At 38.5% G+C, this 72,089-nt stretch overlaps 1 protein-coding gene across 1 annotated transcript; it reads right to left on the reverse strand.

Annotated features, from left to right (window-relative positions):
* Nucleotides 1-28,665: 28,665 nt before the first annotated feature.
* LOC150081370 (LITAF domain-containing protein-like) lies at nucleotides 28,666-58,646 on the reverse strand. The gene is made up of 3 exons (XM_090378946.1): nucleotides 58,572-58,646; nucleotides 40,762-40,918; nucleotides 28,666-28,795 (listed from the first exon to the last, which is right to left on the reverse strand). Exons 1-3 carry the CDS (start codon nucleotides 58,579-58,581, stop codon nucleotides 28,693-28,695), a joined length of 270 nt encoding a protein of 89 aa, XP_090235072.1. The 5' UTR covers nucleotides 58,582-58,646; the 3' UTR covers nucleotides 28,666-28,692.
* Between the last annotated feature and the right edge of the window lie 13,443 nt (nucleotides 58,647-72,089).

The following is a 72,089-nucleotide window of genomic DNA, read 5'->3' on the forward strand; positions in this document are numbered from 1 at the left end:
TGGCACCAGCCATGGAGTATTATTTTCTTCTGGCTAAACTTGTTCGTCCTGCAGTTTGCCCCATAGTAGACACTGACTGAAGGTCCTAAACAGTATCTATATCAATACATGGGCAAACTCAGTTATTGCCCACATCATGGCTTTCGCTACATTAGCACTTTGTGATCATACCTCTTGTGAAGTCATTGATGTGGCCTTCGCCATAGCACTTTTAATAACTCTACTGAGGCTCCTCTTACCTATTGTTCCATGTAAAGTAGCATATCATGAGCCATTTCACTTTGAAACAAATGGAAGCATGCAGATTTTGAACGTTAATTTCTCCAATAATTTAGGGCAATGGGCAGGGCACTGGTACTTGTCTACCAGTTGGGCTACACCTGGGCTACTTGTCTACCAGTTGGATTATATCAGCTTTTGATGTACCCAATTACCTACTAGACAAAACATCAGTCTGAAATCCTTTATTCAATTTTTGATGTATTTTATCAATTCAATTAATTTCAATTTATTAAACTTTTAATACATTGAAATTAATTGAATTAGATTAAAAACTGTGAAACTGATCAAATGCGATTTAATATCAGTTACTTCACGAAATGCAACGAATGGTTGTTATTCAATGAGAATTATCGTATTAGATGTATTATCTTTCTCATTTATGGATTTTAATCAATTTGTTCTTCTATTGTTTTTTTTTTTTTTTGTTTGTTTTTTTAAATGGGAAGTTAAGTTTTCTTTACGTAATAAATGTAAATTAAGTTTAGCGGCACCACAATATTCCACGGCATCAATTTTATGATGTAGACTGAAGACATACTTCTTAATCAACAGAAATTTCAATTTTTCCTTCGGTCTAATAAATATCCTACGTCTGAAGAACTTTTATAATCACAGTAGCAATAAAGTACGAATTAGTCGAAATACCCCACGACCAGTTGTGCACGAGACATGAGTCTTTGACTGATTGACTAAGTAATCGTTCCTGTCTGCTGCCTGGCGCCAAACGACGACTACCAGACAATGTGTGTGTGGGTGAATGGAGGAAATAAGCGTTTAAGAGGCGAAGGACACATTAAATAAGAAATATAGAAGTTAATATCGTCATTTCGGAGGTTATACAAATACACGAGTCTGTTAAGAGGGGCTCACATCTGGTGAGTATGGACTTGCACACCTAGGGTCCTGAGCTGGATATCATATCATCATTCTTCTCTCTTCGTAATTCTCTTCTACTTCTGACTCTCTCAGGGTAATTTAGAAATTTTTTTTTTTTTTTTTTGGCTGGTGCAGCATAAGCCTCAGGCTTCCTTGCACCATATAGTTAATAATAATAATTATTATTATTATATAAGGTGTACATTCTACTCTGCTGCATGGCTCCTGCTTCTTTCACAATTAGAAAATTATCAACATTAACATTCGTTTTCTTTTTGCAGTATTCCACAAGTCTCAGTCAGTGTGTTATCTGATATGCTCAGGGTATATTATCCCACATTATATTACCAAAAGTATTGATAACACAATGTACAGTATTGGCAACAGTAGAAACAAAAATGTCATACTGCCAGGTCCGCAAGGGGGGGGGGGGAGTGTATACTAGAATTTGGCTGCCGGATACGACAGATATGATATGATAATGGATTACTTGGAACGACAGAACCAGAGTTTGGATCCTCTACCATAGACTTCCACAGATGTACTGGACACAATCCTGGTGACATGGTACAACATACCATGTTGTACCAAAATACGGTAAATCACTTGCATGGAGATGGGGGGGAGGTCCAACACGGAAGCTCCGAGTAGCAAGTTTAAATTCCCAGCATAGAGACGGGCAAACAGAAATAAAAAAATAAAAAAGTTGAAAACGTCATAAATTTCTATCATAAAGACAGGAAAATAGTGAGCGATACACATGCACAGTCAGAATCACAGGTTCACTTACAGGTCGGAGCTGAAGAGCTCTGATACTGATAAGTTATGATGGCGTAATGCTAAAGTAAAATTTACTGTAAGTTCTTGCTGCTTAGTTTTAAATTTCTCACTTTTATTTTATTTATTTTTGTGCATTCAACCAAGCAGATAATAGGTGAGTTTTGTATTTAAAGGCTTGGCTGAATTATTATTAAATTAACAAGAGGTCATTGAAATATATATATACATTTCCCAAAGCGAACACACATTTAACTAGTTGTTTTAATTTTTAAACACCATCCTCCATTTATGTCACCTTTATTATTCATTCCTTTCCACTTGGATATTCTCTAAGTTTCAGAGGGGAGGGTAAATCTTGTTTTGATACTGCGATTTATAATCATTAGTTTCTTGGTATGAATTTTAACCTAAGTAGATTTAAATGAAAACAAAAAGCCTTATTGCATCGCTACATACACAAATGTTCATTTGTGTATGTAGCGAATAGCAAATAGCTCTTCGCAAAGACGTTGATGCATTTTGCAGTAAACCTGGTTTAATCTTCACAACTTACACACTGTGGCTTTTGAAAACTCACGAATATTAATATAAATTTCAATTATCCCACTTTGTGCTTTTTAACAGCTCAGTTTTCTAATCAGTTTAGAATTACACTTAGTTATCATAGTCTGAGCTCAGAGCTTGCACTCCTTTTTGTGAGGCCTGGGGCGATCCCACGATTTTTAAAAAAGAGTTTTGTAGTAGGGTTTTAGGAGCATCAGCGATTAAGGCCATATTGCTTTGTGTATATTGTCTGTAGACTGCGTATTTTCTGAGATCGATTTTTCTGTTTTCTGGACAAAAAACCAGAGTTTCCAGGAGTAAAAACCATGCCACTCTTGCCTGAGAAACACTCAACTCAGCCACCTTGTGAAAAAGGCTCATTAAATTCCTCCTGTCATCGACGGGACTCGAACTTAGGTCTTTTCCACCCGGTGTGGGGAGAAAGTAGATCCTACCAACTGTGCTACCCACGAGGGCTTAAAAAAAAGAGAGAACGCTAGAGCAGTTAAAGCAGGAAGGGCTAAAGAAATGTTCTTAATCATCAGATAGCAGCAAAAAAAAAAAAAAAAAAAAAATCACCACATTATTTTGATCATAAGGGGGGATATAGTCCCTTCAGCACATAGCGCCCCTGAGTGGGGAATTTCGATGTCCAGCAGTGTAAATAAAGTATGTCAAGTCCGATGACCTTCGTAGTGTTAAGCTTTCATAAGCCTGACGCTATGCTTTAATCTATTTCCGATATAATTTAAGCACATTAAATATCTCATTGACCAAAAAACTAGAAACTCTTTATTCTTATATCTAGTAGGTCCACGTTTGCCCAAATTACAGCTCATATACGTTATGGCATGGATTCCATTAGGTTTTGCAGGGAGTCTGGCTCCAGATTTCTCCATTCTTCCATCAGGATATTTCTCTGTTGCAGTATTTTGGTCGGTAGAGAACTGTGCAGCAGAAGTGCCCTTTCCGACATCCCAGATATCTCAGCTGGATTCATATCTGGCGAATAAGGCGGCCAGGGAAGATTTTAGAAATACTGGGAATGTTCCTCGAGCCTTTCAGATATAATCTTTGCACGGTGGATAGTTGTATTGTTGTTTTGAAAGAATCCATCACAATTCGAGTAAAAAGGAAGCATTTCAGGGTGAAGTTAGTCGGATGCGAAAGACGAAATTCTTTACAGGTAACACGACTTTCTAACGGTATCAGTAGATCCAGTCCGTACCAAGTAAACATACTTCATACCATAATACCACCTCCAGCTGCTTGAGTGACGGACACGAGACAGTCTAGCTTCATGAGGTTGGGCTACACTTTCACCCAACCATTGGTGCAAAAAAGTAAACGGAAACTCCTCAGACCACGCGATCCTTTTCCACTTTTCCACTTAACCCAGTCCAGTCTTGGCATTCGTGGCACCACTCCAGTTGAATCTTTCACAGAAAGAAGTCTTTTGTATAGGTACACGACTCCCAGATCCCAGATTTTTCAACTTCCACTGCATTGTTCGTTTGGAAATGGGGCTTACTTTGCCTGAACCGATTTTTCAGTCATTTGCACATATTGTACGTTCTATTCTGAAGCACAATTCCTTTTAAATTGCTGCGACCCTGTTCTTGAAGTTCCGAATTTCTGGCGTGCATTTCTTCGTTTTAGAGCTGCATTCTCCTTTCACCTTCCACTCATTCTATACTTTTGCGATGGTTTCTTTCGACATACCTGTGATTTCACTTGTTTTCCCAATTGTAGCTCCTGCTAAACGTGCTCCAACGATAACGCCTTTCTGAAAATCGGAAAGATCACCTGTCTTCTCCACGACCCGATTGACAGAGAAGTCCCTGGAAAGCGTACAGTGTTTATCTGATACCAAGGAACCTGTGGTCATACCATAAAACAACTTACAGTGCATTCTGTACATGTAATAATCTGTTGACGCCAATTGGAAAAGGTTTCTAATTTTTTAGCCAGTAAGTGTCAATTTATAATGCTGTCTTTTTGTGAAGATACTGAGGTAAAGAACACACAGACTTCAAGATAGAAAACAAGAACACAGGCTGGATAACCGGCATTATTATTATTGATAAAATACTTAACAACACGAAAAGTTGCGTAGTACAATACAACATAGTGCAATATTCCGATTTTTCGAGACAAATTTTACTGCTAATAGACATATTAATACAGCAGCTTATATCCTCTACAACAAAAGTCTCAAATGACATTTTATCTCTCTCAGTAGACAAAGTAACAGTCCGGTTGCTGATTCTTTCCTTCCTTCAATATCTGGACGAAAGCCAGATTTCTTTTTAACGTTCTGCATTTATTTTTATAGGTTATTGGACATTTTGACATTTTCTGGTTTTAGCTAAAAGTGGAGTTATAACCCCTTTATTTGTTTTTTGTCCGCAGAACAATATCTGTAAGACTGCCATAAATTGCAGCCAGAATAACATATTTCTTCATTTCGATTTTTGCACTGAAACAATATTTCAGCAAATAAAGATTATGATTTAACCCAGGTGCATCGAGCATACTTTATGCAGCAAGGTACTTTCCAAATACAGCAAGTCCTGAACAATGGGATCGATCAACCAGCGTATGGACATGGATTGCACGAAAGACGTTACAAAGATATAAAATAAAAAGTAAAAAATAATATATACATTTATTTATTATAAATCAACAGGGATTACCTTTATTTTAGATATAGGAAGCTTCTTTTCCAACTCTCCTAGTCCAACTCGCTAATAATTCTTGAGGATGGCGATATCTATTTTGTAAACCCAGTGGGACATCTTATTTCTTTTGGTCCTATAGCTGGACTTTTGAGTTAAATTTAGGGGTATAATAAAATTGGATATGGGGGGAAGGGGGGGATTATTCTCTACATTCCTTAAGTCGGACTAGAACATTTCGGACGTCATGTTCACAGGAATGTGAACACAGGAATCACAGGAATGTGAACATGACGTCCGAAAAGTTCTAGTCCGACTTAAGGAATGTAGAGAATAATCCCCCCCTTCCCCCCCATATCCAATTTTATTATACCCCTAAATTTAACTCCAAAGTCCAGCTATAGGACAAAAGAAATAAGATGTCCCACTGGGTTTACAAAATAGATATCGCCATCCTCAAGATTAGCGAGTTGGACTAGGAGAGTTGGAAAAGAAGCTTCCTATATCTAAAATAAAGGTAATCCCTGTTGATTTATAATATAATAGAATATAGGAATTATCGAGCACTTAATAGCTCTCAATTATCAAATATTTATTTATGTACACAAAAAGCGCAGACGTTCTTTAAGACCACACACATTTATCACTTTTAATAAAAAAGCAACTAGAGGTTCAACCCCATGCTCATTCTGTGTACGTCTTGCCCTTCCTCTCTCCCTCCCACATGATTTGTGTTCTTGAGTCGCCAACTGTTTTTTCCTTAATATAAACTTCATGTAATGTAAGCTATAAACAAACAAAAAAGTCACCAGTTTATTTCTGCAAAGACTCAGATACTGCAGCTTCATTTTTTTAAAAGAAGAATTGGTTTTTGGGTTGTTTTATTTGTTTTTTTAGGCTCATTCACATATATATATACTAAGCGCCCACTATCTTCGCTATGTACGTTTGTCCGTCCGCATGTAACTACTGAATTCTCAGTGGACAGATTTTAATAAAATTTTATAGTATTCAGTTCTTTTAGAAAGATTTGTCGGGCCATCCCAAACTGTATTAAAATCTGAGAAATATAAATCCGGCAATTATTATTTCTTTTTTTCCAAATACAAATTGTATGGAAAAAAAGAAACTGAGTTGCACACCTACCTGAACAGATTCAGGCAGGTGTACAACCCAGTGAATGTTGCTTATCTACAGCTCCAACAGCTATCGAAGACGATTACCCCACTGAAGTTGTATGACAAATGTGGGCGTTCACTAGAAAGTCAGACAGAATATTAAAGATTAATATCTATTTTTGTTGTTAATTTCGCATTATCGATTCGGGTATCGCATCATATTAATTACTTTGAAAAGATAAAACAACACATCCATTTTACAGTTCTCGCTCAAAATAAAGAGAGAGAATCTTTATTGCAACAATAAAAATAAGATGTACAAAATACAGTTTATGTTGCAACCTACACGTCACAGGCAAGGGGTTAAGAATACAAGAAACAGCCCAGTATTTAGCAGTCAAGGGTTTGAACCCGGGACACTCAATGCACGCGTACTTATGTACCCTTTCGGTTGACCACTCGGCTACTTATTCCTCACAAAAATTCTGTTTATACACCGGGACGACGAGTCAGAGGAGTTCACAAGATAGAGAGAGAGAGAATAGAGGAAATAGCACCGTATTTAGTAGCCATAGGCTTGAACTCAAGGCACGTGTATTTATGCACCCTCACGGCTGACCACTCGGCTACGACGGGCAAATGAATATCAATAATTGTGAAATAGGTATAATTTCAATATATACTTCAAAAGATTAAGCCAGTGGTTTTCGACCTTTTTTTAATAACGGCACCCTAAGTAATTTATTTTATTTTGTGGCATCCCTTCTCAATTTTCTGCCTGTTAGATCCGATTTTCTCTCTCTCTCTCTCTCTCTCTCTCTATATATATATATATATATATATATATATAATATAATATAAAAATATGTTATATGATAGTTATTACAATAATATAACTATAAACCCAAATTACGTGGCACCCCTGGAATGCTGTTGCGGGGCACCCCTGTTGAAAACCACTGTATTAAGCCAACGTGCCACCTCCGCCTGCGACTGACCCGCTTCAAATCGTCCAATGGCCAGCCATCTCAAAGAATTATCTAACCGATGATGACTTGCCATCCTGAAGATGTGGCTACCTACCCCAGTAAGCACAAAAAAAAAAAAAAACAGGAACGAAGTGATGTGGTCGCAACCGGTGTTTTTATAGGCATATGAATAGAATATTTGTATAATGTGCAGCTCTGTAAGGTGCCGTGGGTATTCGGAATTTGCATGCCAGGATGCTTACTATATCAAATATTCGCCTTCGTCGACACTGTTCACAGTAAAATATTCACGAAAAATATGTTGTTCTATTCATTTTGTAGAGCAGTGTATAAAAGGTTCTTTGAAACATACAGGTGATTTGTTACTTTTACAATACAGTGTAAATGCATAACAGAAAAATATGGTGTAGAAAATAACGTAAATCATACGCCTCACTTTATAAGATTGGAAATTAAATGACACTTATATGAGTCAACGAATATTTTCATTTAGTACAATAGAGAGCTTGTAAATTTAAAAAGAGTAGAAAAAGTTGCAAATCTGCAACAGTGTATTCAACCTCCCTGTGATTTGAGTTTTTTGGATTGGTCTGCCTACAGAAATCACTCTCTCCCATGGAATTTTAAGGACCGACAGGAGCGCTTCTATCATTACAGGGGCGCGGTACTTTATTAAACCATTTTCCACAGAATCCCACAATTCAGGCAGGCCAGAATTGGCCACGACAAAAGGTAGGAATAAGCATTAATGGTTTCATGCATAACAATCAATGCACTAATGAAAGACCACGTGAATCAAGCCCACAACGTGCGTGATACGCATCTTCAGACTACCTCTACAATGTTCTTTGAAGAACCCTGCCTGCTGTCTACCAAGTCATCGATGCCAACGCTTTTCATGTGGCTCGCTGCCAACTGTACAGATTAAAGAGAGCAAAGAAATTGTCGATGTCCATGCAGGCTTTTCTACCCCAGGTACCATTTCAATTCGATTTACATCAAATTTATTAATTAGCAGTTTCATTAAATCTTAAGAAGGAAATGCGACAAATTATTAATGCACTTTTATGAAGAACAGATTGAATTACACCAAGGATTATTATTAGCCATATGGTGCAAGGAAGCTTGATGCTTATGCTGCACCAGCCAAAAAAAAAAAAAAAAAAACTCCCGAGTTACCCCGAGAGAGAGAGATCACCAAGAAAGAGAAGAATGATGATATTCAGCTCAGGATCCTGGACGTGCCATGCCCATACTCACAAGTGTGAGCCCCTGGGGTTCATAAGAGCTTGATATAAAATTAATCATGAATAAATACTTATTTTAAGACATTCTCGGATATCAAATATTAACTAATGTAATCGCGATTAATTTTTTAAACAAATTAATTTATTGTATTTGATACACTTATCTATTTTTATTTATTTGCTTCTTTGGCACACAACTTACCACCAGGGAGAACAATGCGCCACCTAGTGTTTTATCTAACGTATCACTAAACGTGTTACAATTTTATTTTTATTCATTTATTTTACATATTATGAGTTCTTAAAAAGTATATAAATATATTTCGATAGTTTCAGCTTCTCCATGTAAAATAAAAAAGCATTTTTAATGACCTGGTCAGCCCCGTAATCTGTTCGGTAATCCGAAATGGTTAAAAATATTTTTTTAAAAATCCGAATAAACAAAAAAAAAAGCAATATGGTAATGCTGGCTATAAAGACCTGAATTTCGATCTATTTATAATTACCATCGCTTCATTCTCTGCATATTCCCATGCGATTTTGTTTTGTTTTATTCACAAGCTTAGCATTTTCAAATCCGTGATAGCAAAACACAAAACTTCATACTGCACCACACTGATTGACCGCATATCGGATCATTGGTTAATAAAACTACTAAATCTGATTATTTATGATTTCATTTAAAAATATATATAAACTTACCGCTCGTCATATTTTTGCTTCTATAAGCTGCTTCGAGTAGCCAACTCTTTGCTGTAACAGCACTAACTGACAGCAAGCTGAAACTATAGCGCCTCTTGTCGCAATGAGATTTGTAGAGCGGTTGCCTAGCAACCACAAATGCTTATGGGCGCATGGTGGCATGCTCAGCATTGGAAAGCAACAATGAGTTAGCTTGAACTTGTTTTGGTTCACAGGTAAAAATGCAAACGCACTCACTTCATGAGATCATGCAAACATTTATTTATGATACTGAATATTTGGTACTGAAGACGCATTTATACATCATGCCTTCTAATATGTTAAAGTAACTCATTTTGCAGTGATTTATATTATGATTCATAACGAATAATAAGTCTTTTATATGACGTCATTTTGTAAATAATGTATAATGTTTGAAAGACGTATTTTCATTATTTTTTTCCTTATTTTTGGCACGAATTTTTATAAGATGTGATGGTATAAAACTGAATTTTTTTTTTTTTTTTTGATTTAATGCATGAAAATATATGAATAAAGTTTAAAAAACAATATTTCCCTGTATTATTATTATTATTTTGGTGTACGGTTTAATTAGAAAGAACTCGCTGTTAGTGAAGTGGATAGCGGATACACAATGTAAATGAAGGAAAGGTCTGGATTCAATTTCCGTTGAAGTTGGGTATTATTTTCGCGCTTAGATCGTATGGTCTTTCCTCCCCGCCCCCACCCCCACCCCACCTCCAGGAAATTATGTTTTTTGTTTTTTTTTTTGCACCATTAAACAGGCAAACCAAGTACAGAATATGGGGCAAAAGGGAAAGTAAATTAAGTAAGTTCAGTAAATTAAGTGGTAGTACTACTACTACTTAACTTAATGAATGCTCATGGCCTCTCCTTCCTCGGTGTAAATTGTAAACACCCAATTCGGCAAAGAATCTAGAATATAAGTGTAGATGTTATGATCCATACGGCTGGTATGGATCATAATGGTTTTAATCGCTGATTTCAGATTTTTCAGTTCATTTATTTATTTATATTTTTTTCAACACCATAGACGAGTTAGTCAGTTCAGAAGAGGCCATACGATCTCCCCCCCCCCCCTCTCTCTCTCTCTCTCTCTCTCTCTCTCTCTCTCTCTCTATGAGTTGAGGATTTTCTTTGGCCCTAGGCTAACTTTTCATGAATATATGGCTCATCTGCATGCGAAGATGTGCACGTAGTCAATTTATAAAACAATTCATACTGCACCCTCTACAACTTAAATTTTATTTGATTTTCGCGTTTGCTCCACAAGCCGAAATGCGCCCCTTTCCCCATGACTTAGCAGGATTGATATCCACAATAAGATGGCGAATAGAAAAACTACTACTATGTCAGAAGATTATCAGTCCTTATTCCTGGAAGTCCTCGCGTGTGTAGCACAGTGGTTATAATCACCGTCATCGACGAGACTCGAACTCATCCTCACACTCTGTGTGGGGAAGAGTTCGAGTTGAACACTGACCACTGATCTCCTGGGGCACCTTCCCTTTTGGCCCCATATTTCTGACTTTGACCCCCCAGCCTTCAGCCTCCCCCCACTCTGACAACCTCACAGTGAATTCCCCACACAACAAAATCTAAATATTTAAAATTGCGCATCATCCCTTCTTGGTCTCTAATCTTTTAGCATCTCACCCCATTAATCGCGTGGGCCTATCTTTTCCCCCCCTCCCCCACCGGAGGGAGAGGACGTTCTTTTCTGTCTTCTCCTCGCCCCGCCCCGCCGCTCCTCTCTTCGCCTGGTGGGGCATGGGCCTGCCCCACTGATCATCTGGGATCGCCTTCTCTATCGTCCCCATATTGCTGTATTTTCCCCCCAGCCTCCTTTTCCTCACCACTCTACCTAATACGCTGGAAAATTTAATTGCGTTCACACTAATCACATTTTGCTTTTCTACTCAATTTTCTTAACCCCCACCGAGCTAGAATTATTATTATTTTTATATATTTTTTATTTTTATATATATATATTTTTCTTTATTTTTTTATTCATTTTTATTTATTATTATTATTATTATTATTATTTTTTTTTTTTTTTTTTTAGGTCCTAGCCACTGAAGTCTCAGGAAATTAGGTGGCAGGACTTGCCAGAGTAAATATCTAAATACTGGTGTACCTGGTCTGCCTCCACTAGGCATAGTATGGACAACATTGGGCCCCAGCAGAGGTCTAGCGGCTAAATGGCCAGAAAAACAACGATACATAACAACACTACACTTACAAAATCCATACACTTTTAAATCTTTGGCCTTTACAGTGAACTGTAACACCTACAATGAAAGCAACGCGGAGATGGGGGGGCGCCTCCGTAGCCAGGTGGGAAGGAGCAGCAGTGCGTAGCACACGCTTCTTGATTAGACCGGGGTTCGAGCCCGTCACCACCAAATACGGAGGATGCGGAAAGGTCAGGGAATGACCACCGCATATCCCGGAGCAATATGGCCTTGGTTGCTAATGCTCCTAAAAATCAAATAACAAACAAACAAGCAGAGATGGGGGAAACCCCTGGTGCCGTTAGACACGAACACGCTATACTGACCGCAGTGCGTTCTGTGGTCAATTTTCTGTTTAGCGGACGAAAAACCCGAGTTTCCAGGAGAAAAACCATGCTTCCCTCGCCTTTGATTGAATAAATCAGCCACGTTGTGAAAAAGGCTCATAAAAATTCCTAACGTCATCGACGGGACTCGAATTCAAGTCTTTTCCACCCGGTGTGGGGAGGACGGCAATTCTACCAACCGTGCTGCCCACGAGGGCTTCAACCTCCTTGCTTACTGGCAACGGATATCTTCCAAAGCAAACAGAATTTCGAACCTTGGAAATCCATTGCAGACATTAATCTTCGCCTTTCAACCTCCTTTCGTATCTTTCATCTTTACTTTTCTTACCTTACCTTCTCAGCCCTTGTAGGTAGCACAGTTGGTAGACCGACCGGTTTGCCTGCGACAAGCAGTACAGGAGAAATATCTTAACAAAAGCATGTGATCTGCTTCCTACAATAAAGATTAATTAATTAGAATCGCCGTCCTCCCCAAACCGGGTGAAAAACACCTGAGTTCGAGTCTCGTCAATGACGAGTGGAACTTTTATGGACCTTTTTTCACAACGTGGCTGAGTTAGTCGGTCTTAGTCGAAAGTAGCATGGTTTTTTCTCCCGGAAAATCGGGTTTTCTGTCCATCAAACAGAAAATCGACCACAGAACACACGCAATTTACAAACAGTATACATGGAGCAATATGATCTTAGTTGCTGATGCTCCTAAAAACTCAATAGCAACCTTTTCATTTTAATTTATTTTATTTTATTTTTTTTTTTACTTTGCCAAAACTGTTGATTTTAAAACTTCTATCCTCTTATGGATAATTGTTTCGAGTGATATATTTTTTTTTATTTTTTTTTTTTGCAGTAAAGGTCTACAATACTTCAGTCCCGGAACGTCTCAACTTGAGTAACAAAGTTGTTGATTGTAAATAATTTATGAAGTTGTGTATATATTATTTATTACAATTATTTATTAAACTGTCATAATTTTATTATGACAGTTTTGCTACGAAATATTTTGTTGCAAAAGTTTCTTTTAAAGTTTCCTTGTTCTACTCAGTTCTAACTATTCCCAATCTAATCAACGCTATACCTTGAAAAGAAAACATTTTCACGATCACGGTGATGCAGTAAAGCAAATTAGTGGAACTATTGCGACACTAGAAACTGAAAAACAAGAGGAAGAAAATGGGTTTCCAGTAGTTTCAAAATGGGGCTCTGATTCGTGATAATGATCGTTTGTAGTTGCCTGGTGATGGAGTGCGACGCCCAAGCATTATGCGTGTGTATTGGTGTGTGTGTGGAGACAAAGATGCAACGAAAATACATTATCAGGGGAGGAAAAAGAGATAGATACAGAGAGAGTGAGATTAATCATTGAATGAAGAATAGAGCAACCCAGCGCCGGTTATTGATCCACTTGTGTACAATTGCTACAGATTCAAAAGAATAAATAGACGGTTATTTCGTATTGAAACAACATTCATTCACTTTAGACCTCACTTTATATCATAATTCAGTTAAACATAATGAAGATCATACAAAACTTTTCTAAGACATACACTTAGTGATCATGAATTATGAGCACCCCATCCGTAATGGACTATGCCACATAGCTCGCAGTATAAAAAGCCGAACAGATTTGTATCCTAGAGCAGATAAAGAAATAAAGTAGCAGTTATGGAACGTAGGAAAGATATCACGGAGTTTCAAAAGGGCATGACTGTGAGAATTCGTACGTCGGGTACTTCCATATCGGAAAAGGCACATCTTATCGATTGCTCACGGGCCGCTGTGGTTAAGATGGAACAAAGAATGGTGTCGAACGGGTCAAACCACGCCCCACCGACAGAACTGTAAAGATTACTCAAGGTAGATGTTTGTGGTGAGCGAAGGGTGCAGCGCGTTGTACTCAAGGCCAGTGTCAACTGTCACTGTGGAACAGTTGACATCGCAATACAAAATGGGAAATGCAAGCAAGAATAATGACCCAAATGATGATGCGCCACACACTCAGACGTACGGGGTTTGACAGCAGACGACCCAAGGGACATCCTCATCATCTCCTCACCGCTCATAATCGTCGACGGCGAATGCTGTGGTGTCAACAGGCTGGTTGAACACTGGAGGACTGGAAACGAGCGTGCTGGTCTAAATACCTTCTAAAACACACCGACGTACGCTTTCGTGTGTGGCGTAAGCAATACGAGTCCATGAGCCCATCGTGCATGGTGGCCGCTATCCAGGCAGGTGGCAGTGGTTGTTTAAAATGGGGCATGTTTTTCTGGAAAGAATTAGAACCCCTAGAGCTTATGGGCTAACGTTTCACTGGTGTAGTCCACCAGCAGCTGTCTGTGCGGATTGTACAGTGGTATCGTCACCATCCTCCCAACACCGGATGGAAAGGCCTGAATTCGAATTATATCGATGATGCGGGGAACTTTTATGGGCTTTTTTCACTCCATGGCTGAGTTAGTTGGTCTCAGACGTAGATAGCAAGGTTACCCCGCCTCGGAAAAACTGGGGTTTTCGTCCAGAGAACACACGCAATTTACAGACACAATACACTTGGGTAGCTGAAATTAAATTTCTAAGTGATCATAATAAAAAAATGGTTTAAAATAGTATCAGCAGCTCATAGGAGACTATGTGCACCCTGCCATGTTGCATTTTTCCCCGGATAGAACGGGATCTTCCAAGACGATAAATGCGACATGTGGTCATGCGTTTTTGTAATGGGCGGCACCTGGAACGTCAGTTTATCTCCGCCTCTATCTCTGTGAAGAACAGTACCACTGTAGAAGGGCCAGAAATGAGCAGTGTACGTTTGTGTGTATTATGTGTGTGTTCTGTTGTTGTGTCTAGCTGCTTGGCTACCCAGAAGCATCAGCCACCTAGACAGATGATTCTGGGTACTCGTCCCCACCACGGGAAAGTGGGCCAGTCCCAATGGAGCTCGCACTGTCTCAATTCGAGACTCTGACCCACCTGATGTTGGCAAAAGATGGGCCAGATTCCCCTGGGGGGCCCACTCCAGATGGGAAAAAAAGGGATAAAACGGGATAAATGCGACATGTCATCGGGCATGCACTGTGCACGAGTGGCTCAAGGAACACAGTGAAGATATTACCCATCTTGATTGGCCTCCAAATTCGCCTCGCCTCAGTCCAATTTAATACCTGTGGGATGTTTTGTAACTGGATATGAGGCATATGGACACGCAACCATGGAAAGTCTTGCAGGCAAGATCACTACTGACGTCTTTTATAGTGGAGTTGATGCCTAAGGCGAACAGTGTCCCAACATGGTATTACGTAGGCTATCATAATTCAGTGATCACTGAATTATATCAAAGTTCGAGTGTGAACATGTTTTCAAATTTTCTTTGCAATTTGAACTACAACAAATATTTTTGTTTTATTTTCATTAATACATTCATTAATTTCATTAATACATTCAGAAAAGGGGACAAGACAATTTCATAGTAGCAATTACATATGTGTCCATGAATTGTAAAGTTATTTTGCTGGATGAAGAAGCGTAAATAACGTACTGGAGGTGCCCTGAGTTATGTTTAGAAAGCAGGATCATATTCAAATGCAAAACAATGTTTCTCTTGTTTGCAGGAAGCATACCAATACTGGGCGAAATTTATACCTTATTTATTATTATTATTTTTTTTGTTTAGCAGCAGAAGTTCTCACAGGTACTGGTACTTTGGCCTCATGTACCACAATAATTGACATGTACCTTGTAAATAAACTAAACTACAGGAATATCCCGATTCCAGGAAAATTTTTCTGAAAAATTCTTATTAACATATCAATTAAGCTCTCTTCAGGAAAACGTCTAAAATTACAATTATCTCATTCGCAATACCTAATATAACAGTCGTCATGCCTTTCCTTTCCTTCCCATATAATTGGACAAATGCCAGTTCTGTGGCGCGTGCCACATTTATTTTTTCTAATTCCACTGGCATTTTGACATTTTCAGCTTATAACTTTACACGGAATAACAACTTCTTACTTGGATCTGTTTTCGTCCAAAAGCAATGTCTGGAGAACTGACTGAATCAATCCCATTCTTAAGGGTTTTTTTTTTTTTTTTTCATAATTGCATTTTAACACGCAAAAACAGTCACCAAATAAATGGGTTATGATTAAAATATAGTTAATAACTTTATTTATTTTCAAGCCATAAAAAGAAACTACAAATATCTCTAATCCAACCTTCCGAATACACATAAAATTATCTATCGATCCTGAAAGGATAACTATTTATGCTCGGAGCCCAACATGTAATAACATTTCATAGTGATGCACTTGTTCCATTCGTGATTAAGAAAAACATAAAAGGCCACCAATAACTTTGTTAACCCTGTAGAACATGGCGTCAAGATTCTTAGCCACACCCACACTGCAAGCTTGGAAACTAGCAGTAATTTGTTTACTGTAGCAAGCGGTGACACAGATAATCTCTCTCTGAGAGATTTATTGATCTATCCAATTCACTAGAAGAGAAATCTAGCATCACGTTCCGAAATAACAACTTTGTGTCCTAATACCAAGATCGTTCTAACTTTAGTGCAGCTCGTGATGTCAAGTGACCAGACTTTCTACTACCAGTAGAGTCACCTCAGTTTATTTTTAAATTCTAAATGGTTAGACGTTTCAGAATTTGCAACGAGGCAACTAAGGACGTGAGGCATAGTCATATTGTGTTATTTAAAATTGAATGCATTTGACGATCGTTTTGCTTACACTGCGGAATGGAAAACCTGAGGTTCCTGAATCTCAAATCAAAATACAACGTTCAATCCCTCACCTGAGGTTTTCATGATTTCTTCCGACACTCTGGAAAGAACTTTGTTAACATTTGGTTGCATCATTTAAAAATCGATCTTTGAGCAGTCCGACAAGCAAGTCAAATGGATGAGAGAGAGAGGTAAGGATTTTGGATTGCCGAATAATTACAATGGTCATCAGTTGCTGCTACCATATGAGATTCATAGGGAGTGTTGTGATGTTATTAATATTTAATATGCAAATGGCTTACTTTTACAATTGTCTTCCCAAAATCAATTAAACTTACGCAACCATCCGTTAAAAACTTCAGAATATTCATGTCGTGGAATGCAAAATCAATTTGCAATAAATTAATTTATTTATTTTTCTAAAGAATAATTTTTAACAATTTCATTTTTCTAAAGATCAATTTTTAAGATTAATTTCATTCTTCTTATTTATTTCATTTTCTTATTATTTATTTTTATTTTATTTTTTTTAATGTGTCAGAGTGTGTTTCATAGTCAACAAATTACCTAACTTCGATTTCCATTAAGCAATTTGATCAAGTCTATTTCTGTTATAACTAGAAAAATTTTCCGTCATTGCATCATGCAAAAAATAAAAAAATAAAAATAAATAAATAAAATAACTGTTTAAAAAAGAAGTTGAATAGGGCGGACAGATTTTAAATTATGAAAAACGAGACACACCTGAGACTGCGTAGTGCGCATGCGAATCGCGAACACGTCACTGCCATAGAAACGTGCAGTGTCTACCACAGATGACGCAATGCTTTGGCATAATTTGCTCTTGTGCGTAACAATCTTTTTTCAACCTGAAATTTTATTCATTTAATGCATCTTACTCATCAAACTAAAGTTACAGATATTAGAAATCATAAGTGTTTTAATCCTGACAGTGTCAACGATTATTTCCTGTTGTTTGGTCAACTTGACCGCCTTCGAGGGTAGTACAGTGATTATAATCACCATCCTACTACACTGGGGATGGAAAAAGTCTTAGTTTGAGTCCCGTCAATGAAGCAAGGAATTTTTATGGGCTTTTTTCACAACTGGGCTGAGTTAGTCGGTTTCAGACGAGAGATTCGTGGTTTTTTCTTTCTGAAACGGGTTTTTCGTCCGGCAAATGATCGACCACAGAATACCTACAGCTGCAGACACAATATTCTGATACCTCGTAGCTTAAATGATTTGGCGCTTAACACACACATACCAGGACTGAGATGAATGGTCGCATAACCTATCTCCTATTAGAACGATGTTTCCAACGGTTGATTTTCGGTATTCCACTTTTTCTGCTAACTGGCGAATGGACATTCTTGCTACGTGACAACCAACAATCACATTTATTGTAAGGGGATCACTACCACCTTCCATGGTTCTTACACCATACGTGTTGACCGTCTCTCCGATGATGCGTCTCTCCGAGAGACGCATCATCGTGGAAGCACCTTATGGTAGAGTGAATCGTGATGTCCACAGGGGCTGTCCCCAGGGTTCTGTTCTGGGGCCGCTCCTGTGGAATATGGTTTTGGATGGGTTCTTGGCTTTGCACCTCGGTGATGTGCGCTCCCAGGCCTTTGCTGATGATTTGGTCCTCACCATTGCTGCAGATAGCCGGGCCCAGCTAGAGGAAAAGGCCAATCAGGCAATGCTGATATTGCAAAACTGGACCAGAACCCACTGCCTGACGATATCAACAACAAAGACGTCCTCCGTCCTGCTAAAAGGCAAGCTTGATATACGTAGACCGCCACAAATAAAGGTGGGACCTACCACAATAAAATTAGTGACCCAGTTAAAATATTTAGGAGTTATACTGGATGGTAATCTTACCTTTAAACACCATCTAACTTATATCAGAGCCAAAATCAAAAGATACTCTGGATTGGTGACTAGGATCGTCAGGCGGGACTGGGGGTTAAACCAACCCACCCTGTCATTGTTTTATAAAACAACCTTCCTACCGATCATCACTTACGCCTCAGCAATATGGTTTTCCAAAACAGGAACTGTAGTAAACCGACGCATCCTTGATGCAACGCAAAGAATAATCCTACTGACAGTTACACGTGCTTGTAGGACAACCAGTACCCACGCGCTGCAGGTCTTGGCCGGAGCTCTTCCCCTTGACTTAGAGATCATGCGTAGGGGAATGAACTACCACATAGAGAAAGGAATACCTTGTACATACCATGGCTATACTGTGGACGTTAATGCACCACAAAAAAATGAAAAGACAAGGCTGCAAAAACACCTGATGCAAGTTTGGCAGGAGCGTTGGGCCAACTCAAATAAGGGAAATATCACCAGGAAATTCATTCCGAACATCGACAGGATGTACCCCATTCCCCCAACTTGGTTTCAACCTGGCTTATACACCACCTATTTATTGACTGGTCACGGGGCCTTTAAAGCCAAGCTGGCAGCGCTGGGGATTGAGGTGGATCCGAGATGTGCCTGTGGGGAGCTTGAGTGCTGGGAGCACATTATGTATGATTGCACCCATTATGAGGACCTCAGGTGCAGACTGATCACTGCAATACACTACCTCCCCAAGAACTTGGAATCACATCTATTGGACTCACTTGAGGAATACAGGGAGCTAAAGGAATATGCCCAAAAACTATTTGGTAGGCGTAAAACACTGATAGCCATCTACAGAAGAAGATAAAAAAAAAAAAAAAAAAAAAAGAGACACAGAACACGCGTGGAGAGGACTCAAGGAGAACCTCGCCCAGGAACCTGCTTACTACTAATCATCTAAAACCAGCGATCGCAAGAATAACCCCATGGAGCTGCGGATCTTCCCATGATGAAGAGAACCACAGCCATAGCTAACAGACCAACAATGGACCTGACCAGTGTTCATAGCTGAGGAAAAATATGGCTATCAATGACAGAGAAGACCAACGAACATAGAGAAACTCCAAGTTGCTGCCTCAAAGGAGCCATATTGGCTCTATGCTCTGCACTCTCTTGTGCAGTGCAATTCTTTTACTCCCACTCCCGGCAGGGGAGAGAGGTGACGGCTTGCTGTCGCCTCTCTTCCCTGCCACACCATTTCTTCCCTCTGGTGGGGCATGGGCATGCCTCATTGAAAAACTGGGGGTCACCTACCCTATCGACCCTCTTCTTCCTATTTCACCCCCCAGCCTTCACTCTCCCCTCCCAGCACTTTTTCTTGCACAGCGTATAGCCCTACACGTCCAAATTTAAAATACACCAAAAAATTTCGCCCAACCTTTTAGGCACTTGAGAAACAGGCTTTCAGCGTCAAACCCCATATTAGTGCTTTAATGTAAGTGATTTAAAATCAACCGCGGTCGTTCCAATTTTATTTTAGGTCCTAGCCACTAAAATCCCAGGAAAGTAAGTGGCAGGACCTGCCAGAGTACAATTGACTCAATGGTAACACCCGGCTAGCCTCCACGTGGCGAGGTATGGGCAACGTCTGGTCCCATTAGGGGCCTGGCGGCCAATAAGCCGGATAAACAATGGGCACAACATATAACACTACTCATGACCCACACACTTCTAAATCTCTGGCTTTGACAGGGTACTGTCACCGATACATAGAACATTCGCGGAGATGGGAGAAATCCCAGGAGCCGCTAGACCCTCAATACCTCATACCTCATACGTGTTGACCGCAGAACTTCAGAAAACGCAGTGATCCGTCTCCACTCAGATTCATTCACATAAACGTAATACTGTATGTTTACATATTTATACCTGAACAAAAAAAAAATTCATCCACTCATTATTGGGTAATACACTGAATAGTGTCTGTACCTATACTACAAATATGATCTGTCAGGTCAGCCATAATCATCAAAGGAAAGCCAGCAGGAGTTCGAGTTGCAGTGGCTATAGCAGATTCATGCCTCCATCAAAGCAAAGCCATTCAAAACCATTGCACAGAACTCCATGTAATCCAGCACTACACCATACCACATTACCAATCCAAGGCTTCCAGATGGAGAAGTGTCTTCCGCGAATGGACACAATATCTGTACATGCAAGTGTGTGATATAGACTTCCAACTACTTCTACAATATGTCTAAAAAATCCCCTCCATATGCAGTATATACCAACCCCCTGAGTGCCGAGCTGTAGGAATAACGCACCAAGTGTGATCGCAGCCCAGGAAAATAGCTCATTGCAGTAATACTAACTTTTACAAATAATTCTGAATTTTATTCTTTATAAAAAAGAAAAAAAATAATAATTCAATATTATCTATTTATAATTCACCTCTAATGAAACAAAATATTTTGATCAAAATGGAGTTCAGTGTCATCTTTATTCTGTTCACATTTCGTAAGCATCTAAAGCACGGATTCGGCGTCCCTAGGTCTGGCGTCTTCTACAACATTCGCTAACGTTCGTGTCGAGAAAATCCTATTTGAAAATTCGAAATCAAACAAAACAAATTTTTGTAAACAAGAATTGGCATGCAAAGAAATTAAAATAAATATGCTAATGTGCCTCAACTATCGTAATACAAACTTATCAAAATGGAACTGTCTCAAAGGGACACCATAAAATAAACAAATTAGAATTCTTTGGGGGGGGGGGCAAAAATCACAAAAATTGTGCCTCAGATGTCATATAAGCATCTGAATTTTGGTCTATTCAAGGTTACGTTGCATCTGAGTTCCCTATATATGGGCTTGGCGCACCCAGGGTCCTGAGTTCAGTATCATCATTCTTCTTTTTCTTTCTTGGTGATTCCTTTCACTTCTGACTTTTGTTCTCTCTCTCTCTCTCTCTCTCTCTCTCTCTCTCAGGGTAACTCAATTTTTTTTTTTGGCTGGTGCAGCAAAAGCCTCAGGCTTCCCTGCACCATATGGCTAATAATAATTTAATTTAATGCTTTTATATCAGTAACTTAATACATCGGTAATCGAATGTACTATGTTGGATGGCTGCATATAAAATCCTATGTTAATAAACTAATAGCACTAATTTCATTAGTATGTGCTTTGATCGTTAACCACCACATTTTATTTATTTATTTATATAGGTGCAACGAAAAGACTTACCTTTCGACATATTTTAGGCTCAGTAAACAGCCTCTTGTTGGTTAAACTCTTGCTTCAACAGAACAAGCTTCTGCATGTTGAAACTCTGGCGCTGGCATCGCAGCGAAAACTTGTAAATGCCGTTGCTTAGCAACTGCAAATAATATTGGCGTGTGGTGTTCTGAATGCAATTCAACTAAAGAAGTTTTCGAATTCAGTATATTATAAAAATATGTTATAAATAGAAACGCAGTGTATTGAAAATTATATTAAAATTCATATTTTCACTGTAAAGTTTTTTTATGTCTTTATTAAATGAAATCATGCTTAAAACCTAGTTTATTTTTTTTTCTTCTTTTTTTTTCTTTTTTTTTTTTTCGTTCTGATGATTCCGCAAAGTAAAGATCGTTTGTAACCTAAGTATCATAATATCTGGATTGGTGGAGTCTTGGATCTAGGAAAATAATGTTGAAGCTCTTTGATAGAAGCAAAATTTAATTTCATGCTAGTCTGATTCTAATTATATGCTTAAAACTGATGTTTACAAAAGTGACTTGGGGATGTTTACCTAGTAAAATTGTTTTTTTTTTTTTTAGAAATTAAAAAGGGCATATCGTAAACTATGTCTAAGTTCGTGTTTCAACAACGCGGGAACGAAGCCTTTTAGCCTACGATAAAAAGGCACATACTCTGGACAAAGAGCACAGCTCATGTTTCAAAAACACGGAGTAGATATTCTCTATGAAACTACTTATTTTAAAACCTTTTCGGGGCCATTCACAAATTTCGCAAAGCGATTTTTTTTTTTTTTTAACTTTATGAACATCGTAACAGGAGTAATGCTTGGGGGCTCAGGTAGAGTAGAGTCGTTGGAACCTCTTTTTAAATTTGCTTTTATCCAGCGGGTAGTTGATTGCTGGAACAAACTTCTATTTGTCGTTGTAGAAGTTGATAGCTTAAATGAATCAAAGAAGAACTGGGCAAACTTTTAGAGCAAATGGATGTGTGAAATGGAATTTGTTTTTTTTTTTTTGTTTTTTTTTTTTGACTGATACTGTATAAGCTTGCTTTCTTGCATCATATGCCTTTCTAATGCTAATGCTAAATTTTGGGGGATTATCCGAGTTCTTTATTAAATAAAATAGTTTAATAAAATTTAACAGACTATTTTAGCCGAGGATGACTCAGCTGAAATTCTTCTCGAATGAGCCCCTTGTTGAAAAATTGGCAACACACTCTTTCCCGCAACGCTTCGTAACCGCAGCTTTGACTCTCCATTCCTGTTATTATTATTAAAAAATAAATAAATAACTTTTTCTCCTTTATGGGTTTTTTTCCAACTCGTGACGGGTACTGGTACCAAGTGCATGGAGTGGCTGGATGTGTCCGCTTACTATAATTATTGTTATTATTACTGTTGGTCGAGGAGCTCTCTTACAGTCATGCATGTTCAGGATCGCGGCTTTCTGGTGTTCCATGTAAGTATTCCCTGGGAGGCCTATTGCTGCTATGGGGAGCTCTTTAGCACCATGTCGGTAGTTGACACGATGATCAGGATGGCCATTACTTGTTACATATTATTATTATATTTAGGATTTGATAAGGCAGTACATAAGTTGAATTACTGGACAATTGTCTTTGAAAGTAGGTTGTTTATCATGTGACCAGTCATAGGTCATTGTTTCTGTCATCTGTTTTGTTCGATTCACGATAAAGCATTACAGTGATCAGATGTCCCGGTATCTTTTTGGAAGACTAAATTAATGTCCCGGTTTTCCAAAATTTTAGATATAATGGTCGGTTTACAGAGAATTTTTATTATCTCCATTTGCAGGAACAAATTTGCAATCTGAAACAATATCTATCAAATACGAGTTTTTAATTAAATAGCCTTCTCATTTCTAGTGCTGATGCAGCCACTTATACGTGTAAGTTCCCCAAAAGCCGATTCTAAGAAGAAAACAAAGATAACAACGTGGCATATATTTCCCTTCTTTCTCCTCTAAGTTGTCTTAGTTGTGTAGATTTCGAGTTCACTCACTGTGCTATTTTGCAAAACACCCTCCTATGAGCTAAAAGGCGGAATTCCACGTGGTTAGTGGACAGACAATCTTGCTCTTGCTCAAGATCTTGCTCAAGAATATGATGTTATTTTAATTACTAGTTCGTCGAACTTTGTTCAAACACCAAAATTTATTGAAAAAACGTTTTTGAATAACTATTAAATGAATCATACTCCCATGTTATGAATGGTGTGTTTAGAATATTCAATAAGTGATTACTAAAACTTGAATAATCCAAAATTGTAGAATAAAAGAATAAGAATATCTAAATGCTTAAATTATGCATTAAAATAAAATTGTTCCTTTAAATGCTTGTGAAATTTTAACTGATCACAAATTCAGGATGAAGAAATTATATCGTTTAAAGATATCTATATTTGATATCTATATTTTATTTGATATCTATATTTTATTTGATATCTATAGAACGACTTGTCAATACCTAGTAAAATGGGATGAACCCTTCAATAGTAAATTGAATTTATGGAATGAATGCTTTTAAAAAGTACACCAGATGAAATATGTATAAATCCATTACTGATATAGAATTTCAAATTGACGAAAACCTATTTAGTTCATTTCTTTGCTTAAAAACTTAATTTCAGAAGATTTGAAAGAGAGGAAAGGTGACTGGTTTCAGAGATCTTGTTGCGATCGGTGGTCATTGTGTTTTCTGAAGTTTACATAAATTATCAGGGACACATTGTTGATATAAGCTAGTCTGTAATCAAGTCACAAAGGAGGTTAGGCAAGCGAAGGCAGATAACGAGAAATCTTTGGCAAAGGATGTTATGAAAAACAGCAAGAACTTCTTTAGTTATATAAACTCTAGAAGGTAGAGGATGAATCATATTGGTCCACTTGTTATCGATGATTCGACTGTTATTTATTATTATTATTATTATTAACCATATGGTGCAAGGAACCCTGAAGCTTATGCTGTACCAGCCAAAATAAATTTCTGAGTTACAATGAGAGAGAGAGTGAGAGAAAGTAGAAGGGAAGGGGAATCACCAAGAAAGACAAGAATGATGATATCCATTGATGATCCTGCTCAGATAGCTGATGATCTGAATGAGTATTTTGCATCTGCATTCACACATGAGGAGTTATTAAAAGAGGAGAATGCCAGAAGTTTATCAAACTGTAACAGGATGCTTAATGATTTTATTATAACTGAGAGCAAAGTGGAGGAGAAATTGTTGAAGTTAAACATAAGAAAGGCACCCGGGGTGGATGGTATCTATTAAGTTATATTAAAGGAGACGGCAAAGGAAGTAAGCAAACCCTTATTATTATTATTATTATTATTATTATTATTATTATTATTAGCTATATGGTGCAAGGAAGCCCGAGGCTTATGCTGCACCAGCCAAAAAAAAAAATTCCCAAGTTACCCTGAGAGAGATAGAGAGAGAGAGACAGAGAGAGAGAGAGAGAGAGAGAGAGAGAGAGAGAGAGAGAGAGAGTCAGAGTCAGAAGTAAGTAGAAGAAAATCAGAAGTAAGTAGAAGGAAATCACCAAAAAAGAGAAGAATGATGATATCCAGCTCAGGACCCTGGGTGTGCCAAGCCCATACTCACCAGATGTGAGCCCCTGGGGTTTATCCATAATTATGAGAGCATCCTTGGACTTAGGGGAAATCCCCACGGAATGGAGATGTGCAAATGTATCTCCAATTCAAAAAATGGGGGATCGAAGGGTGACACGAGTAATTACATAATTAATTCCGGGGAAAATAATTGAATCAGTGGTTAAAGACACATTGCAGTTTCGTCTAAACAAGACTGCAGTAATAATTCAGACACGGCACGGGTTTGTTAAGGGAAAGTCTTGTCTGACAAATTTCATTGGATACTATGATGTAGTTACAAAGGAACTAGATGCAAAAAATAATTTTGATATCATATACTTGGATTTCAGGAAAGCTTTTGACGCTGTTGCGCATGGAAGACTACTGTACACATTGGAGCAGTATGATATTAAGGGCAAGTTGTTACAATGAATAAAAGGGTGGTTGAGTGAGAAAAGACAGGCAATGATAATCAATGGAAGCTGCTCTTCGTGGACTAATGCTTTTAGTGGAGTCCCCCAGGGTTCGGTGTTGTGCTCACTGTTGTTTTGTATATTTATCAATGATATTGATGAAGGTATATCAGGCTTAATGTCGAAGTTTGCAGATGATACAAAGGTTGGCACTTTTCTTAATGACAGTAATGGCAGTGTGATACTGCAACAGGATCTAAAAAAGTTAAAGTTGGGCAAATGGGCTGAGAAGTGGCAATTGAAGTTTAACATTGACAAATGCGAAGTACTGCATATGGGTCGAAGTAACCCCAGAGAAACGTTCTAACTGTGTGGTACTACACTTAGGGTGGTAGAAAATGAAAAAGACCTGGGAGTAATTGTGCAGTAAGATATGAAATTTTCAGAGCAATGCAGACAGGCTGCCAGAGCAAGTTATGGAGTATTGTCAATGACATACAGGAATTTTGCTAGTAGGGAAAAGGAAGTGATTATCCTTTTGTATAAGGCAATGGTCAGGCCACGCCTTGAGTACTGCGTACAGGTCTGGGGGCCTCATTTTAAGAAGGATGTAGAGTTGCTAGAACGAGTACAGAGAAGGGCAATAAGATTGGTGAGGGGAACGAAGGAGTGGTCTTACAAAGAAAGGCTTAAGTTCTGAAAATTGCAGCGTCTGGAGACTAGGCTCCTGCGGGATGATCTGGTTGAGGTGTATAAGATGTATAAGGCCTGGAATGGGTTGAGCTGGCTCAATTCTGATGGGATTCTCCCTCTTGCTCAGATTACGAGCCTGAGGGGGCATAAATTCAAATTGAGGATAGAATAGATGTGTGGAAATTTGCCTTTAGCTAGCGGGATGTTGATTGCTGGAACAGACAACTTCCATCTGTTGTTGTGGGAGTTCATAGCTTGAATAAATTCAAGGAGGAACTGGTCAAACGTTTAGAGGGGTTGAATGTGTGAAATGGATTTTTTTTTTCTGCTGATGATTTTTTTGATTTTTGATTTTTTTTCTTGCATCACAAGCCTCTACCACTATTACATTTCAATCCTAAAGGAATTGAATTGACAAATGACCTGGTTTTTCGTTACCATTCCGACAAATAATGGAAATATTGAAAGAATATTTTTGAAATTCATTAATCATATAAAAAGTTGTATTAATTGGCTACACCGGTATCAAGTTTTCAAGTTATATTTCAGAAAAATCTATAATTCATTTAAAAGATTTTCTAATTTACAATATACTATGAATCACACTGAAAACTATTAATATTTTCTTTGAAATTATATTTTCCTGGAATATGATTTTAAAAAACCACGTTAAGTATGTGTCTAGAATTTTACTCCATCCTGTCAGTATTCATTAGCCGGCTGGATGAAAAAAACCGTTAATACCATTATATATTACCTAAATTTATATAAATTCAATGCGAATATTCTTATTGATTAAAATATGATTACGGCACAAAGAACTGCAATAAAACATGATTGAGTAAAAAGCTTTTGGCTTCTGATAAATGATATTTTTTCTTTCATAAATATTTCTGTTTCATTGTCACATATTATCTAAACATGACGAAGTTATTGTTATCCAGTTTCCCCCCTTTTATTAATCTGAACTTATCATCCCATTACGGTGTCCAATACCGATTAAATTCTATCCTATTCATTTTCTAACATCTTAGAAACAAATCTATTTAAGATTTGTGAGCAGAGTGTAAACTTCGATATTGTGTTTCTTTTTCAAGGGTCGAATTGTAGTTCTGTATTTTCTCGTGAGAAGTCCAGTCTCCTTATCTGGAAGTGGACCTTTACCTGGTAGCCACTTACTCATGTAAAGTACAGTTACTTACCGGCATGCTCTCTGACCTATGAGATATCCTAAAGGAAACTCGTCATCGATACCATCTTCGAAATAGTTCATAATCACGGAGGAAGTTAAGTGTATAAGGGATGCCATCCATGATAAGTTTTTAAAACTTGGTTCCGTTAGGGTTAGTTGAAGTTACATTTTCAATGAGAGAAAGAGAGACAATTTTACGATATTTGGTATGTTTAGTTTTTAAACTACTAGTTGTATAAGGTTAAATAAATTAGCTTTTAAAAAAAAAACTCACGTGGTTATTTAGAGAGAAAAATTTCATGGATAAAACCACTGTTCTAACAAACAGGAAACAAAGAAGGATGCGATGTAGTAGTTTCGCTGAACAGACGTATATAATTATCGTCTGTTTGCAATGTTCGTGACGTCAGATCCGGTTTAGCTAGGAGATTCAATTTAATTTGTGGGATAATCACACATGCCTCCAAACTGAAACTCATAGAGTGGGTTTTTCCTTTCTAAGACACTGCCTTCCCTATGCTTGCCACGCTGAGTTCAAAATAGTTTTAAAAAGAAAATGACACTAGAGTATTTGTTTTAAAAATAATAGTTAGCTTTATTGTTTTTTTTTAAATTACAACAAATACTGCGATGAAAGTGATATAACCATAATTTAAAGCTATGTATTATTAAGGTTTTATTTTTTAAAAAGATACTTTTTGGAGGGGAATTCTTCCCCTGGAATATAATCTTATTATATTCGGACTGTTTTTTGCTATATACAATGCAACCATAAAAATGAGATTATGTTTAGAACAAGAGTTTGACTGGTTTTAAAGGTTTAAGAAGCAAGGAAGACATCAATTAAGGAAAAGGTGGATTCTGTTCGAATCAGAATCAAATGTGACCAAATCTGTGGTCACATTTGATTTGAACAGAAATAAATCAAATGTGAAATTTGATTTATTTCGTGTAGGCTTTACTTAAAAACAAACTACAATGCAATCGTATTGCTTTCTTTAATTAAGGAATATTTCAAATAGCTGGATATTCTTTTAGAATATTGTTGATATATATTCATTTTAATGAAGTGACAATTTTTGTTTCTTTGGCAGGTATCTTACTGGACTTCTTGAATGGTATTTAAGGTGCTGTGGAAAATCCTACCGGTGAACCACAACTGGGACATGTGTGGAGGGTGTCTCGACAACAGTCTGTTACAAAAGGAATCCAAAAGCATGGCCAGCTAAAAAAAAAAAACAATAATAATTTTTAAACTTTCTTCAATTAATCAAGTTATTAAAACAGTGAAAACTTTCATAGAAAAGAATATTAAAAATTGAAAAAAATTGTTGATGAAAACGAGAAAAAACACATAATATTGAAAATAAGTAGGGCGAATCCAGTCGGAGACCGAAAGAATTTTTAAAAGTCCAATCGGGGATGCAGTTGGTTGATCTCATGAGGACGGAATAGGGTTTCCCCACGAGTTATTCCAGGTTTTACAGCCAGAACAACAAACCTTTTCCCTTGATACTAGAGGGACGACAGTACTTTCCAGATGAGAACATTTACTGAATCTGATTAATTCTGAAATATGTCCAATGGGCCAATGTTCTCTTTACACCCACTTGTAAATAGAGCATTGGCCCATTTAACAAACAGGTAATTGTACAGGAAACAGGAAATCGTACATGTCTTTAGTTCCAAAGCGTGGTTTTCTGCACCTTAAATGGGCTCTACTGTGGCGAGGAAAGAAGTGACACAAAACATGGGTCGTCTTGAATAGCTTCGCCTTTCTCTTTGTATACAATTTGCCTTGAAACTGTCGCTCCTGTAACCTCTGAGAGAGAGAGAGAGAGAGAGAGAGAGAGAGAGAGAGAGAGAGAGAGAGAGAGAGAGAGAGAGAGAGAGAAAGAAATGCTTGGCTGCTGTCATCATTGAAATCTAAGACTCGCTGTCAGGCAACGATCCCATTAGCGTTTGAACCCGTGCGTTTAAAACGCATTGGCTCGGCTTCAATTGATGCTATCTCGTGCTGCTAACGGACGCGGTTCCGACGCAAGTAATTACACAAAATGTACACCGATGAGCCAAAACATTATGATCACTTACCTAATATGACGTTGGTCCTCCACGTGCAGTCAAAACAGCTCGTACCCGGCGAGCCATGGACGCTACAAGATATATAAATGTGTCTTGTGGTATCTGGTACCAACACGTAACCAACAGATCCTTTAACTCTTGTAAGGTCCGTGGTTGAGACGCCGCAGATCGGAGTTGCTGTTCCAACACAAACCACAGATGCTCGATGGGATTGATGTCTGGGGAATTTGGAGGCCAGGGCAATACCTGGAAGCCTCCTTCATGTTCTGCAAACCAGTCTCGAACAATCCGGGCGGTGTGAACTGGCGCATTATCCTGCTGAAGGACGGCACCGCTAGAGGGGAAGACCGTTGCCATGAAAGGGTGTACCTGGTCAGCAACGATGTTTAGGTATATAAGGCATAAGGTATGTTCGTGCCAGACGGCACCTGGGATTTCTCCCATCTCCGCGTGTGTTCGTTGTATCGAGAACAGTACACTGTCAAGCCAGAGACTTGAAAGTGTGTAGGCCATGTCTGTGCAGTGTGATGTGTTGTGCCCATTGTTTGTCCTGCTTATTGGCCGCTAGATCCCTAGTGGGGCCCGACGTTGCCCATACCTCGCTACGTGGAGGCTAGTCGGGTGTGTCCAGAATCACAACAAGTTGCTCTGGCAGATCCTGCCACCTAGTTTCCTGGGATTTCAGTGGCTAAGACCTAAAAAAAATTCCACGCGTTTGAAGTTAATTCTTAATGAGTTTGCTGTTAGGAAATCGCTGGTTGGGGTTGAACGCTAGAGAGATGTGTTAAAAGCCCTAATTGGTCGAACAAAATTTTGTTGTTATTAAATTTAGACGTGTGGGCTATACGCTAGTTGATGTTTAGGTAGGTAGTAGGCGTCAGAGTGCCCGGCACATGGATGACTGGACCCAGGGTATCCCAGCAGAACATCGCCCAAACATGACACCGCCGCCACCGGCTTGTTTTAGTCCCACGGTGCATCCAGGCGCCATCACTTCCCCGGGTAAACGACGCAAACGTACCCTGCCGACCAAATGGTGCAACAGGAAACGTGATTCATTGGACCAGACGACGGTCCAGTTTCGATGGTCGCGTGTCCATTGTAGGCGCTGTCGCAGGTGAACCGTGGTTAGCATGGGCACTCTTAGCGGCCTGCGGCTACGCAGCCCCATTTTCAGTAGGGTTCGATGTACTGTGTGTTGTGACACATTACTCCTGTCACCGGCATTCCAATTAGTGGCGAGTTGCGCCACAGTCGCCTTCGCTCACCTCGAGCTTCCATGAGCCGTGGTCGTCCAACACCTCGCCGGCGGTTCGTGGGTTCCCCTCCTCGGATTGCTTTTGGTAGGTACTAACCACGGTTGACCGTGAGCATCCCACCAGCCGTGCTGTTTTGGATATGCTCTGACCCAGTCGTCTGGCTATTACAATTTGGTCTTTGTCAAACTTGCTTAAGTCCGCTGTCTTTCCCATCTGAAGAACAAGAGTAACACTAATTAACGGAGCTTAGTATCATGTGTTTTTTATACCGTGTCCCGACCCGCGCACGCGCCGTAGTTCACCTGCAGTTGCTTCGATTTGCATAACGACTCGCTGGTCATAATGTTTTGGCTCATTGTGTACGATCGAATAACACCGAGTCATTCTCATTTTTGTCGCTCTGACTGCCAATAGGAATCCAGCTTCATTGAATATGTTTTATTGAAGCTAATATACCAGCACATTTATGGCAGCATATGGGCTCAATTTAGTAATGTGTGTACTTGTGTCCACGTACTTTACCCATTACCAAAGCACTATTATTGCCATAACATTTGTATAACGAGGGATTCGAACTCATAAGAGCCTTCAGTTTTATTAACTAAGCCGCTCAACCTTATCAAAGTTATTTTAAATATTATATGATGATTAGTCAGTTGAAAGAGGGAGTAAAAAAATTATTATTAATTAACTCTTGTTTTTGTTAATATTTTATTTACCTTTGTTTAATTATTTTGATGGTAACTGATCAAAATAATTAAAGATAGTTTATCTTTGCTAAGATATCGTTGGTTGTTAATTTATTAAGGAGATTAAGGAGTACCATTGGTACAATTCCATTAATCTTGGCCATAACAACCAGGATCTAATAACAGGCTCACGGGAATTTCTGTCAGCATACCCCTGCAAATACCTCTCTGTGACATGTCTAAAAATATAGCAGTGAAGTTTACTCTTTGGTACGAAGAAATTCCAATAAAGTGACCAATAGCTTTTTTTGCTACTTAAGCGCAGAGCACCTGGCACCAGAATTCTTTCGAAATATGTGACGCTTGCTTGATTTCTTTAAACCAAAAACACTGCCATTTCAATTTTTACCGCTCTAGTGCTTCCTAATGATAGACACTGCAACTGAAACATGCTAGGCAGTAAACAAAATACTGTACAACATTCAGGTACAAGTCACTGAATGTGATTTGGTCTTGAACAGAAAAATAAAAATATCTCACTTTATAAATTGTCCTTGTATAATTATTACTCATGTATTGTTTGTTGCTAAACACATTCAAATTGTTTACTGCCTTCAAAAGCAGCTTACTTGATCCCATGTATATCGGATTATCCGAGTTCTAAAGTCTGATAATCCGACACACTCAAGATGATTTCGGTGCCGGATTTACAAGGTATTCCGCATTATTGAATGTTTATCTAAACATACTTTTGAAGTCTTAATCTAAAATTTTTGGTGTACAAGAATACATTTAGCTAATTATTTCATATTTATTTGGTAATCAATGGACGCTGCTCTTCGTGGACTAATGTTATTAGTGGAGTCCCCCAGGGTTCGGTGTTGGGCCCATTGTTGTTTTCTTTTTATCAATGATATTGATGAAGGTATATCAGGCTTAATGTCGAAGTTTGTAGTGATACAAAGGTTGGCACGGTTGTTAATGACAGTAATGGCAGTGTTCTACTGCAACAGGATCTAGAAAATTTGGGCAGATGGGCTGAGAAGTGGCAACTGAAGTTAACATTGACAAATGCAAAGTACTGCATATGGGTAGAAATGACCCCAGAGAAACGTACCAACTGTGTGGTACTACACTTAGGGTGGTAGAAAATAAAAAAGATCTGGGATTAATTGTGCAGTCAGATATGAAGTTTTCTGAGCAATGCAGACAGGCTGCCAGAGCAGGTCATGGGGTATTGTCAATGATATACAGGAATTTTGCTAGTAGGGAAAAGAAGATGATTATCCTGTTGTATAAGGCAATGGTCAGGCCACGTCTTGAGTACTGCGTACGGCTCTGGAGGCCTAATTTTAGGAAATATGTAAAGCTGCTGGAACGAGTACAGAGAAGGGCAACAAGATTGGTGAGGGGAATGAAGGGATCCTCTTACAGATGTAGAATAGATGTGCGGAAATTTGCCTGTAGCCAGCGGGTGGTTAATTGCTGGAACAAACTTCCATCTGTCGTTGTGGAAGTTGATAGCTTATAAATTCAATGAGGAACTGGACAAACTTTTAGAGGGAATGGATATGTGAAATTGTTTTTTTTTTGGGTGATGCTACATAAGCTCATACGCTTGCTTTCTTGCATCATATGCCTCCATTACTACTACTTCTACTACTACTATTTCGTCTAGCTGTTATTTTATCTAATAAAGTAATAAGAAATGCATAAAGCACAGGGATTAATCATGAAACAAGCTTCAATTGCTTCAGAAATAACTAGAATTGTTATTAATGCCAACTCAACTCGTTCTGTAATATGATTGGATGGTCTGTTGATAATTAACTTCTTCGCAAATTAAAAGAATTATAAATTCGTTACACAATTAACTTTTATTTCATATTTTGTCTACTAAATTAATTTTAAATGATTTTTAATAATCAAATATACACGGGGCATTGCTTTTGAATATGTTGAATCCAAACGGCGTTCCTCTGTCTTCCTGTCCATTTTGGGGCTTCAATAAAACAATTATAATCCCTTATATCTGCAATAATCGGTGTTATAAGTGAGATGTATGGATGAAGTTCCAGGTTAAAAGTATTTAAAAAAAAACAATCATAGTAAAAAATGTTTACTGATCCACCATCTATTCTCAATAGACACGAGTTGTAACGCACAGTAGCAACATAAATCAAAGCATAGCGTCATCTGTGATAACACTGTACGTTTCTAACATAAATTACGTGACATTAAAATGTTCGCAATTCGCATGCGCACTGCGCAGTATCGCGTGTTTTATTGTCGATTCAGCAGATGCGTCCCATTTTTTATGTTTTAAAATTGGGTTAGGGGCACTGAAAAGCTGAAAGTGGCAGGGTTTCTCTGGACCCTTAGTGATCCTGACATTACAAGTTGGGATCATATTTGAAATATTTTATAATGACTTTGTTTAACGCTATGATTCTCTCTTTGAAGAATTATAAAGATAAGTTTAGTATTATGTCAGTAATTTCTACTCAAGATTGTTGGCCACATTGCTCTCCAACATACTTCTTACATAATCATATGTATATTGAAATAACTATTATCATATTGATTGATAGTGGACTGCTGTTGATGTCCATGAAGCTTCGCAAAGTGCCAACAAACGTTTTGAAATATAAAATGTTGGGAAATGGAAGGTCAATCGATTGAAAGAGAGAAGGCAGAGCGTACGTTTATTACTTAACACAATCACGTGATAACATCGATTTGCACGATGACAGGAATATTGTGAGTGAGCTGTCAGACATCAACAAAGGGTTTAGTAGTCTGTGGAACCTTTAATTAAATGTCCGATATGATATATATGTTGTATTATACTCTAAAATAAAACAAGTAATAAAATATACTCAATACTTGTATAAAATGCGTTCTCCATTGGAACGCTGAAACAATATGCCCTCAAGAAAATGTCCAAACTGAACATTTTATTACTTTCTATTGCACACGAGGGACAAATTTACATAGGCGTTTAGCCATTCAAAACAACCACCACAAGAGAAAATAAAAAAAAAAAATTGGTAACACTAACTATTCTTAGACATAATCTTAGAATATTAAAACCAGCCTTAAAGCTAATATTGCCATCTATAAGTAGATAAATATTAAATTAATAAATAACAGTATAAAATACTTGGCAGTTTTTGATTGTAACAAAACAGTTTTCAGTATAAAGTTTTAGTTGATCATTAGCAATTTTACTTAGAAAGTAGAGCAATGCTGATGAAGATGGATAAACACGACTTGAAACGTTTATGTATTTCAGTTATGTAATATTTTTGTTATAAATAAATTAATTCAGAGACAATATAAGGAGGCAATCAAACTTATTAATGTTCTCTTTTAATGTATTTATATGTGGGATTTCAATACGATAGACATAAGTGGGTAGATGGTAGCGGTTTCTCAAGAGTGGGTCCACAACAAAGGAAGCAATGGGACCTTAGTTGCTAATGCTCCTAAAAACCAAATAACAAACAAACCACAACAAAGATTTGGTTGCTTCTGAGAGAGTTTCGTTTCATATGAGTAAATATGAAGTAGAGTTTCACAGAGGTTCAGTAAAACTTCCCTTCACATGGAATTTTAAGGCACGGAAGAAGAACCTAGGGTCGTTCCAAGCTAATTTAGCACCAACAACAAACAGTTCATACTACATCCCCTACAAATTAAAATTCATTTCATTTTTTTCATTTGCATTTCACCCTTTTCAGGAACTGGCTGGATATGAGCAAATTTACAAGCAGAAGGGAAAACATCTTTGGTATAAGAAAGTGAAAAAAAAGATGACTCAGTACAGGAGCACAGATTTTGAGAACAAGAAGAGAAATACCACTAGGACCTGGAGCTTTCTTAGCACCAAGATTGTTTTGAAAATCCTTCTGACATATTTTTGACGAAAGAGCACAGGAGTCATTGAATGGAATGTACTGGGAATGCTAGAAGGTGATTATACTTATAACAAGGCGAGGATTGTGGAGTATTATGCTCTCCCAGTTCAGAATATCAGGAATTTAATAGATGGTTTAACGAGAGAATCTGATATGGTTATCACAAAGCCCAGATGTGAGAATGTTTGACAATTAAGGCTAGCAAACATTGAGGAACACAAAACAGTCGGCCAGGAACATATAATACAATATTTTTATTGCAATCAGCGAAAATAAGAATTTTACATGGATACCTGATGCAATGCCCATAACAGGAAAAAATGCTAGGGGTTTGACATAGAAAGGAACTAAACCTCTAAAAACTAAAACTCTAAAAACAAAAAATAAGTTGTAAACACATGAAAACAGATTTTTTTCCCACAATATCAACAAACTGATCAAGAAAAAGAACAGTGACAGTAACTCGGCTGAAGACGAGAGCTGCTCCCTGATGATACGTCTTCTGTAGGCTTTGTCCTCAATGAATTTCTTGTAGTCAGCATCCATATCATGGACGTTTTGGAGCTGAGACTGCTTCCGATACCATCATCAACAGCCTAAAAACTCTTGTTATGTACTTAGCATAATTCTCTCTTCAGATTAACCCAAATAAATCTGCACAAATGGTGTTCTCACTCAAATCACACCCAACTCAACTAAACCTGAAAATCCATAGAACCTCCATCCCTCCAGTAACCAAGCACAGAGATCTCGGCGTCATCTTTGATCCTAAGCTCAGCTTAAAACACCATGTCGCAGATATTCACAACAAGGTCTGCCGATCCAGATGGCTTGCCAAACAACACTTCCTTCGTGTCACAGAGTCTCAGTACACCCTTCAATATATTTACCGGTTTCTTTTGCCAGTCATTACCTACGGATCTGAAATCTGGGCGTCAGCAGTGAAAACCACGCTAAAAACCATCTACATCTGATGAGTATTGGCTTGTGCTCTTCAAGCACAAGCTTCCACCACTCACACATACTTCAGAAATGACCAAACTTCTAAACTAAAGAAAAGTCTCAGAACGGATCTTCACCCTCTGCTTACTCGTCACCATTAAAATGATAGCGGGTGAAATCAATACGCCAGAGAATCCCCCCCGAAATCCTTAAGGGACCTCCCTTCTTTACAGTCCGTGGCGTGGAGGCTCAGGAAGGGCGACAGATTCCTGCCAATACTTGCATGCAGTATGCAGCAATCCATCTCGAAACATAGTATGTGCCGGTTAATAATCACTGGTCGTTAGAATTGGCCGCTTTATAGAATTAAATAAAAAAAAACATGATTGATATCATTAAAATGCACTACAATTTCATTGTTTATTAGGATCATATGTTCAGTTATAAGAATCAATTTTGAATGCCTTTGTGATATTTTTGTAATGCACATATTTTTAGGTCCTAAATTTAAATCATAAAAAAATAAAATAATATATTATAAACGGATAGCAAACCCGATCTTATTACATTTACGATAATACCGAAACCTGGAATTCTCTGGGTTTTTATGATGTTATTGGGATGAAATGTGTTTCCCCTTCCATGAAATCTTCAATTACATACCTAACCCTAAAAATAAAAATTCAGTATCTTCTCTTCATTTCTATATTTAAACTTCCTAAACTTTTTACCGTTCAGTATCTTACATGCATAAGTCGTGTAGTTGCAGTGTGCTTTGTCTTCTTTGTTATTGATTAACGTTTATCTTTTTCACTGTTTTAAAATTTACAGCCCCCAAAAAATATTAGTGTCAGCAAGATGAGAGTAAAAGAAAAGTTACAACTTACAGAAACATATGACAAATTAAATTTAAGCAATGTATCTCAAAGGGGAAGCAGCAGTGAAATTAGAAGTGCCTCAGTCATCTTCATCAAAATTATTAATTATCTTCTTAAAAGGAATTTGCAATTGGGTAAGAAAAACCGAAAAAAGTTGCACTAGTTTGGACAACTGCCCAACTCACCCAAAGTTGACTTCTTAAACATTGAATTAGTTTTACTACCTTCGAATACCACATCACTGATTGAACCTCTGGACCAGGGAATAACAAAAACCTTCAAGACCTTTTATAGATCGGATATGAGGCGACGAATCATCCAGTCTATAGATGATGGTTTGGGAACATTATCCGATATCGCAAAGTAGATGATTGTTCTAGATGCACTTCATATGACAATGAGTGCCTGAAATTAAGTTTCCGAAACCTACATTAGCAATTGTTTCAAAAAATCTGGATTAATTTAATTATTCGTGATGGTCAATTAAGTCACGATACTGATCACGTTGAAAAGCCTGAAGGCATAGATAAACGGGAGTTTAAAGAATGGGTGGACACAGATGTGTTCTACAAGTTATTACAACTTTAAGAGATGAAGAAATTGCTCAGTCTCTAACTGATAAGTTAGCCCAGGAGGAGCACAGGTTTTGAGAACAAGGAGAGAAATACCACCATGAACCAGGAGGAGGAATATGAAGATGAATTCCAATTACAAAACAGCAAACTCGTCAAACTACTATAGCCATCCTGAGGAGAGCATTGGAGGAAATTGATACAAGTGAACAAAAGAACTGGTTGCCCAACGATATCCTGTCATCAACTGTCTCTTGAGGTTGCTGTGACTACAGATGAAAACATTTCCAACTGGACTGCGTTAAGAAGCCTCAGTTCAAATGGACTCTACGCAAGGAAGCCAGTGGTTTGTATCCCATTAACCCAAAATAACTTCAGAGTTCGTCGAAACTGGTGCCATGAATATGTGACTTGGAGCCCTGACAAGTGGGGATGGTACCGCATTTCTCGTTGACTCCAGACGTCTAGAACAGTGGTTCTTAAGAGTTTTTTTTTCCTGGTGTAGTTCTGTTCTCTGATGAGTCATGGTTTAGACTACAAACCGAGTTTAGACCAGTTGTTCTCAAGTGCAGCCACGGTGGCCAAATGTGGCCACCAAGACATTTTTGTGCGGCCACCAGACAATTTTCATAAATATCAATTTTTTTATTTTATTTATTAAATTTAAATATTAAAATATATTTTTTTAATGTTGAATAATTTTTTTTAATGTAGAACAATTTTACATAATATTGTTCTATAAAACTCAAAAATATATACTCAGCGACTTCAGGATAGCATCTTAAATTACATAACTTACTATTATTAGTTAATTTTTACAATAACTTTAGGAATTTTATTACTATTCCTATGTTATATGCATATAAATTCCAACCAACTATCATTATCGGTAAAATAAAATGTCTTAATAAAAAAGGAATTATGCGGACACCAGCTAAATCTCGTGGCCATTTTTGCGACCATTAGAAAAAAATTCTTGAGAATCACTGTTCTTTCGTCCGAGAACAGATCCTCGAACCCTAGTACCATTCTTTAGGAGTGAAGTCGGCCCAGACTTTCTTTTCATGCACGACAACGCCACTGCACGTAGAGTGCACATAGTGGTGGAGGAATATCTTGAAACTGAAGGTATCCAATGACTGCCGTAGCCCGCAGGATCACCAGACTTAAATCCGATAGAACATGTGTGGGCGTCGCATTACACGCTGACAGCCAACTCCTTGGTCACTAGGTAAGCTAAGGTCTGCGCTGGTGGAAGAATGGGATTTGTCGCCACGAAATCTTATAGACACCCTACTATCGAGAATCGTTCACTGCTGTCAGGCCTGTTTAGCCGTTGGAGGGGATCATATGCCGTAACGGTGTTATGTGATGATATTTTCGAGCATCTTGCATCGACTTCTGTAATGTGACCTTTTTTTTTGTAATTCTTATATAACCCCTATAAATGTTCCTTATACCTGTCCGAAGTTCCTCGCTGTATCCTCATTTCATCATTATTCTGTGATATACCACCATACCAAATTTTGTCCCCCTTCATTGCAAGCCGCACAAGTTACACCACGTTTTCTACGTGTTCTATTAATTTTATCGAGCAGTATAGTATTAGTATTAGTAGTGGAATTAAAATTAAAACAGACGGCTCCCATTCCTGATTTTTCCCAATTGACTGAATGACTCCAGGTACTGTTTTCAGCCTTTGTCAGCACCAGCAGAATAATGAACAGGTCCAACAGAATGGGATAACCAGAGTTCTTTTCTCTGGCCACGAACCTGTGGTGGTCTCTTTTCCAAAATATATTTAAGATTTTGGCATCACGCTCGAGCTGATCTGACGTCAGATATTGTGGCTGTTAACCGTTTAGTATTTAGCTTCCGTTTTGAATGTAACAGAACAAAACATCTTTAACACAAAAAAAATCAATCTTTATTGTAAACCAACCAAGATAGTACCTCCCCTAGTGGAAAAACAGAAAAACAAAGTTGAAGCTGCATTACTGAATTAAGAAACTCCTGTTTTATTAAAATCCTCGCACCTAGATGGCTTTCAATGATTCCGGGATGTCTAGACTTAGTCCACATGCACTTAGTCCATGCTGCTTGTCAAGTTGAAGAGAATAATCAGACCAAAAGGCCTCAGTATATCGTGTCTGTAAGCTGTGTGTATTCTAAACAATTCTCAACAATTCAAAATCCACCAAGTTCCTTGAAAAATTCGTGAGAATCGCAGAGCTTTGGATTCGAACTGTTACAAGTTCTTTTACATATGTGTCGTGTGACGAGTTTTTGCCGACTGACTTAATACCAATACCTCTGTCTGAAACATTGAGCCCTCGTGGGTAGCACAGTTGGTAGGATCGCCGTCCTCCCCACACCGGGTGGAAAAGACCTGAGTTCGAATCTCGTCGATTACGGGAGGAATTTTTATGGGTAAAAGTCTTTTTCACAAGGTGGTTGAGTTAATCGGTCTCAGGCGAGGGAAGCTTGGTTTTTTCTCCAGGAAACTCGGTTTTTCGTCCAGCAAACGTAAAATCGACTTCATAACGCACGCAATTTACAGACAATATACACTGAGAAACATGGCCTTAGTTGCTGATGCTCCTAAAACCCAAACAACAACCAACCTGAAACATTGAAATTAATCTTGAGAAAGCAGCTTAAGCTGAACAGGACACTATCTATGAAAGGTATGGTATTAAATAGCATACAGTCGAGTGGCAAAAATATGAATTAGAAGAAACACTTCTAAGACAGTATCTTAAATTATGTAAACCTCATACATATAATGAAATAAATTTACTTTTTTCAATAGTATTATTTTTAATCTCTGCATGAAGCATACATACCAGATGAAGAAAATAATTAAGCAAGAAATCCAAGTACAACTCCCGTTCACTTTTGTAACCTCTGTCATTATAACATTGCCACATCTCGGGCAAGTTGTCCTAATTGGAACATCACCAAACGTAGGCTGCTGTACCACAATCACTGGACCAGGTTGGCCTAGATGGCAAAAATATTTTGGACAACTCAGGGCTAACTTACGAACAAGTTAAAAAATTTAACAGGTTATTTAAATAAGTTACTTCATAAAATCATTAGATTAAACACCAAAAGAATTTGAAAACAAGTAACGAATACTGTTCTACTTAAAATTAATTGAAGAAATCCTGGAGATTAAATTAAAATTTAATCATTACCTTTGATATCAATACTTTTAATAGGTAATGATATCAGTAGCATACCCAGAAATTCCTAATTTCGAACAGGGGAGAGGTAAGTTGATACACGGCGAAGACAATAACCTATACTCCAGCGTTTAACAAGAGTAAGTTGTCATGAAACCATTTCATGTTGAAGATCGACTGATAATGAGGGACCAGGTCTCATTATTGGTCTTAATACATCTACGTTTTCTTTGAAGAACTGCAGCTATACATCATATTCGGGAAATAATATTGAGAGGCTGATAGGAAACTGGTATTGAGAGGTATTGTACCTGCCTATAGTGGGGAATTCACTTAAAATGTGTACGCCAAACAAGCACACGACAAGATCTAACAGAGTTTCAGAGGGGGAATGATAGTTTGCTATGCAGCAAATGTCTGTGCATGTTGGTGCTCAGGAATTAAACATTCCCAAATCAACAATTGACAACGTGCTGAAAAAATGGAAATCCAAAGGTTGGAATGAGCCCTGAAAACCACTATGTAAAATTAAAATACTGACTGAAAGGAACCGGCTCACCTTGAGACGGCTAGCTACCTCATTTCGCCAGTATACTCACTAGAGAATCCGCGTTTGGAGACGCAAACAGCCGCAGGAAAACCTGTAAGTATTTTTATAACAAGTGGAGAGAGCTGAATGCTATGAATTTTTATAGAAGAGTTGCAGCTTATAAATTTTTCATTAGAAAAAAAAAAAAAAAAAACTCGCCGTCGATAAGTATTTCGCAAGGTACAACGATCCTAGATCATAGATCAATGGAAATCGATCCTCTGTAATTGCACTACATGTTGTTCCATTCTTATAGCTTATTGTCGACTGTGTTATCCCAACTGTGAAGTTGGGAGGAGGGACTGTCTTGGTCTGGAGGTGTTGCTTGTGCTAAATAGCATTAACTCTGAATGTTGCATGGAAATCTGAATGTTGCATAAACATTAATCTTGTGAACGATCATGTGCTCTACACTGTAGTAATTTTATGGAAGTGGTCTTTACTCCTTCCAATACGATAATGTCACAGAACAAAGTTTGGGAACATGTGGTTTGGAGACAATAACATCAGAACTTTGCATTAATGCATTTGGCAAACTTCATTTGTTTGCTCATATCTACGTACAAATATGAGGCCATTACCTTATTTTTACAATAAACAACAAGATTAAATATATTTTTGGCAAAAATTTATCTAACACATCCACATGTTATAAGCCATTTATTATTAGTTTTGCTATCCGAACACCGAAATTAATTACGATAATGCTGGCATCTGGAACTGGTAGTGACCATCTTAATATTTTTTCGAGACAATTCTTGGAAATTTAATAATCTTTCACTTTTATTTCATTTCAAACCGTTCAGCTTAACTTTTAAGAAGTATGCTTATCAATCTCGATGCCATTCCTTGCGTTCCGGTTCAGTTCAAGCGCTGGTTTAAGATAAATAGGATGGTATAGTACTATATTTGCCGTATAAATCTGCTCGCTTTTCTCACTTTTTCTTTTCTTTTAAATGGTGTGTTCCCTCGAACAAAATCGATGTTCCGAATAGGGCTATTGTTATACTCGAAGTTCCAATATATTCAAGAGATTTCATACTCATCGGAAACGAAATTGAAAAGGGATATTTAGTTGATCGAACAGGTGACTCAAAACCTGAACAGTCCAAGCAAAAGTGGGACACCTGACACAATATGACTGAGTACACTATTAAATCGCGTGTAGCATTACCGTGATTACACGCGGCGCAGGGAGAAATTGATACAAGTTGTACGTGCAGCTGATAAAAAAATCGGATTCATGTTCTACATGAACCAAAAAAGGGCGAGAAAGTAATACATTCTGTCAATCTGGGGAGACAGTGATTGCTATTTCAAATATTTGATACTAACATACAAAGCATTGACGTTTAAAAAGTCTCCAGATACTTATATGTCATAAAATGTTCCGTGATCCATTATTTTCTTCAGTTGATATTAATGATGCTTGAAACCATCGTTCCTGCACATCCCTACTTATATTACGATTTAAAAGTATTTAAAATTAACAGGATAGAAAGTAGCATTTCATAACAGGTGAAATAAAATAAAAATTGATGACATAAACATAAAACTACAGCACTTCTATAACTATCAATACGTATTTATCGCTCTGTCATCGTAAGGCAAGTTTTTTTTCCAATAAACCTCAGGGGGGGGGGGTCACATCTGGTGAGTATGGGCTTGGCACACCCGGGGTCCTGAGCTGGATATCATCATTCTTCTCTTACTTGGTGATTCCCTTCTAATTCTCTCTCTCTCTCTCTCTCTCACACACACACGCACACAGGGTAACTCAGAATGTTTTTGACTAGCGCAGCAAAAGCTGCACTAGTCAAAAACTATCTCCAAATCTATTTAGTACCCTAGGGTGAGGCAAAACAATTGCTTTTGAGTTCCTTAAATTATGTGAGACATTCCTTTGCAGATTCGACTCTTCAAAAATAGTGTTAAGATTTTTCAAGATTAAATTTAACTTCAGTTTTTTAACTGGATAAAGTATTTTATATTTCAATAAAAATTACTTTCTCTTATTCAGGTCATTCCAAAAGTTTGTCCCCATTAAAAGTCTCAAAATCCTGTTAATTAAGTTGTTTATTACCCTTATTTCAGTTATATTTGCTCGTGCCCATATATTTACTAAATAATTGAGTTGGGAGTCCACTAATGCATAATATAAGGTAACTTTTGTTCTAAGATTTAACTTATTCTTAATGTAGTAAAAAAAGTACACATAAAATCTCATTTTTTTGTACAAATTTGTTATATGCATTGCCCAACTTAGACTGTAGTCAATCCATAACCCAAGGTAACAATGATTTGAAACTTCTTCCACAGTTATACATTTGCAATTCTGGAAATCCTGATCATGTAGCCATTCATGTTTATGCAATTTAATAGAGGGATGAATGTCCAAGTTTTGATGAGGAGGTCTAATTACCAAAAATTTGTTTTTTCAAAGCTCAGTTTTTTCAATGATAATAATAAGGTTTAGCTGCTGGTTTCGTTATTTCTTGTTTTATATAAAAATATATTGAATTCTTTTAAGTTAACGTGCGTAATGATACAGTAATAGTAATAATAATAGAGGCATGTGATGCAAGAAAGCAAGCGTATATAGCATCAGCCAAAAAAAAATAAATAAATAAATAAATAAAATAAAAAATAATAATAATTAACACAACCATTCCCTCTAAAAGGTTGTCCAGTTCCTCCTTGAATTTATTTAAACTATCAACTTCCACAACGACAGATGGAGGTGTGTTCCAACAATTAATCACCCGCTGGCTAAAGGCAAATTTCGGCACATCAATTCTACAACTGTTTTTCCTCAGTTTGAATTTATGTCCCCTTAGGTTCGTAATCTGAGCAAGTTGAAGACGCCTATAACAATTCAGCGTGCTCAACCGATTCAAAGCCTTATACACCTCAATTAGATCACTTCGCAGGTGCCTAGTCTCCAGCCACTGCAATTTGCAAAACTTAAGCCTCTCTTGGTAAGAGGATCCCTTCATCCCCCTCACCAATCTTGTTGCCCTTCTCTGTACACGCTCAAAAAAATCTACATCCTTCCTAAAATGAGGCCTCCAGACCTGTACGCAGTACTCAAGGCGTGGCCTGACCATTGCCTTATACAAAAGGATAATCACCTTCTTTTCCCTGCTAGCAAAATTCCTGTATATCATTGACAAAACCCCATGACCTGCTCTTACAGCCTGTCTGCATTGCCCAGAAAACTTCATATCTGACTGCACAATTACTCCCAGGTCTTTTTCATTTTCTACTACCCTAAGTGTAGTACCACACTGTTGGTACGTTCCTCTGGGGTTACTCTTACCCATATGCAGTACTTTGCATTTGTCAAGGTTAAACTTCAGTTGCCACTTCTCAGCCCATCTGCCCAAATTTTCTAGATCCTGTTACAGTAGTCCACTGCCATTACTGTCATTAACAACCTGCCAACTTTTGTATCATCTGCAAACTTGGACACTAAGCCTGATATACCTTCATCAATATCATTGATAAATATTCTTAACTACCCTTTTATCCATTGTAGCAACTTACCCTATAATACCATTGTCCTCCAATTTGTGCAGTAGTCTTCCATGCGCAACAGTGTCAAAAGCTTTCCTGAAATCCAAATATATGATATCAAAATTAATTTTTGCATCCGTTTCTTTTGTAACCACATCATAGTATCCAATCGACTTTGCCCGACAAGGCTTTCCCTCAACAAACCCATGCTGTGTCTGAATTATTGCTGCAGTCTTGTCTAGATGATCCTGCAATGCATCTTTAACCAGTGACTACATTGTGTTACCCGGAACAGAAGTTAAACTAACTGGTCTGTAATTACTCGTGTCACCCTTCGATCCCCCTTTGTGAATTGGGGATACATTTGCACATCTCCAGTCCGTGGGGACCTCCCCTGAATCCAAGGATGCTCTCATAATTATGGCTAAGGGTTTGCTTAGTTGCTTTGCCGCCTCCTTTAATATAACTGGATAGATCCCATTCATCCCAGGTGCCTTTCTTATGTTTAACTTCAACAATTTCTCCTATACTTTGCTCTCAGTTATTACAAAATCATTAAGCACCCTGTTACAATTTTATAAACTTCTGGCATTTTCCTTCCTTAATAACTCCTCATGTGTGAATGTATGTGCAAAATACTCATTCAGTTTGTTTGCTATCTGAGCAGAATCATTAACAGTCGAACCATCGATATCAAGTGGACCAATCTGATTCATCCCCTTCCTTTTAGAGTTTATATAAGTAAAGAAATCCTTACTGTTTTTCTTAGCATCCTTTGCCAAAGATTTCTCATAATCTGCCTTCGTTTGCCTAATCTCCTTTGTGACTTGATTACAGTCTAGCTTATATGTGGCATAGGCTTCTGTATCGCCCGATAACTTATATGCATCCCATGCATTTTTCTTCTCTACCACAAGTCTCATTAGTTCATTTCACAACCATTTAGGCCTAAACTTTGAACAATATTTCTTCATAGGTATGAAAAGTCTAGTAGCTTCCACGATTAATTCCTTGAATGCTTCCCACTTATATAAATTAACTTCCTTAATTTTATTAGTTATGCTTTTTAATATTATAGAAGACATTTTTAAAGTTATTTATTTTAATAGACGTATTTGTAAAGTTATTTATTTTAATAGACGTATTTTTAAATATATTTCTTACTGTTAATAAACGTACATTGATTATTTTATAAATTCCTCAAAAAAATGACGATCATTTACATTAGTATGAATAACAAAACAAGAGTTCTTAATAGAGAATAATAAGTGTTTAATGATATTTAATGTTTAATGATAAATATTTTAAAATATAAATGTTTATCATTAAATGGACAACAGTCTTTATTTAAGAGGTGGCGCTTATGGCATATAGCATAAAATGGCATGGAAATAGTGGTTACCGGTAAGAAATTTAAGTTTTATTACATATATTCTTATAATTTTCTAAGGTTAACTTGTTTTGTTTTCCGTCTTCGTAAAATTATACTTTCTATATGTTAAAATTGTTTTCAATAGTGCCGCGAAACTCTTAAAAATATTTTTCAAAGAATGAATTGGCAGACACTTTGGGCGCAGTTCAGTTCCCAAATATTATTTACGTAAATAATTTTAAAATATTTAATAAATCATATTTAAATAAATATTATTTATATAAACGTAAATATTATTTCGATTAAAAAAAAGACATAGAATATGTAGTAAATTTGATCAATTTAGCATTAGGTTTTTATTGTTGTTTAATTCATTATTTTCGTTTTCTAAATGTTAAATATTTGACAGCAAAAGTTTATTACAAAATTTATTGTCATTCTCGCTTTGCTGCAGTTCCTTACAACTCAAGATAGAGAGATACTTTTTTTTTTTTTTTTCAAGTAAACCCTAAACACGAAAGATATTAGAACCAATTACTTAGTAAACGTGCATATGTTGAAGGCTGAGAAAACAAAATATAATTAATTGTTGACATTAAACTTGAATTTCCGTAGATTGTAATTTTATTCGGAGAACAAAAGTAGAAGGAATAAATGAGAAAGAGGAAAAGCTGGTTCTGTGAGTTTGAAGTTGAAAAGTGAATGGATGCTGACTGGCTGGGGCACGTGTTCGAACTAGTTTAGAAGGTAGTTGGTGAGGGGTAATTATAAACGCTAATTGAGAGGAGCATTGCCTATGGAAATATCTTTAGAAAAGGCATACGCAGAAGCTAAATGTCAATTAGACGGTGGAGCAATTTTGTAAGAGACGAGTTTAATTAACCTCTGTGCTTCTTTTTGAATACTCTAAACGTTTGAGAGAGGTTTTAGGGTCATAACATCTGGGATGATGTTCGCATAATCCGGAGTGAGTAGTTGTTTAAAATAAAAATGACACTGGGAAAGAAATAGAAAAACAAATATATATATATTTTTAATATTATCAGAGGAAGTAATATTTGTGATGTGCTTATGTCGAGAGAGATTAGAAGTTAGGGTGATGTATAGTAGAAATCTGAGTGTCATCGAAGGTGAGCATAGGAGCAGTAAATTCTATTTTGCGGGGAGATAGGACTGAGTTCCAGAAAGACTGAAGTCAACTAAGTTTTCTTCGCCCCACTCGAGAATATCGTGAAGATCGGTATTTAAGGAATTCGGTATGGATATTCGAGAAGTTGAAGCTTGTGCAGAACAAGGTTTCTCAAAGTAAAGTGGAATGTAGCTTGTTGTCATCAGCAAAAGTATGGATATGATTTCCAGTAAATCGTAAAAGGTCATTAATATACAAGAGGAAAAGAGTGGGAGAAAGAACAACCTTGCAGAATATGCGCATTAATAGAGAATTTAGAGGACAGAAAGCCGTCTACTCGTAATGAGCGGTCATAAAGAAAACTGGATACCCAGTTGCAAAAAGCAATCGGTAATCCCTAAGGTGGGAGCTTGTTTAGAAGACCTTTATGCCAAACACGATTAAAAGTCTTATAAATGTTAAGGCCAACTGCTTATGAGTTTCGCCGAAAATTTCAGTCGTATTTGGCCAAAGTTGTGTAACGTAAGTAACACATCTTTGGCCAAATAAGTAAGATGAGTAACATTTATTTTGGTTAGGGTGTTGTTAATTACAGGAAATGCTACCTTCGGAGGTAGTTGAGGCTGAGAGTTTGGGTAAATTCAAATGTCAGCTGGATAGTTACCTGCGTGACTAGAGACATATATAGGTTTATTTTCTTTTTTTTTAAGATTTAATAATTATAATTTTTTTTCATTTTCATTTGTTATTTATTTTGTTTTTGTTAATGCAGCAAAAGCTGATTTCTTCCGTGCACAATGTTACTAATACTAAACTAATAAGCCAATATATCAACAGTGGATCGATATTCATGTAAACCATACTGATCACATGGAAGATTTCAAGAATGTTTAAGAGTGAACAGTTGAAGGATTTCTACATTACCTTGGGAAGAGTAGAGGTAAGTGCAATGGGACGATAATTGGAAGTGGAGGATTTGTCATCCTTTTTTAGGAACTGGCTGGATATGAGCAAATTTTCATGCAAAAGGGAAAATAATAGTGGAACAAAGAAGTGGAACAAAGCGAGGAGCAAGCTCAGGTGCACAGATTTTGAGAACAAATGGGGAATTTTGAGAACAAATGGGGAAAAGTTTTAAACTTTTCCAACCAAAGAAAAGAGGAATAGAATAAAATCACGTAGATCATCCCATTTCACATTTTTGTAATTCCAAACGTCTGGTTGAGAATGGCCATGACAGATAGGCTCCATTGCAGAAGAAACTATTAAATTGTGGTCTGAGATGTCTAAAGAACCACAAATATTGACCTGTACTGCGAAGGGTTGGCGAGATAAAGATCAAGAGAGTTCGGTGTGTGGTTAGGATTGGTATTCTGGTAGGTAAATGAACAAGTTGCTTAAGGTTATTAGTAATCGCAGAAGCCTCAGCATCTCAACCAGTTTGGTTCTTCTAACTAGAAAACTGAAGTCAGCTGGAGTTGTGAACATTAAAATCACCAAGGAAAGATATCTTCTGGACTTTCAAAGAAAGGAAATCAAAGAGGAGATTAAAAAGATTAGATTCTATATGAGAAAATTTCTGAACATGGATATCACAGCAGACATACTGTATGTCCAAATATCATCTTTGAAAAGGAAGAATTCATAGAGGGATAAATAGGGTAACTGAGATGAGTAGTGGTTGAAGAAATCGATAATTGAGACTCAGAAAAAATTGGGTGGTAGAGTCTAAGTGGTAACATACATCTATGAGATCGAAGCTAAAACCACTTATGTTTGTGAAATGAATGGAGAAATTTTTGGGAAGTTTAGATCTTTTCGCAAATTGTGCTATTAATTTGAGAGTTCATGAAAGTTCCCCTTATACTTTTACGAAACGTATGAATTAATTAAACTTTTGGATATGGCATACGCACAGAATAAACCGCGCTTCTGACATAAACTTTGCGTCAATAATGCCTTTCTTATACACAGTACTCGGACAGATTATCTGACATTAGAAGCAAGGGGATCATACACTAGCTGATATAGATTCCTCATAAAGGCATTTATATCAGTTAGTGTATGATCCAGTTCGATCCAGTGGTTTGGCTATCCTTCTGCGAAAACCGTTTTAGAGCTGTAACCTTGAAATGTAAGGAGTATTGGATCTCCCCATGATGCCCATCGTAAACTCAACTTCCATGATAGAAGAGACAGTGGTTGGGAGAAACTGATAACGTGAAACGTGTTTTGCCAGCATAAAAATAAATATTGACCATAAAAGAAAAGAAGTGAAAATGGGCTGAAGCCCAACAACCTGTAACTTGAAATTTATGGCTTCTGATTTAATATTCTTACATTGCAGGGGCGTTTTAAATCTGCAGACGCTCAACAAAATATCCATATATGGGCCCATATGAGGGGAACTCGAGAAAAAATTCAAATAAGGTGATTGAAACACTTTGTTAATTTTTATTTAATTAAACATGGTATGATGACTAGCATGTATTGTGGTCTAAGGCAAGTTACATGCACCTAATTTTAAAAGTTAATTTAATTAATGCAGTAGATCCTGGTCCTTACCCAAAGTACGAGCCTTGGGCTTGTACTTTGGGTAAGGACCAGGTTACCTTATTTGCCTATGTAATAACATATTCTCATAACGTTGCACAAGCTTTTCACCCCTGAAAAACAAAAAGTAAGTAGATTCAAATAAGATACTATATATAAGTATATCGGAACTATAAAGCATGAGGGAGATCGAAACATATTGGAGAAGGTGGGAGTTAAATATAAATATAATAGCATCATAAGTATGTAATGTTGGGAGGGGAAGGTAGTATAAAGAGTAAAAGTGGAGAAAAATCTTTGAAAAATGCCTTAAGTATGGTGCAGGTTAAAGCGGTTTTGCGAAGTAGTACGAGATGACAAAAAAATAAAACTGCTCAAATAATAACACAGTTGTATCGTATTATTTATGACATAAGAAAATTTGTTTTTATATCTCTTTGTCGAGGTTATTTTTCTGTGGCATTTGAGCGTCATCTTATCACAGATTTCTAGAATTCAAAAACAGTTGCGGTCATGTGTACCCACGTGAGACCTTTCGCTAGACAACTGAGGACGATGCACTTTGAGCGAAACCAAAAGGAGGCTAACGTACTCTCATAAGTAGTAATTCATAGTACATTGCCCGGTCGATATGCCGTCATGAATGAAGGCATTTAGATTTACATTCCCAATACCTATTGGGGAGTTTAGGCTACTATTATTTATTTTATTATTATATTATATTGCTTTTTCGCTTTTAAGAAATAACCAAGGCAATTAAATCACTCATTTGAAATTGTAATCACCGGAAATCACTCTTGAAACACCGGATTTTCTTAAGCGTTCAATTCAGAATCTTTGGTAATTTTCTCCCCACGCTCATTCCACAAACACTATCATTTAAAAGTTATGGGACATGTATTTATTCAATTAAATAAATAGTTTATTGGCTTATCTTTGACCTTAATGACTTTCAATGGGCTGGGAAAGACTTAACAATATCTAGCAGCGGGCTGGGAAAGACAATAGTATCTGGTAGTGTTGTGTTCCACTTCTTTAAAACCTTCGTGAAGTCCACTAATGAAGAAGAACGTTTTAGCCATGCCTTCATTATGCATTCCAGTTCATCGCAAAGATTTCCAATTAGGTTCGAGTCGTAGCCCTGTTTTGGCCACAGTAGTGTTCCTATAGTATTCTCTTCAAACCAAATGTTCACAATCATTGCTTTACGATATGAACTGGATACTTTTGTGTTGCTTCCATAAAAATTTTCACAATACAGAGCATATAGAATTGCCCATAACATGACTACAGGCGATACCACTCATTGTTCCGTGCACTGCTATCAATAGACTACCTCGAAAAGCACTCCCAGACTGATACTGTCCCTCACAATATCAAAGGTGGGACAACGCACTCAGATAGTAAGCGTTCTGTGAGTATCCTTTATTATTATAATCAAGCAGGCCCATCACACTGGAAGTGTGTGAGGCGTACCCTTTCTCGGGAACGATTTCTCAGGCGAGGGTAGAATGGTTTTTCTCCCGAAAACAGAAAAAAAAAAAAAAAAGCAAACACAATCCACCTTGCATTCGGTTTGTTCAAAAAAAAAGTCATTTTTTTAGAAAATCCAAATACTCTATGATCCAGATGGCCTCTAGCTGTATAGAAGAGTCTTATATAACATTCTTGGATATCAAATCTACATCTGATGGAATCCACGCTTTATTTATATCCTGAAAACCTACTTTAACATCAACGATAACCTACTTACCATCTTGAAGTCTTCGAACATGAGATCCTCTAGTTCTGTTTGGTATATAGTCTTCTAGTGCTGCTGTAAACAAGAGGGCAAGATAAGACTATCTTGCCCTCTTGTTTACATCAGCACTAGAACTCTTCTTCAGTGCAAACACATAGCCACACCCAAGGAGGGGACGAGGGAGCCAAATTCCCCAAGAATACTTTATTTTATATAGATTGAGGGTCTAACGACTCCTGGGATTTCTTTCATCTCCGCGTATGTTCTGTGTATCGAATGACAGTACCCTGTCAAAGTCAGAGATTTTAAAAGTGTATGATCATGTGATATGTAGTGTGTTGTGCCATTGTTCATCCGGTCTGTTATATATGGTTTATTTTATATAATATAATTTTACTATTACAAGGGGTTGTAAAAGCAATCAATGTGGAACTCACGAGTCTCACCAAACAAAATTTCTGGGTGCACTGCTGAAGCACACCAAAATTTTCTGTCTATGGTCGTATAAAAGTTTTCATAACATCTGTGAAATTTCAGCAAATAAACTATCGTTGAAAACGTGGCAAGAAAAATGAAAATTCTTGAATATTACTTAGAACAAATCGACCTAGAACTCAACTAACAAAAACCAGAGGAAATTTTTTTTTATATAAACACAAAAGGCATTAGAACCTACATTATTTCGTAACGTGCATGGGTTGATGTTGAGTAAAAAGAAGATACTTAATTGATATAAAAACAAATTTCTGTAGATTGTAATTCTTGGGAAATACACGTGAAGGAAGATTATCCGAAGAATAAAAGTAGATTGAATAAATGAGAATGAGGAGAGTTTGTACCGTGAATTCAAAGTTGAACAATGAATGGATGTTGATCGGCTGCGGTATTCCGACTGATCTGGAATACAACAGTGAGATTGCTGATGTCAATTCAGAAGAACAGTAACCACTGAAATATCTGTAGAAAAAGTATGCAGCATAAAATTGAACATCTGTGAGATAGAGATTGGAGAGACTTTGTAAGAGATGCTTTATTCATTAATCTGACTGTCCTCTCTTGAATAGTCTAGAACAGAGGCTCCCAAACATTCTCGGTTCACGGTGCCCTTGGTGTCTCAGTAATTTTTTCACGGTGCCCCTAAGTCAAAAGAAATACCTAACTGTTAGATATTACGTTTACTACTTATTTTTCTTAGGTACTACTTAATAAGTATTAATGTCCTAACAACTTAGTAGCCGTTTGAAAAAATAATGATAATGCACATAAAAATTGAAAGAAAAAAAAATTATTTCATTCTTAAATAACCATAATTACTAATGGGATGTGTACGCCTGTTGGGCACTGCGCAACTTTTCAAACCTTGGAATCAGATTGGACACAGCCATCCTCATTTCCTGTTTCACATTGATTTCCGCGCGGTACTTGCTTTTTATCACGGCAACCGCCGAAAGCCCAGCTTCGCAAAGATATGAAGTCGCAAATGGAATTAGGATTCGCTGAACTTTTAGCACTTTAGCAACGGATATTCATCTTTTGTTGATATCCAAAACTCAGTTCCATGCTGCCAGATTTTGTTTTTAAAGTCTTGTCACAAGACAGCTCAATAAGATTTTCTTCTTCTGCAAAGGTAAATTCATATGGGCCTTGAATGGGTCTTGAATCCATACAAACTTCATATCTTCTGGAAAGCATTTTTCAAACCAGTCACTAAGCATAGGTCCTTGCCACTGAAATCTTCGGAAACTAGGTGGCAGGGCCTGCCAGAGTACTTAAAATCTACTGGGTGCCTGATCTGCCTCCTCTTGGAAAAGTGTGGGCAACGGTGGGTCCCACTAGGGGCCCAACGGCTAAATGGTCAGAATAACAACAGAACACAACACTACACGACATTCCACTGCCCGCACACTTTTAAATCTCTGACCTCCACAGAGTACTGTGATGCACAAACAGTATACAACGCAGATATGGGGGAAACCCCTTGGTGCCGTCAGACAGCTAACACACTTTACACTTATCCAAGGAGTTAAAAATCAGTATCCAAGTGCGGAGAAGACGGCTTGCTACCTTTTTCCAATATCCATACACTTTTATATCTTTGGCCTCTACAGTGTTCTGTATCACAAAACAATGTATACTACATGGAGATGGGGGAAACCCCTGGTGCCGTTAGACCCCTAAATACACTATACACTATCCAAGAAGTTTTTGCACATTCGTGGTCTTCTTCGAGATAAGAGTAGAGTTCCTGTCGTAATTCGAACACAGGGAACAGTACATTGCCACGGAAGAGCCATCGCGAGCTACATTAGTACAACAAAGATGTGTGCTAAGATCCCATATCTTCACACAGCTTTTAAAAACCTTGCATTCTGTGGCCTAGTTTTTATAAAGTTCACCACTTTCAACGCACTTTCCATGACTAGGTTCAGTGGAGGGCTCAGTTGTTTTTGCGCAAGGCCTTCCCTGATGATTATGCAGGGGTCTATAGTGCATCAACAGCTTTGCTTCGTATGAGTGCCTGGAGTCCTTAGTTGCTATATACTCCGGAACAGCCAAACATAGAGCGATCACCATTGGTACAGACGCAAACGCACTTAGTCCAGTCTAAGTTGTTTTCACACATAAAAGTGTGAACGACCTCAAACAAGTCTTCTGACTTTATACCTGCAGTGACACTTTTACAAAAGAGGTCTTCCACAATTTTGTCATCATCTACGAACCGTGGATAGCAAATCAAATGAGCATCCTGCTGTAATCCGAATTCCTTCTTTTTTCATTTTTTCAATTAGCTGATCGTTGAGGTCTTCGGTCATGTGTTGGATTCTACAACTGATAGTATTGTTGGATAAAGGCACCTTTTAAAGTAGTCTTTCCGCAGATTCACCAACCATAATGTTGACCATATCCATTGCAGCCGGTAAAATCAGTTCTTCTGCGATGGTATAAGGCTTTTTACACTTCGCGACTGTATATGCCACCTTGTAGGATGCTAGCAAAGCATTGCTTGGTATCTATGCTTGTTTAAAAAATGTACCTTTTTGTTCTTTCAATGCTTTTAACTTTCTGGTAAAATAAACACAGGCTTTACTTACTAGCCATGATAGGATGATTAGTCTCTAAGTGGCGTTTTAGTTTACTTGGAAGCATGCCCTCTGGAGCCAAAACTTTCAGACAAAATACACACTGCGGACGCTGTTCATAATTGACATCTACCGAAGTAAAACCAAAGTCTAGATAAGTATCGTCATATTTTCGATATTTCCGTTTCTTCACAACTTTGCCACTGGTCTGTGGTTCGTCATCCTTTTCTTCACTCCCACACTTATTAATATTCAAAAACCTTTCCACTTTTTGCACAAGGACTAAAAATCAACAAAATAATTCACTGAATTTCTCTAGACCTCGCAGACACTTGATCAAAACACTCTTCAGTTATTTCGATTACTGACGGACCCGGAGATTCGACAGGCATTTATATACAAAGTGATCTAATGTTGAACCCCAGGGGCTCACATCTGGTGAGTATGGACACTTGGCACACCCAGCGTCCTGAGCTGGATATCATCATTCTTCTCTTTCTTGGTGATTCCTCCTGAGGCTTATGAGCCAGCATAAGCGGTGTTGCAAAAAGCAGTTGGCAATCTTTATGATAGGAGCTTGTTGGGAACAACCTGCCAAACATGATTAAAAGCTTTGGAAATGTCGAGCATATGCATGTGTTTCACGAAAGTACGAAATATGAACAGAGATGAGTAAAATAAATCAATATATCGCTGCCAGTGGATCGACTGTGATGGAATCCATATTCTCGATGATTGTTCAGATGGAAGGTTTTGAGATCTGGTAAGTGCAATGGATGGTAAGCAAATCAGTATATTCAGTGGAACGGTAATTGGAAGGGAGATATTTGTTGCCCCTTTTAAGAACTTTTTAGGAACGCATCATCGCATTGATTTGCATGTTTTCTGAACGAAAAATGCGAGTTTCTGGGTTGTAAAAAAGGCCCATAAAAATTTCTGGCGTCATTAACGCATTTCGAACTCGGGGAACATGGAGAACGGTGATTGTAACAACTGTGTTACCCCCGCGAAGACTTGCATGTTCTATTAGGCGTCAATTTTGGCTAATAAAACCCTGGGGTCCACAACAACAACAACAACACATGATGCTTCAATATATTGTGAAATTGCGCTTATTTAACCATTTTTCAGTTTGCTGGACAAAAAAAATAACTGAGTTTCCGGGGGAGGGGGCCCATGCAGCTCTGGTCTGAGACCGCCTGCTTCAGCCATGTCGCAAAAAAAAGTTCTCATGTCATTGACGTGATTCGAACTAAGACCTTTTCTATCCGATGTTGGAAGATAGCAATTCTGACCCTTTCAACTGGCTAGACATGGCCAAATTTAGTTTTGATTAGTGGAGAAGTGTCATCAAGATATGAAACTTTCTTGGCATCAAGGACTGTTCAGAATTCTAACGTCCTTTAGTTGGAAAACCACCGAAGGTTCCTCCATGACAGTATACTACGAGTAAATTTGAAAGTGTCTGCAATTCTGCCCAGACACGATAGGAGGGAGTACATGATGAGAGCTTTGTCAATCAATTCGGCCCTGGAGGGAATGTGCAAGGCTCAAGGGGTAGAATTTTTTTCAGCGTGGTCTGTGCTTGTTAATAGGAGAGACTGCTTCTACAGGGATGAGATACACTTAAATAGAAAGGGTGCAAGAATATTTGCTGATGCTATCGAGGCAGTGTTAGGTGGGTCGGAAAACTGCTAGCTTGGGGGGGGATTCACAGACTAAATGGTTAAAAGTAGCCACAGGCAGAGGTAAAGGTGATTCTTGCACAACTTCTATTAGAATAAGTAGCGACCTGGAGTGAGGGGTGTGAGGGGTTTCAGGGACTGATGGCAGTCATCGTGAAACAGGTGTGTATATGGGATGTGTCAGGGTAACTAGGAATAGGTGCGTGTATGCTTGCATGTATACCAATGCTAGAAGTATAGTAAATAAAAAAAAAAATTAATAATTTGAAGCGTTGGTCAAGACATCAAAGGCGGATATTGTTTTGATATCAGAGACGTGGTGTCACACAGATATAAGCAGTGTAGAATTGGAATTTGGGGAGTACAATGTGTACAGAAAGGATAGACAGGATAGGAAGGGAGGAGGTGTTATGCTGTTAATTAAGAAAAACATAAAATCAAAAGAAATGCATCCAGTTGATATAGATGAACAGTGCACTGTTGAGTCAGTTTTTTTTTTTTTTTTTTTTATTAATGAAAACCCCAAACACGAAAGGTATCAAAACCTATAGCACTTAGTACGGTGCATGGGTTGAAGGAGAAGTATGGGAAAAGGGGGATGCCGGAAACTTTGCTCTAGAGACTAAACATGGGTTTCACCACTTCAAGTCTCCAATAAGCAAAGTGGTGGTATTTCACCGGTGTGACATAAGCACTGCGAAAGCAAAAATATAAGAGTAGGAGTGTGTTATAGGCCTAATGACTCGGATGAGTACAATGAACAATTGTACAGAGAAATGGAGTGGGCTAGTAAATCAGAATGTCTTATAATGGGGGATTTTAACTTCCCAGATATTGACTGGAACTTGTGGGTTGGTCATTCACACACTAGTAAGACTTTTGTGTTTTGTATTTTAGTTTAGCAGAGTTAGTCGGTGTCGGGCGAGGGCTGCATGGATTTTTCTCCCGAAAACTTGCATTCTTGATCCAGTAAAATAAAGAAACGTTCATCAACATGGGTTTCAAAATAAACTAACAACCCTGTTCTTTCGTATACTCGTGCAAATTCTCAGCAGTCTGACGTCGTAATAGATTGCGTGGATAATAAATAATTGGATAAATAATTGTAATAAATGGCTAAATAAATTCTAACAGTACTTCAAATTATTAAAAAAATCGAGTAAGACTTTCTAAAGCAATGTATTCATCAGGAGAAGCATTTAAGTAACCTTTGATAAAAATTTAGTCTTATAATTTTTTTTAATATTATTTTAATTCGACTCTTAAACATAAGTTTCTGAAAACGAAAAAGATTTTAAATTATTATTAATATCTATTTTCATGTTGACATCTGCTCAGAGTGTAACACGTTTGCTTTTATTTTAATATTGTAATGGCTTAGCGTCTTGTTTCTCACTGGTTGCAGCAAATTCTACCAGCGCCTACACTTTAATCCTCGTGGGTAGCACAGTTGGTAGGATCGCCGTCCTCCCCACACCCGGTGGAAAAAGACCTGAGTTCGATTCCTGTCAATGACGTGAGGAATTTTTATGGGCCTTTTTCACAATGTGGCCGAGTTAGTCGATCTCAGGCGAGGGTAGCATGGTCTTTTCTCCCGGAAACTCGGGTTTTTCATCCAGTAAACAGAAAATTGACCTCAGAACAAACGCAATTTACAGACATTATATACGAAGTAATATGGCCTTAGTCGCCAATACAACAATAGCCTACACTTTAAGTGAAATGTATTGACTAATTTTAGATATCTGATTAACTCTAAATGTAAAAAGAAGGGAAAAAAACTAACACAAAAAGGCAACTTACTCATCTCCATTATGCATCTAACTTTGGTGTATCGCGCCTTCAGTTTAATTGTCTTTTGATTTCGTACTGACCATAGAAAAGCTTATGGCTACTCCCGCCAGCGTTGCCTAGGAAACTACACCTGCTTTATATATTTTGTTCCCTTGGCAACTGTACCTGTTCTGACTGTTGAATACTTAACATCAATAAATAAGAGAAGATGTATATTCATATCGGGAGACTCTTAGTATATAGCCACTCTGTAATTTTACAAATACACAGTCAAATTATGTGATATATACTTTTAATGAGGTATGCTACTGATCCATAGGATATCCCTACTTCGTCTGGGGTCACAATTTCCATGGAGATGTTACAGCATCAGTGGAATGAAAACCAACCTTAGTCCATTGAAAAGCCTATGCACTGAAAGAATGTTGAAATAGGACCATATGTCCTAATGGGAGTAATTGGGTTGCGCTACGGGAATGAAAGCACTGCCTGGAACACAGTCGGCAATCGATGGGTTGGTATGTGCAGAGCTGGCACGTAGTGTTACTGCAGTGAGCATGAAAAGAAGCATCATGATATGAAGAACTTTAAAAGAGGCATGATCGTTGGAGTAAGGTGGGAAAGTGTGCCAGTTATGTCGAAGAGAGTCGCGACCTACTGTTTTACTAGCATATCAGGAGCGACAGACAATGAGGAAAAACAACCAGCTTACAGAACATCAGGATCAGAGTGGCTCATTTGACTGCAGAGCACATTGTGGGACTGCCCACAGCACTTCGCAGCAGGATTATTCGAGGTACTTTATATTGGATGGAGATATCATAGCAGATGGTAGCTTCGATATTTCCTGACTGCACCTCAGAGATATCTACAATTTCGGTTCGTGCGACTAAGACTGCGGTTGGACAGCGGATGATTGAAAGAAAGTATGGAGGTTAGACGAATTTTATTTCCTTATCTACCTTGCCAACGTAAGCATAAACGTATTGTGATCACAACGGGAAGCAATGGATCCTACATGCATGGTGTGAACGGTGGCAGTGGCTGGTGTGGGGAACGTTTCTCTGGGAAACACTAGTACTTTGATAAGTGTGTAAGGACGTTTGTAAAGTGTAAAGTGTGTTTAGGGTCAAACGGCACCAGGGGTTTCCCCCATCTCCACATTGTTTTCATTGTGGTTGCACCATTTCGCTGGAAAATGCCAGAGATTTAAAAGTGTATGGATATTGTATATGTACCATTGTTCACCTGGTCGTTTAGCCGCTGGACCCCTAGTGAGGCCCAACGTTGCCCCACTTTCGCCCGTGAAGGCAGACCAGGAAACACCAGTAGACTAAGATTTACTATGGCAGGTCCTGCCGCTTAATGTCCTGAGGTTTCGGCGGCTAGGACCTAAAAAAAAAAAAAAAAAGAGAGAGAGAGAAAAAATATATATATTTTTGGTAAATTCGATGAGGAATAACGCTAAATTTTTGAAAGGCCGAGTGTATGGGAGAAAAACGTAATTTGGAGATGATTAAATCAATTCCGACTAGGGTATTCGCTTGCGTATGTGCAGGTAGAGTGGACTGGGAGACTGTAGTCTGGGGGGAAAAGACAGAAGTATGGAGTCGAGAGAGGAGGCGACCCCAAGTCACAGTGGGGCATACCCATGCCCCACCAGAAGGGGAAAGTGGGAATGGCGAGGAGGGGAGGAGACAGTAAGACTGTCTCTCCTCCCGCTGGGGATAGGGGTATTAAAGATGAAGGAGGCTAGGGCGCCCTCTTCAAGTCGCCAAAATGGCGTTTGGCAGCTGTGCTGCGTTAAGTCTCTTTTCTTCAGTGTCGAGTCAATTTCAGTCCAGCCACTCATGGGGTAAGCCTCGTCCTTGTGTTTTTCGCTTTCTTGTCTCAGGGTTTTTCTCTGTAGTAACTCCATTGGATAGTATTTTATGTTTTGTACAGTTTAACTTGTGGTGGTCTTTCGTCAGACACGATTTATGGTAATTAGCAGTTTCTCCTCAAGAGGTCCTGCGCATATTGAGAAAGTGCTCTGTATTCCTCTTCTGTGTCAATGAAGTGGGATTCCAGTCCTTTCGGAAGATAGTGTATCTTTGTGATCAGGATGCCTCTGAGATCTTCGTATTCTGGGCAGTTGTAGAACAAGTGGTTCCAGTTCTCGACCTCCCCACACGTGCAGTTGGGGTCCTCAACAAGGCCGAACCCGAGCAGCTCCTCCTTAAAGGGGCCATGACCAGTAAGGAGCCAAGTCAAGTACTTCCCCGGAAAGTACCAAGCCGGTTGCTTCGGGTATATTTTGCTGAGGTCGGGGAGGAATTTTCGTGTGATTTCTGCTTTTGTTGTATCGGTCCATCTTTGTTGCCACTCCTGGAGTAGGTAGGCCTGTAATCGGACTTTTTCTGTTTTTGTACTACTCGCTGGGTCAATTATGAAATCTTGGAAGGTGGCAGCGACCCCCCTCGCGTGCAGGAAGAGCAAGCCAGCTTTTACAGCCTTCAAATCGAGGGAGAGCATTCCAGCAAGCACCTGCAACGCCGGTGTTCTTACTGTTCTGCATTCTCGTGTGGTTGTTAATAAAATGGTCCTTTGTATCATATCCAGAGTTCTCCTATTGACTGCAAGCGTCGTTTTGCTGTACCACACTGCAGCAGCATAATTTATCGCAGGGATGAAGGTTGTCTTATAATACAACATTAATGTTGTTTTTTTTTTAATCCCTGGTCTTCTCGTAACCCTCGCCACCAGTGCCGAGTAACGTCTTCTCTTCGTCCTTATATATTGTAGATGAGGTTGAAAGGATAAGCTTTTGTATAGGATAACTCCTAGATATTTCATTTGGTTGGCAAGTTTAATGGTCACACCTTCTATTTTAATTTGAGGTGGACGCCGTATTTGCAGGGTTCCTTTTAGTAGAAAAATGTGGTTTTCGTCGGTGAAATATTTAACTGGTTTCTTGTAGCCCAGTTTTGTATTGTCTGTAGAGCTTGGTTTGCGGTGGTTTCCAGTAGGGCTCTTGAGTCAGCCTCAATGGTAAGAATAACGTCGTCCGCAAAGGGCTGGGCCCCGATCAGCCCCAGGTCCAGGTTCAGGAGCTCGTCGAGGACCATGTTCCAAAGGAGTGGCCCCAAACAGATTCCTGCGGGAAGCTCCCGTGTACAGATCTTGTGACTTTTTGGTAGTTGACATTTATTTCTACTTTCCTGCAAGGTAGGTAGTCCTCCATTACCTTGTATAGGTTGACAGGGACTGCAGCCACCCTTAGTCTGCCAGGACGCTCGGCCACCATAGTGAGTCGAACTCCCCGGAAAAATCAATTGAAATGACTAGTAGGTATTTTTTTTCTGCATTTCTGTGCCTTCCCAAGCAGGCTTACAAGTGCATCCACTGTGGAGGAACCTGGCTTAAATCCGAACTGATTCCTAGCCGCCGGGTTTGCCCTCTCATAGTGGTTTTTGATTCGCTTGTGCAGCAGTCTCTCATATAGTTTGCTGACCACTGAGAGCAGTGCGATAGGTCTATATGACTGGGCAGTCCGATTTTTTGTTAGGATTTTTAAGTATTAACTTGGTGTTTGCCGTTTTCCATGCTGTGGGATATTTGCCTGTTTCCAGACATCTGTTGTATAGAGTAAGTAGTAAGTGCGGTGCAAATTCTGCAGTTTTCTTCAAGATCTCTGGTTCAACCATGTCCAGTCCTGGGCATTTGCGATTTCTGATCTTGGTGGCTTCTTCTCCTCAAATCTTCTTCTCTCTCAAATCTCAAATATCTTCTCCTCAAAGGTGAAGGGGGGGGGGTTCGATTGCCGAGGTGTTAAAATTTGCGTTTTTCTTACAATTTCGTGTTGTTCTTGCATGGTTAGTATTGCTGGTTCCTTGAAGGTTTTGTCCAGTATGTTGCCCATCGACTGCTCCCAGGTGGTCGTTAGGTTTCCCTCCGGTGTCCTGGTAGTACTAATGACCTCACCCCTGGGGAGCTTATTGGTTATATCACCTTGTAGACTATGCCCCAGGGGTCGGTGTTTCCAGGAGTAGACACTAGGCGCTCCCAGGAGCGCTTCTTACTTTTTTTTTATGGTGTCTGTGTAACGGTTCCTAGCTTCTTTGTAATGCTGTCTCAGGATCTCCACCTCATCTTCGGGCCAGGTTCTGCGAGCTCTCTGGAAATATTTTCTTTTTTTTTGCATTTGTCGTCGTAGTACAGCAATTTCTGGTGTCCACCAGGGTACTGCGCCAGGTTTTGGATTTTTTCTTTTTATCGCTCGATCACTGATGTTCAGTAATAATTTTGTAGTTCCCTCTGAAGGTCATCCGGGTCGCTACGGGAGTTTATGTTTTCCGGATTGTGTCCAATTACCATGGTGAGCAGCTCTCTATACAGTGTCCAGTCTGCATTTGCGACTGCATATCTCTTTTGTGGTTGATTTGTTTGAGTTATTTTTGTTAGTTGTCTTTCAACTGAAAAGGTTATTGCCCAGTGGTCTGAGGTGGTCCATGCTTCCTCCACCCTCCAGTCAGTCACATGTCCGGCCGTACTCCTGGTGGCCAGGGAGACATCAATTGTGGCCTCCCAGAGGGTGATCAAAAAGGTCGGCAGATGGTGGGGTCGATTTAGTACAGTTAGATGGGATCCTGCAAGGAAGTCTCCTAAGAGTTGTCCATTTCGAGTTCCTCGTCTGTCTGGGGTGATGCTGTGCCATGCTGGGGAGGGACAGTTGATGTCAGCTCCAATGATGACTCTTTGATTTGGTAGGGTATCTTGTAGGCATCGGAGGTAGTCGATTGCAAAGTCTATATCTTGTCCTGGTCTGCAGTAGAGTGCCACGACATATAAGGATCCTAATGCTGTGCCAAGTTCTGCACAAGCAGCCCATGGAGTACACAGCTGTGTGATTTTAGTTGCGCTGATGTTGGTTAACGCAGTTAACGCAGAACTGCAGCCCATGGGGTGTCGTCATCCGTGTGGATCACCTTGTAATTGTGTGGGTACTCTGTGACCCGCTTTAGATGTGTATACGGTTCCTGGACTATAATGACATACAAGTTTTTGTCTTCGACTTTGGTCCGTATCTGGTCAGCCACTGCACTGGCCCGTTATGCGTTAATTTGGATTATTTTCAGCATATTTGTGTTATAATTCTTAATTCTCGCTCCCATAGTTGATCCTGCTTTGGATCAATGGTATAAGGTCTTGGTTCGTTGGTATGTAGGGCATTTTGGGTCCCTAAGTGAGTGCTTGTGGTCTAATTTCATAGTCTTGCAGTTAACGCAGGTGCGTTCCTTATCTTTGTGGGGGCAGGCGTTAAAATTGTGACCCTTTTCAGAACAGTGGCCATACTGCTCTGAAAAGGGCCACGATTTTAGCGCCTTTAAATTTCAGATAGGCCTCTAATTTGGCCGCGTTTCTTTCTGCCTCGCTGTTGACCTTGTGGAGGACTGTTTCTAGTTTAGTCCAGGTTTTGGGATGGTTTGCGCACACGTGTGTGTGTGTGTGTGTGTGTGTGTGTGTGTGTGTGTGTGTGTGTGTGTGTGTGTGTGTGTGTGTGTGTGTGTGTGTGTGTGTGTGTGTGTGTGTGTGTGTGTCCAAACTTGCAGCAACGGTAGCATTTCCGGTATGGTTACTCGTTCGTAATAGCGGTAGCTTCCCCATTCAATGAAAACCCTTGTTTGGTCTTTCAGGACCTTCCAGGCCTCCGGGGTAAGCTCAACTACCCAATTTTTATTTATTCCTTTTCTCGCTTGTATGAAGTATTTGGGTATTACTGTTTCTTGTGGGTACTTTCCCGGGATTTTACCCTGTAAGTTCCTGTGGTACAGCTCTGACGCTAGTTGGTTAGGTGTGACATCCTTGTCCACGTCATAGATTATTATAGCCGGACTTTTCCTTTTTGGTGGCTCAGCTGTTAGGCCCAAGTCAGCAATCTTGGGGTTTTCAGTTATCTCTTGCATCTCTCGCGTTGACTCGGTTTCGATCACGAGTCCTACGCTCCTCAATTTGCGTATTCCTCTTATTCTTGTTTGCTGGAAGTCGTCCTTCATAGTGCTTATTAGTTTGTTCTTGATTTCGTCACTTGTACCAATTTCCTCGGTGTTTTTGAGTCTTAGTATTACAAGGTTAGGCGTTGGGAGTAGCATTTTTTCTCCTGGTTGTTCCTTGGCTGATATATTTATTACAGTTGGTATTTTCCTCAGCGCATTTGCGTAGGTAGGGGCGCGCTGTTGCATTTGTGTGCCCTACATTCCAGGTAGGCCTCTAATTTGGCCGCGTTTCTTTCTGCCTCGCTGTTGACCTTGTGGAGGACTGTTTCTAGTTTAGTCCAGATTCCCACAATCTCGCCTCTGAGGGCTGCCGGGATTCTGTTCGTTAACTCTTTTAATTTGTTTTCGAGCTCTACCCGAAGGGCCAGTACCTGATCCACCACAGTGCCTTCCGGCAGCCTGGGGTCAATGTTTGGGGATTCAGACTGTTTGCTTGCTTCTTCGTTGTTTTCTGTTCGGACGTCCTCTTTATCTTGTTGTTCTTTAGGTTTGCCTTGAGATCTTGTCTCCCTTCCCAACTTCAGGGTGGCGTATTTCTTATATTTCTTTTTGGGCGTTGGCTGCGGCAGTGCGTCGTTGCCGTCTCCACTTTGCTCTATTATTTGCAATTCGTCGTTTTGATCTTGTTTGTGATGTCCTCTTGTTAGTTTTTCTTCGTTCATAGTTTGTTCTGTGATTTTCTGATTTGAATTGCTCATTTTGTCCCAGTTGATGTCTGACTTCCGATCCTCGAGTCTGTTGCGGATTAACGAGTTCAGGACCTCTCCGTCGGGAAGAGCCTGTGAGATGATAGCAAATGATGCCAACCGTGAGTCCGTGGCGCAGTTTGTTCCATGGCAACGTTCCGTTTAAGTTTTTAACTTTCCCCCGTTACAATTGGGGGGGGGACGCCCGAGAGTGAAACTAGTCTTTGAAAGATCAGACTAACTTCTGTTGGGGTTTTCTATGACGGAGGTTATGATGGTGAACACAGTTTTTACACTAATGTTGTAGTTACGATGATTTGATCCGTCCATGAGAGTCTATGGCAGATGGGGGGAAGACACTAGAATCATTGTTTCTTGCATTTAAGTCCACAATAACTTTCAATTTTGGGGCAGAAGCACTGTCCAATGTTACTCTGATTGGGACACCTCCCCAGTCAAGTGCAAATACTCTGTATAGTGCCTTCAGATGAACATTTGCAATTAGTGAAATGCGGCAATCGAGGTCACAACTGAAGGAATAGATGTCTTTACTCACTAATTCCTGCGCCGGAGGAGAATGCTACACATTCCATTGTCACACAAGCCTCCGAAGTCAAGTGCAGGGTATTTGCGTGGCAACCACAGTGTAATTGGTGCCTCTTTATAGCCCTGCTGTCAGCCGCATGGTGACCAGTACGGTCTGGCAACAAAGGATATAGATAGAAAACGTAAATAACCTGCAAAGTTACCAGTAAGAAGAAGAAGAAGAAGAACTCTTTATTGCATACAGAACGCACATGCCGTACACAATACCCTTCACGGCTACAAGCCAGGGGTTTACAGTAAAGGCTAATACAAGGTTACAAAGGCTAATGCAATATTACAGTAAAGGCTAATACAATGTAATAAACAAGGATGAAATAGGAGAAAAAATAATATTATTACTAATTATACAAGTGTAGGAAAAGTAAATAAGCAAAAGTTTCTCACCCTGAGATCCACTATAGTAGTTCTTCTAATTAGTACACTTTTCATTAACTAGTAAGCACTGCAACCACATATTCAGAGACAAAAATCCAGGAGCGCGGAAAACGTGCGTCCACACTGGACGACGGCCATACTGGAGTCCGTAAGGACGTTTGGTGTGCATATCATACGAACATTGCCGACGATGTACACACGTCGGTGTTCCTGCTGTTTCGTGATAGTGATGGTAAGGATAATGCACCATACAACAACCGATGTGTGCAGGAATTACTTCTTGAATACTCTCAAGACTTCATCATTCTCCAGTACTTCCCTCCTCCCGAAACTCCTGATTTAAACCTCTTCGAACATCTATGAGATGAAGTCAAATGGGATGTCAGACGTGTTGATTTGTCACCCGGCAATGCAGAACAAATGTGGGAAGCTATACATAATACATCGTATCTCTGAACACAGACGCTGTGTTATGAAGCCCATATTGTATCATTATCATCAAGGAATAGTTTATTATTATTACTATTATTATTATTAGCCATATAGTGCAAGGAAGCCTGAGGCTTATGCTGCATCAGGCAAAAAAAAAAAAAAAAAAAAAATTCTGAATTACACTGAGTGAGGGAGAGAGAGAGAGAGAGAGAGAGAAGTAGAAGGAAATCACCAAAAAAGAGAAGAATGATGATATCCATCTCAGGACCCTGGGTGTGCCAAGCCCATGCTCACCAGATGTCAGCCCCTGGGGTAATTATATGAGATCAAGGTGTCCACCATTAATGCCTGCTGGAGATAATCTACAATCTCTCTCTGGATTCCTTTCTGTTGCTTGAACAGCGCATCAAGTCGGAAAAGACTGATTTAATGATATGTAGTCGAGAGAGAGAGAGAGCGAAGTGAAAGAACTGATCGCATCTCATGCTGAGGAATTGACAAAGAAAGGCCGGAGGATCTCATCCAAATAATTAATACGGAGGCAATGAGGGAAATACAGACATTGCTATTACCAACCACAGCAATCTCAACCTTGAAAGATCTAGCAGAAACTATGAAACTCAAAGCCAAACTATTATATTCGGGTCACCCGGTAATTCCTTACATATACCCATATATGTATTGTGTCTATAAATTGTGTGTATTCTCTGGTCGATTTGCCTGTTTTGCTGAACGAAAAAATCTAGTTTCTGGGAAAAAAAAAACTTGCTATCTACGCCTAAGACTGACTAACTTAGCCACGGAGTGAAAAAAAGCCCATTAAAGTTCTTTTCCATCCAGTGTAAGGAGGACGGTGACGATACCACTGTGCTGCCGCGCAGACACCATGAAACTCAAGTGAGCTTATATCGACGAACTAGTGAAGTTAAGTTGGTTTGTTTTTGTAGGGTTTAGGCACATTATCGACTTAGTCGATATTACGCAGTATATATTATGTCTGAAAACTGCATTTGTTCTGTGGTCGATTTTCTGTGTGCTGGATGAAAAAACCCAAGCTTCCGGGACAAAAAGCCATGCAACCTTCGCCTGAGACTAACTCAGCCCCTTTATGAAAAATGGTTAACAAATTCCTGGCGTCAGTGACTGTACTCAGGCCTCTTCCACAAATGTTTGGGGAAGAGGCCTGAGTAAAATGAAAAAGTAAAATGATAAAATTATAAAACAATATTCTCCATATTTGTATTTTCATAGTATTCTGAAAAAAGTAAATGTCTTTAATTTTTTCAGTTGCGCATTCCGAGCACAACAAACTATTTCTCATAAAGCTTATCTTATTTGTTTCGCCCAGATTTTCTTATTTAGTGTCACCATTTGGTTCATTTACTTTTCTGATAAGACAACAATATTGTCCAACCAGCTGGGAGGGCACCGACACCTTTGAAGTAAACAGGAAAATATTTCTCCATTAAAGTAGAGCAATACTAAGACAAATCTTTGAAAAGGTAATAATGCCTTTGAGTGAGATAATTAAGAAAATGTTAAAAAGACCTTTTCTTTACCGTGGATCAAGAATTAAAAGGAGAGGAAGAATGTTCCTTCTAAACTCACTAGCGAAAAAAATTAAAATCCTCTTGCAACTAGCGTCAAGGGATAATTAAACATACTGTACGCAAATATAAGTTGTCACATCGTATGATCCCAAATTCCTTGGTATCAGATAAATACTCTAAGCTTTTTTGGGTCTTCTTAGTCGATCCAGTCATGGGGAAGACAGGTGATCTTTCCAGTTTTCAGAAAAATGTTATTCTTGGAGCACGTTTAGGAGGGGCAACACTTGAATGAGGCAGTAAGTCGATATTCCATCACCGAGACCACAGGAATTTAAAGCGAATTGTGCGTCAGAATAAAGGTTCAGTGTGTAGCAAATGACTGAAAAATTCAATTTAGGCAACGAAAGAACATTTTCAACCGAACTATGCAGCGAGAGTTGAAGAATCTGGGATCTGGTAGTCATGTGCCTATACGAAAGTCACTTCTTTCTGTAAAAAAATGGAAAGGTTCCACTGATGTGCCATTAATGCCAAGAGTGGACTGTGCAATAGTAGAAAAAGATCATGTAGTCTGACAAGTCTCGATTTACACTTTTTGGCACCAATCATAAGATAAAAGTGTGCTGTTAACCTCATGAAGCCAGACATCCTCCATACACCACTCAAGTGGCTGGAGGTGGCGTCATGGTATATGGCACCAAAGTACGTTCTGTTGGTGCGGGCTGGATCTGCTCATACCGTTAAAAGGTCATATTACCTCTAGTGAGTATCTCTCTGTCGTATCGGAGCAATTTCACTCTGCAACGCTCCATAACGATGAAGCCTTTTTACTCGGATTGCAATGGATTCTTTCAAGACGACAACGCAACTGTACACTGTACAAAATTGTATATGAATGGTTCGAGGAACATTTCCAAGATCTCGAACTTCTACCTCTAGCCCAAGTGTTATCAAATATTAAAGCTCATAGTGTTAAACTAATATGAAAATAATAGTGTGTTCATTTTGAAAGTAAACCGTAAAACGATCAAATGAAAATGCAATTTATTATCAGAATAATTATAAAATAATAGTTTATAAACGATCCTTGAAGTGTCCTCCGTTGTTAGCAATACATAAATTTGCTGTTTTGATTTTTTGCTAGCGACGCCACAAAAAGTGTTTCCATGCCCGCTTTGAGCCTGATTGCTTCGTGAATTGTTCCCGTAAGCTTTCTGCTGAGGATGTTAAATCAGTAGACTTGGCCATAGTCTTTCTGATATGATTCGATCTCCATAAACTCTTGCACATTTCAGTGATTGAGCGTGAGGTATGGTGGTTTGGCTCCAACAGTGGAGCCAAATGTTTCATCTTCCTCTAGCAATGCAATAAACTGCATTATGATGCCTTAATACACATCAGAGGTGACAGTTTGTTCAAAAAATATAGACTTAGTTATCCTTTGAGGCATGCCTCACCAAACACCCCAATTTTTTTGGGCATGTATGGGGGTTTTGTGAAAAATGAGTGGATTTTCAGCGCTCTATATTGTTCAGTTTTGACTGTTGACGTAGCCATTAAGGTGAAACCATGTTTCCTCAGTGAAATAAATTTCATCCAAAAGTTCATGCCTTCTCAGCGAAACGAATTTTTAAACCAGCGACAATACCGAAATATTTTGACATTATCCTGAAATTAAAGCTCATGCATACTGCGTATACCGTGTGGAAAAGTTTTCTTACAGCCAAATGAGCTGAACTAAGTGATATCCCTTTTGAATGCTGCATTTCCGTAGATTTTTGTTGGAGATTGCATAACTTTTGTCTGATGTCTAAAGTGTCATGTGTAATTCTTTCTTTCATGGTTCTTATTCCCAACTGATCCATACTCACGAAGCTTCTTTATTACTTTGAAATTTGCAGCTTTGCATGGACGGTTAGTGTCAGGGAATTTTATAACAATATTTTCTAGACATTGACTCTAAGACTTCGTTTCTAAGTGTAAGATTCCACAAAAAAAAACATGTTGCTAGATGGTTTCTGGCTATAAACCATCTAGCAATATGTTTTTAGCAACGTGTAATGGCGCTTGTGCCTTCAAACTCGAATTATGACAACCTGGACACTTGAAATGCAACACCTCACTTCCTCCAATTATGTAACATCCTCCACTAGCTCCCTTACATAAATGATTGTCACTTGCTAGGGCTGTAATTAATTGTATAGCGACATTAATAATGCCACATTGATTGTATAGCGACCTAATACGTATTACATGGTTGTAATAGTATTACATAGATAGAGTAGCCATTTTATAAGGTACACCTTCCCAATAGAAAGTAGATCTCCAACGCTTTAGCCGTCAGGACAGCTGGATTCGTCCTCGACGGATTCAATTAGGAATCGAAAAGCATGCCATAGATATGCATGTCTGTGTTGACTCAACTGCTTTCCACGGTTATTAAAAGTTGTATCGTTGCAGATTTTTACTCTGAAGAGTACGTTTCGTTTCATTCTACAGGTGCTGAATTGGTTTGAAATCTGGCGAATGGAAATGCCACCTCAGTAGTCTGAATTAACTCTTACGTTCCTGGAACCAGTTCTGGCCTTCTGACATGGTGCATTAGGAAGAATGGAAGAATGCCCTTTGGAAGAATCTATTCGCAGCCACTCAGTGTATTTAGGCAGGTACATAAAACGTAAAACAACAACAAAAAAATGATAGGGAGTCAAGAAACTCAACAGAAAAGAAGTACCGAAATGTCAAATTTTACTACGAATGGGTAGTTTGAACAGTGAAACTGTATTTTGTGGCACGCTAATTTTAAAATCGGGCCAGGGAACACAACACGGATTTGGTTAGATGTCCGGGAGCAACACAATTTAAAGGAATGGGTCGCACGCGGCCCACAGGTTGGACACGCTCAGCCTAACATGTCCCGTTTGAATATTGTAAACCACTTTAATGGGCTTTTTTCACTCCGTGGCTGAGTTAGCCGTTCTCAAGCGTAGATAGCAAGATTTTTCCCCCAGAAACGGATTTTTGTCCAGAAAAACAGACAAATCGACCATCGAACACACGCAATTAACAGACATAAGAGGCACATCACGGCAGATGAATTTAATTATTCGGGTGGCCTAAAAATAATAGTTTTTTTTTTTTTTTTTTTTTTTTGAGTATTGTAAACCTCCAATAATTGATATTCAATGTGAAAGTAAGTTTAATTGTGATATGACACAATCACGTTAGCGGAAATGGTTGTTGTGCAAACATTTACCTAGGAAGAACGTCATTGCTAAATAAATTGCAATAATAGAAGGGGAGTCTAGAAATTTCATAATCACAGAAAAGTACGCTATAGTGTACTTTCAAAAGTATTTGTACACCAGCACATTTCAAGAAACGATATCTTAGTTTTGGAGATTAATAACGTCTGAATAACCTTTGACCTTAGTGGCAATTATGATATTTCTAAATAACTAACCATAGCGGACAGATGATATCTCTCTCTCACTTTCATTTCAAAGAAGTGGTTGCTGCAGAAACGAGAGGCATGTTGTACTTCTTTGTACCCAGTGATCCAGTTTTCAAAATGATACAACAAAATGTGGATTTGATTTTCGCCTTTTTGTTTTAACCGGTTTTATCGCTTCACGAATAAAGCCTGGTAAAATAACAACACACGTAGTGCGATATTATGTCTGTACAAGTGTTCACGGACCAATTTGTATGTTGTACCTGCAGAAAACCCCAGAATAACTCACGAGATGAAAATCCTACTCCCTATGCTTCAGATGGGTTAACTACAGCCCTGATTGAAGAGGCTTTTAACAATTCTTCTCGTCTATGGCGGGTTTCAAATCC

This window comes from Mastigoproctus giganteus, chromosome 8 (genome assembly GCF_048544385.1).
Source record: "Mastigoproctus giganteus isolate SK-2022 chromosome 8, ASM4854438v1, whole genome shotgun sequence".
NCBI lineage: Eukaryota > Metazoa > Arthropoda > Arachnida > Uropygi > Thelyphonidae > Mastigoproctus > Mastigoproctus giganteus.

Coding starts and splice junctions, on each gene's coding strand:
- LOC150081370 (XM_090378946.1), bottom strand. Junction 28,796..40,761: donor TTAATTATTTTCTTCATCTG/GTATGTATGCTT, acceptor TTTTTTTTTTAG/CTGGCCATGCTTTTGGATTC.